Raw genomic sequence first — 67501 nt, 5'->3', positions numbered from 1 at the left:
ATGCACATAAACACAGGCACACACACATATATATATACATGCATACATACACACACAAATATATACATACATACACACACATACATACAAGCATGCATAGAGCCAAGGACGGGGCCCACTTACCAGAACTGTAAGAAGGAGTCCGGGTGTCCCCACCACAGGGCCAGTCACTGAGGGCTGCCACCGAGTGCAGGAACTAGGAGAACCCAAGACTCCTGTCTGCAAGGACGCTGTCGCACATCTTCCCCCTGGCAGCATGTGATGGCTGAGAGATTCTAATCCCCCTGGCCCTGCCTCCCATGTTACCCCAGGCAGTATGGTGCCAGCAGGACTTGGCAGCCAGGCCCTGGCCTCATCCTGCTGAGGGCAAGCGTCATCAGAGGTACTGGAGACGTAGAAAGAATTACTAGTCTCAGGCTGTAGGGAGAGCACGGGGTAAGCCTGGGGGGGCGGTCCTAACTGTAATCCCTGCTCTGTCCCCACCTGGCTGGGAACCAGCCACCACCTTCTGTCTCTCAGAGGACAGTGTGCCCGTGCCTCTGTGGGTCCTTCTTGGTCAGGAAACCTGCTATCTCTTATGGGGAGGCAGCCTCTACAGTCCCTGGGTATCCTGCTAGGTGAAATGGAATGTAACTTTCCATTTTACAGAGGAGGAAACTGAGGCTCCATTCCATAACTTCAGGGGTCCCAGTCAGGAACCAGGAGAGTAGGAAGGTCCCTAGAAAGTTTTCACAGTCTCCAGTACCATCGACCAAGAAGAGAACTATGGGTCTATGCAAACTGTCGCCGAGAGTCACCATCACGCTGTACCCAGGAGTCCGACCCAGCGGTACCAGGAGCCAGGACACAAGAAACACATGGTGGTTTCTAGTTTAGCATACGGTCCGGTTGTTAGGACCCGGCTGCTGGATGCCCAGGGAAAATGGATGCCCAGGGGAAAAGGCCTTAGAGACAGCGGTAAGGTAACTGTTCGGGTGAACAGTGCTAATTCATGTGACCATCTATACGTCTGCTAATGCTCAACGTTTTCCTAAACTCCGAAGAACTACGGCCACCAACTCAGCTCCAACCATGCCAGCGCTGGGACCTTCAGCCCCTGCAATCTCTCTGTCCCTCACACAATTCTGTTTTCCCCCTCCCTTCCCACTCACACCTCATCGCCTCTGGCCAGCTCCTCTTACCATATGCTCGGCCAGGGCGCTGTGTGGTAGCTCTTTGTGTGAATGAGCTGTCCAAGGCACTGAGCCAGGACGCGCATTCCCCGAGGCCACCAGCAGAGGGTGCACCTGCTAGGACCAACGATCCTCATAGAGGGCCTCAGTTCCAACCTTGGGTGGACCAGAGCCAGTACAGACAACACCACACACACACACACACACACACACACACACACACACACACACACACACATTCTACTATCTGTGGGGTCCTCTCCCCCCAGCATCCCTCTCTGCTGTCTGACGCTCCAGGACCTCTTTGCTTTAACTGCATGCTCCCTGGGCACTTCCCATCTTTCCTCTGTAGGAGCCCCTCAACGGACTTCTCGTGGCCGATCAAAAAGCCCTTCTCAGGGACACACTCAGAACCTCAGCTAGGCACCCACACTGCCCACACCCAGGGTTCGCCGAGGTTGTCCCTCCTTAAGTCACTGGCTCCATTGCACCCCCGGTGTCCAATTGCAACCATCAGTTGAGGCCCACAGTTCCATGGGGAGTCTGCCTGCATTCCTTTTCGTTGACCATCGGCATGGCCAGGTGCCTTCTAAATACAGTGACCCCTGAAAACAGGAAAGGGCAATGATATATTAGTCATGGTGACCTCGAGGCAAGAGAGGGAAGTGGAGGGGAGAAAGGGTGATGGCTAGGGTCTCTTCTGGCCAATAGGAAGAGGACACACTACAGCCACGGGCACATGGATCCAATGCTCATCTAGCCTGGCACTGCATATATCTGGCATGGTAGCACTGGCCTGGATCCCAGCACATGGAAGGAGGAGACAGGATCAGGAGTTCAAGGTCATCCTGAGCTACACAGTGAGGGTTTTTTTTTTTTTTTTTTTTTAAGATTTATTTATTTAATGTATGTGAGTACACTGTAGCTGTCTTCAGACACACCAGAAGAAGGCATCAGATCCCATTACAGATGGTTGTGAGCCACCATGTGGTTGCTGGGATTTGAACTCAGGACCTCTGGAGTCAGTGCTCTTAACTCCTGAGCCGTCTCTCCAGCCCTACACAATGAGTTTAAGGGCAGTCTTAGTTACAACTGCTAACAGAGACTGGGTTGGGGAAGGGAAGAAGAAAGCGGGGGAGGGGGAGGGAGAGAGAGAATGGGAGAGGGGAAAGCTTCCAAGGTTGATGGCGACAAAGATCAAAGGTCAGATCAGGAGTCCTCAGTATCCAGAGGGAGGGTGTTCTAGTCCCAACCATGTGGAATGAACCCTTTCAGAATACCCAACTCTGGAGGCTCCCCCTCTCTAGAGACTGGTTACATTGGCCTGACCTCAGCTTTTGTGGAGGACTGCCAAATTGCTGTTTAGTTTAGGTTAAATTTTTCATGTGTTTGAGTGCATTTTCATGTGTACGAATGCATACATGCATTGCCCGCATGTATGTAAATGCTGCACACGCATGCCTGGTACTCTCAGAGGCCAGGAGAAAGCATCCGATCCCCTGGAATTGGAGTTCCAGGCAGTTAGGAGCCTTGGTGAGGGTGTTGGGAACTGAACCCAGGTCCTCTGTGCGCTGACCCATTAAAGTCATCTTTATATGGAAAGCCAGCCTTCCAGCTCCTTGCTCAGTTTCCTCCTTCTCTTCATCTTCATCCTTTGCTTCCTCCTCTCCTTTCTTCCCCCTGGCTGTCCTAGAACTCACGATGTAGATCAATCTGGCCTCCAACTCAGACATCCGCCTAACTCTGCCCACCAACTGCTGGGCATAAGGTGTGTTCCACCGCCACCCTACTCTTACTTGGTTCCTGAAGGTGGGTCTTAACGTAGTCTAGGCTGGACTCAGACTTGCACTGTAGCTGAGGATGACTTTGAACTTTTATCTGCTTCTTCTCCCAGATGGGATTACAGGCGTGTGCTACCATGCCTGACTTGGCTTTTGGTTTGATTTGGTTTTGAGACAGGATTTCTCTGTGTAACCCTGACTGTCCTAGAACTAGCTCTGTAGACCAGGCTAGCCTCCAACTTAGAGATTCCCCCAACTATGCCTCCCAAGTGCTGCCCACACACTTAAAGGCATGCGCCACCACACCTGGTCCCCTTCCTGTCTTTTGTACTGAACTTTGGTTTTGAATTTGGTGTCTTCCTACATCTGCCTTCTAAACACTGGGGTTACAGGTCCCACCACGCCCACCTTGGTAGGATTTCCAGGTTTAGCAAATAAAAATCCAAGCGGCCACTGAAATTTAAATGTCAAGTAAGCGACAGCAACAACAAAATTCAGTCATTTTTTTGTTTTTATTATTTTTTAAATTATGTGTGTCTACGTGTGAATAGGGGTAGGGCTGCATGGGAGTGCAGTTGCTTGCATGGGGAAGGAGTGTGTCTGCCATCCCCTAGAGATGGGGTTGCAAGTAGTGGTGGTGGTGAGTCACCTGATGTGGAAGCTGGGAACCAAACTCAGGTTCTCTGCAAGGGCAGTGTGTTAGTCAAGGTTCTCTAGAAGAACAGAACTGAGAGAATATATGAATACATACAGACACAGACACAGAGACACAGAGACACACACATACAGACACAGAGACACACACACACACAGACACACACATACAGACACAGAGACACACACACACAGACACACACATACAGACACACACATACAGACATACACACAGACACACACACACACAGACACACACAGAGACACATACACATACAGACACACACACAGATACACACACAGACACACACATACAGGCACACACAGACAGACAGACACACACACACATACACATGGTGCTCTTAACCACTGAGCCATCTCTCCAGGATAAACAACCTGTTAAATAAAAGCCCCAGCTCTTTTGCTTTCTGTCTCTGTGATGAACACCATGACCAAAAGCAATTTGGTGAGGAAAGGGTTCATTTTACCTCCCAGCTGATGGTCCATCATGAAGGGAGGCCAGGGCAGGGGCTAAAGGCTCAGGAAAATACCTGAACACATGCTCACAGGGTAGCGTGATGGAGGAGTTCCTCCACGGAGATTGCCTCTTTCCAGATGTGTCTTAGTTTGTATCAAGTTGACAGAACTCACCAGAGCAGGAAGCCCCTGCACTGTTTATAGTGTCCAGAAGCTCACCCAATTTAACTTTCTTGACAGGGCAGTGAGGGACCAAGGGAAAACTCCATGCCACATCATGACTGTGGAGGACGATATACTAAGCTGCAGAAGACCCTGGGCCCCTTGGTCTCCAGACACCGGTAAAGCGCCCCATACCCAATTGTTCACGTAAGCCATTCTCCGTACTCCGAACCAGTGGCTCTCATACCTGGCTGCAGGTTGGAATCACCTGTGGGGTGGCTCATCCCTTCAGAGCTCTGCTGCTCTTCCAGAGGACCTGGGTTCAATTCCAGCACTTACTGAGTGACTCACAGCTATGTATAACTCCAGTTCAAGGAAGGAGAGGGATAGATATCCGTCATCCTTTTCTGGTCTCTCTGGGCACCAAACATGCGATGTGGCACACAAACCATACATGCAGGCAAAGCACCCATACACATAAAGTAAAAATAATTTTAAAAAAATAGTAAGGTGGTGGAGGTGCAGGCCTTTAATCCCAGCACTCAGGAGCCAGAGGCAGGTGGAGCTCTGAGTTTGGGGCCAGCCTGGACTACAGAGTGAGCTCCAGTATAGCCAGGGCTACACAGAGAAACCCTGCAGGGGGTGGAGTGGGGACAATCCAACACCTGGGTTACCCCCAGGGACTCCTCTGATCTTAGCATTCTAGAACAGGATGTGAGGAGCAGAGGCAGTCAGTCCCCTGCCATAGCTTTCACCAGTGGTGCGCCTGTTTGTCTCCCCTGTGAGGAGTGAGGCCCTCCGCCCCCACTGGCCAGAAGGCTCCTGAAGAATAGAATAGAGCAAGGGGAAATAACGACACCCCCCCCCCCCCCCCCGCACACACAAAGAATCCGGGAGAAAAGCAGAATGCCACAGAGATGAAGCCATCTCAAACACCCGTTCCCTGCTTTCCCCTGGGGATGCCATCCCTCCCTGGTAATGTCATCTGTTTGTGTCTGCTCTGCCTGCCTGCGGCTGATTACAGCCGACTGCTGACCTCCTGTCCTGGCTCAGGGGAATGGAGAAAAAGCACCGTCCTGGAAGTAAACTGCAATATGGACGTAAGCCCCGAGTCTTCGTTCCCGATTCCTTCTCTCTCCTCAGCTTCGACCTGTAAGCAGGTGGCTGGGATGTGTTTGGAGTAGGTCCCTCGGGAGCACATGGACTGAGGAGAGGCTGTGGACCCTTTAAGGGCTTTGTCCCTGTGAAAAGTAATTGAGTGCACTGCTTTCAAAAAGCGCTGATGTAATTCTCGTGGGACCCTGGTTATGTCTATCTGGGGGGTTGTTATAAAGAGCGTGTCTGGTAGTATCTCTCTGGCTTGCTATCTTGACATATGATATCTTTTCACACACATGTGCCCACCATCATGTGATGTCATATGTCACAAGACCTTTGAGTAGGGCTCTGGGATCTTAGACTTTCATCCTCCAGGTGTGTATTACCTTGTGAAATACCCAGAATGAGTGAGAAATTTCATTACAGCACTGGAAAACTAACACACCTCCCCCCACCATCCCCAAACCATGGACTAACACCCCCCACACCATTCCCAAACCACAGAACAACACACCTCCTGCCATTCCCAAACCACTCCTTGGTGGTTAAGTCCAAAGGACCCCACCCATTTTTCCACAGTGAGAAACACTGTAGGGTAGGATTATACAGTGGCCCCTCCAACCAGGATGCCTTTGAGAATACATGGAGATTGCCTGCTTAAATGAGGCTATCCCATCTGCAGGGCACTCCAGTCTGCAGGGCCTTAGGTAATGCTAACCACATCTCTCTCATAACTTCAGCTCTTCTGGTTCTGCCTCATTGCCTGTCTGTCATTCCAGCCCACTTCCTTCCTTCTTTCTTTTCTTTCATCTTTTCTTCCATCCTTCCTCTGCTCCCAACCTCCTGCTGGGAATTGGAACCAAAGACCTCTGTTCCACCACTGAGCTATACCCTGGCCCAGATTCCTCTCCTGTCGGTCTCTTAAAAGTGAATGCCTCAGAGCACAGAGGACATCTTGGGCCAGGAGACACCATGGTCCCTTTCTGTGTGTCCAGACCCATCGAAGGTATAACAAGGAGACTGCTAATATGACTCCGTATGATGGTGCATTCCTGTTTGAGGATTGTAACACATGGGCCACTCTGGTGGGGGATGGTGTCCTGAAGGGGATTGTGGGGAGGGGGAAGGGAGAGTCTGAGTGCTTTCTACTCGTTTGCCATCACCTACCCGAAAACTGCCACAAGTAATAGTTTGGTTTTTCTTTAATGTAAGAAAGGTAATGTGGGCTGGAGAGATGGTTCAGTGGTTAAGAGCACTGACTCCTCTTCCAGAGGTCCTGAGTTCAAATCCCAGCAACACAGTGGCTCACAACCATCTGTGGTGGGATCTGGTGCCCTCTTCTGGTGTGTCTGAAGACAGCTACAGTGTGCTCATGTACATGAAGTAAATAAAAACATCTTTAAAAAAAAAAGTTGACGTCCCTTTGTAGGAATGTATGCATAAACAGATTGCATATATATGTATATATATTTATATATATAATGTGTATGATGGGGTGCTCCTCAGCCATTGGGAGGAATGCAGGTGTAAGTTCCAACTCGGATGAACCTTAAAATGTGCACAGTGGGGAAGGTACACTCGCCATGCTGACAGCCCGGCTTTGGCGTGAGCACTGCTTGTGGAAGAGCCATTGACAGGAAGAATCAGGACATGTTCCGGAACCCAAGGGGCACCACAGACAGCAGCAGCAAATGTCACCAAGAACGAGGAACAGAATCTGCTAGCAAGGTCACTCCTGATGTTCCCTACGGGGCACATGTGCGAGTGGCTGTGCATGTGTTCAAAGTAGACCATATACCATACATAGCCCAGGCTGGCCTAGAACCTGGTCTATTGCTGTAGCCCAAGCTAAGCTTAAACTTACTGTGACCATCTTTCTTCAGCCTTCTGAGGCACTGATGTTCTTAACAATGGACTGGGGCCATGACTCTGGTTAAAAGTGTTTGCCATCCAAACACAAGGACTTAAGTTCACCCCCTGAGCCCAGGTAAATGCTGTGTGCACAGCAGTCCACCTGTAATTATTTTTTAAATTTATTTTTATTTTATGTGCATTAGTGTGTGAAGGTGTCCGATTCCCTAGAAATGTAATTATAGACAGTTCTGAGCTGCCATGTGGTTGCTGGGAATTGAACTCAGGACTTCTGGAAGATCAGCCACTGCTCTTAACCGCTGAACCATCTTTCCAGCCCCCTCCACCTGTAATTCTAACTGTACAAGGCAGAGACAAGGGATTTCAGAGCAAGCTGGCTGGCAAAACTAGCCATATTGGCAAGCTCTGGGTTTGATTGAGACACCCTGGCTCCATGAATCACGTAAGAAGACTGATGCAGAATTCTTAGCAATAGCGCATGCACACACGCGTGGAAATGTCCTCTCTTGCCCTCAAAAATAAAAAGGACTCCTTCCCAGACAGGAGAATGATGTCGAGGTCAGGTACAGACCTGGGTGGCAGGCAGAGGTGGTGAGGAGACACCATTGGCTAAAGGCACGCTGACTCACTAACAGGGCTGGGATTGGAGGAGATTCATACAGTCCCGCCTTGATCCCAGACCTGAGGCCTGCAGCAGTTGGGAGTGGCCAGTGCTGAACCCTTGACATCTGCCTAAGCCGGGGGAGGGGGGGGGGTAGGACACAGGTCCCTGGGCCAACAAAGCTTCCAAACAGGGGCCACACTTGCTCTACTTTATGAAGCCTGCACGTGAAGTCGGCCTTGCAGATCCTGCACTATGCCATTTGGAGTTATTTTCCTCACATTTTTGCCAAGGGCCAGTTCCTAGGGAAATGGCTCGGAGCTGAGACGCGGGCGCTGCAGTTGTAGTGGGGCACTTCTCGGGAGCGCCCCCTGCTGGACATCAGAGGAAGCGCACCTGGGTTCCGTCTCTACAGTGGCTCCCACGGAGCTCAAACTGGGTAGAACCAGGGTTCTTCCCCTTCCTGGCTTCAATGCCTAGAGTCCATTGCGAGGACAGTAAACTCACCAAAGGGAGACCTTTTTTGTATGTGCCCACGTGACACATGAGCAAACCCCAGTGCTGTTGCCAGGTCCTACACCAGGGATAAACACAACTGAGACAGAGGCACCCGGCCCAGACAGGTTCTGGATAATCTATTGCAAAGCATTGAATATAGAACGGCGCATGAAGTCACACCTCAATGAGTGACGCTATTATTAACCATTATTACCAGGAGCCGTGGACTAAATGGGGCATATCTTCCTGGAGTGTCAGTACTTAAGGATTAGGAGGGAAGGACACTGTTTCAACAAACACAGGCATCCGTGAAAGCAAAACGCAAAACTCACTTAGATTCTGTGTGCGGTGTGGAATGCATCGGTGTGAATGCATGCTTGTGTGTTGGGGGGGGCACGGTGTGTTTGGGTGAGTGTGCACCTGCTTGCTTACAGATGCGTAGGCCAGAGTGGATGTTAGCTACCTTCCTGCATTATTCCCCACCTTAATGTATTGAAGTAGGGAGTCTTAGTTAGGGTTAATTTTGCTGTGGTGAAGCGCCATGACCAAAAGCAACTTGGGGAGGGAAGGGTTTACTTGGCTCCCCACTTACAAGTGGAAGTCATCGAAGGAAGTCGGGACAGGAACTCAAACAGGGCAGGAACCAGGAGGCAGGAGCTGATGCAGAGGCCATGGAGGGTGCTGCTCACTGGCTTGGTCCTCATGGCTTGCTCAGTCAGCTTTCTTATAGAACCCAGGACCACCAGGCCAGGGATGGCCCCACCCACAATGGGCTTCCCCATCGGTCACTAAGAAAATGCTCTACAGGTTTGTGCACAGCCCAATCATATGGAGGCATTTTCTCAATTGAGGTTCCCTCCTCTCAGATGGTTCTAGTTTGTGTCAAATTGACATAAAACCACCCAGCACATGGGGTCCCATATCAATCCAGAGCATACTGATTTAGCTAGTTTAGTAACCAGTTTGCTCTGGCCATCCCTTCTAAGCACTGGCATTACAGGTAGGTCGCCACTCCCACCCAGCATTACCACGTGTGCTGGGGACCCAAACTCTGGTTCTCATACTTGTTCGGCTGGTGTTTTACCCACTAAGCCATTTCTCCGGTGCTCTCTCGGATTTGTAACATTAAATGCAGCCTTGGCCCTGCCTTGTTCTACCTTCCTCCTCTAGTTTTCTTCCTCAGCCCCACTTCTACCTCTTAGGACAAAAGGACAGGTGGTTAATGCCCTGCCATCAGGAACTGCTCAGAGGGAGGTCTGGCAGAGCCTCAAGATGCTGCCTGTGCTTGGAGCCATCAGTACCTGAAACCTTAGGCAGTGGGCACCTGGGGTCCTGTGTTAGTAAGGTGGGTTAATATGCCTGTGCATGAGTGTGCATGCCTGTGATGACAATATACAATATGTGAAAGAGCCTGGCATGATGCCAACTCCAATATATATATATGCCGAATAAATGTTAGGTTAGGTTATAGGGTGTGCAAAGAGATGGGACTTTGTTTTGAGATGCTGTGTTCACTCAGCTACCAAAAATGGTACTTAAGAGGCTTCTATTACAAAAGTGAAATTGCCCAGATTTTTGTGAGGAAATGAGAACTTGTCTCTTAGCAATGTTTGCTTTGGTTTTTAGGAATCCCTATAGCTTTAGGCTTACCTCAAACTTCTTGTGTAGCTGTTTGACTTATTTTATGCATCTGAGTACACTGTCTCTGTTTACCAGAGACAGGGAAGTCTATCAGAAGAGGGCACCAGATCCCATTACAGATGGTTGTGAGCCACCATGTGGTTGCTGGGAATTGAACTCAGGACCTCTGGAAGAGCAGTCGGTGCTCTTAACCACTGAGCCATCTCTTTAGGGATGATGGAGCTCAGGTTTTTCTGCATGCTAGGCAAGCACTCTGCCATTCAACCTTCATTCCCAGCTCTTACAGTATTAACTTCTTGTTTGCTTGTAGGTTTGTTTGTTTGGTTGGTTGGTTGTTTGGTTGGTTGGTTTGAGACAGCATCTCTATAGTCCAGGCTGTCCTGAAAGTCACTATGTAGACTGGTTGGTCTCAAACTCAGAGATCCTCCTGTCTCTGGCTCCTGAATACTTGGAGTTAAAGTTGTGTGCACCACCACGCCCAGCTAATATTAACTTATGACCATGCTACCTTGGGGAAAAAGTTCTCACTTGAAAGTCAATCTTGCTTTTAAATCACAGCCCAGCTTTCCTTGAGCTTTTAGCCAAAGGGTGTGTGTGTGTGTATGTGTTTAATACTTGAATTTTCAAATTTTGGGTCCATGAACAACCTGCCTGAGACTAATCGCACTTAAGTATTTGTTTCAGAGCATCTTATGGACCTGGCTCTATGCAGGTTCTTTTTTAATTTTTGTAAATTTGTTTTTATTTGTTTTTGAGACAGTGTCTGAAACTTGGTTGGTAGACCAGGCTGTTGTCAAACTCACAGAGCTCTGCTTTGGCTCAGCCAGAATTAAAGGGGTTTTCCACCATGTTGGGCATAAATTTTAATGACCTGTATGCATATGGGTGCTTAAATGTGTGTATGTCTGCTACTACAAGTATGCAGTGCTGGAGGCCCAGAAGACAGCATCAGATCCCCTGGAACTGGAGTTGTGAATTCTCAACTGGTTGCTGAGAATTGAACCTGGGTCTTTGGAAAGAGCAGCCAGTGCTTTTAACTGCTAAGCTGCCCCTCCAGCCCTGTGCATGTTCATTTTTCTCTGAGTGTACTTCAACATCCCCAGAATCCCCAAAATTATCCAACGTGCGGGTTCTGCCTCTTTTCCCTTTGTAAGAGCCTGACCACCTGGCTAATTGCTGTGGATGGTGCTAGAGAAATGTTCAAAAAAAGTGCTTCTGATTGGGAAAGATTATGGGGGGCACACCTTGAGTATTCTTAATTCCCTCCAAACAACCCATTAGAAATCCTTTGTCTGAGAATGTGTCTAAGGCTCTAGGACCTTACCAAGGTGAAGCACCAAATTAATAGAATTACTATTTTTATTTTACAGTGGTGATAAGGAGCTGACCATAAGGTAGCCGAATAACAGGTCTGCTGGGCTTCAGTTTAGTCTAGGCAGGGGTTTTCAGCATTAGAGTAATGACTAAATGTCGGTGGGAGAGCTATATGCCAGGCCCTGTTCTACTTCATAACCTCAGCACTGCAACGATGCAGGTATTGCTATCATACATGCAAGAAAGCTGAGGGGAGAAGAAGTTAACCCAAACTGGCCTAAGACTCCTACAGGAATACTGTGGCATATACCTGCTCCCCAGCCCCCTCCCCCAGCCTCTCATGTATGCTAGAGCATGGGCAAACACACACACATCAAATAAAGAACAAATTGTAATAAAAAATTTAATTAAGAAAAGGGTTGGCAAGAAGGCTCAGAGGGTAAGTGCTCAACCCTGATGACCCACATTTGATCCCCAGAACCCCACTGATGAGAGAACAGTCCCTGCAAGCTGTCCTTCAACTTCCGGATGTGCACCATGGCTCCTTCACTCCCCAAAATATTTGTTTTAGGAACAGAGGAGTTCAGTTGCTTGTCTTTTTAGATCATCAGTGTCTTAGTTTAGGTTTGTTGTCCCTCCAGGAAAAGCAAATCTAATTGATGGTGCAGGAGGGGACCAGCCTGGGCTATGGTCCTTGCCTTAGGTAGGGTTTTACTGCTGTGAACAGACATCATGAACAAGGCAACTCTCATAAAGGATGACATTTAACTGGGGCTGGCTTACAGGTTCAGAGGTTCAGTCCATTATCATCAAGGAGGGAGCATGGGCAGTGTCTAGGCAGATGTAGGGCTGGAGGAGCTGAGAGTTCTACATCTTCATCCAAAGGCAGACAGGAAGAGATTGGTTTCCAGGTAGTTAGGACAAGAGTATTAAAGCCCACGCCCACAGTGACACACCTACTCCAACAAGGCCACACCCACTCCAACATGGCCACACCCACTCCAACAAGGCCACACCTCCTAATAATGCAGTTTCCTGGGCCTAGCATATACAAACCATTGCAATCAATAAACAGCCAAGGTTTGGAAGCACAGCTCCTACTTTTTAAAAATTGTTTTGTTTTGTTTTGAAGACTGGGTCTTACTATGTAGGCCTGGCAATCCTGGAACTTATTAGGTAGACTAGGCTGGCCTTAGACCCACATAGATCCTCCTGGTTCTTCTAATCACTCCCAATTTTCCCTCCTGCTGTGTACAGAAAGCCTCATTGAGATATGGATTCACCAAAAGGGCTTTGAAGGCAAACCGCTGGTGCTTTTGACTTGCTGCCCTTTCTCATTTGGCTCTGGGCTCTCAACACAACCTCTAGACCAATTCCTAAGGGGTCATGACCTTCCCAGTTCTGCTTGGGACTCTACATATTCTATACCTATCTATTAGAGCCTTGCTTACAAGCTGCCTTGGAGTTGCCTTTTCAGCTGTTTAATGAGTATTTGTTTTATGTGCCCAACTAGACTGTCCTCTAGGCACATGTTCAAGGCATGCACTACCACACCCCGTTGACATCGACTTCAAAACGCTGTATTGTGGTTATATCTGTGTATGTGAGTGTGGGCACATGTGGGCACCTAGAGGACAAAGATGCTGTCACTCTGCAGGGTTACAACTTGACTGGGGTGCCCAGGGAGCTTGCTGTACTTGACTAGGAGTGAGGGCACACTCTTTAATCCCAGTACTCACTTGGGAGGCAGAAGCTGACAGATTTGAGTTTGAGGCCAGCCTGATTTACAAGTGAGTTTACACAGATAGATGGATCAGTGAGAGTTCAGGCGAGCCAGGGCTACATAGTAAGACCCTGCCTCAAAAATCCCAAAATATATTATTATAGAAAAGTGGGGGGGAGGGGGAGAGAAGTTGGCTCAGTAGGAAAAGCATTTGCCACACAAGCCTGAGTTCAGTCCCCAGATACCATATAAAATTGAAGAGCATCAACTCCATTTTGTTATATACTTCAATAGCACATTTGCGTCACACACATCCTATACATATATAAAATCATAATAAATTTAAATTTAAATTAATCTTATTTATTTTGGTTTCTCTTTGTAGCCCTTGCCGTCCTGAAACTCACTTTGTAAATCAGGGCTGGCCTCAAATCCACAGAGATTCTCCTGCCTCTGCCTTCTAAGTGCTGGGATTAAAAGCGTGTGCCACCACTAAACCACATTTTTTTTCTTTTTTAAAATTTGTTTGGTTTTTCGAGACTGGGTTTCTCTGTGTAACCTGGACTTGCTCTGAGACCAGTCTGGCCTATAACAGAGATCTGCCTGCCTCTGCCTCTGGAGTGCTGAGTTAAAGGCGTGGCCACCAAGTCAGATGCAGGCATTCTGTTTTGTAAAGAAGTTAATAGACAGCCTAGCGTGCAGTCCCCGCCCCTCTGCTCCGGTAGGTCACTACCCTTCCTCTCGCCTGATCCTGCCTCTTCGTTCTTACAGCCCTGCCACGCCCCGCGGCAGTCCTTCCGCCCCCGCCCCAAGCATCTTCAGCGTCCCCTAGCGACCAGACGGCGGCTCCTAGCAACAGCATCCCGGCGCCCTAACGACGGCGGCACGCAGGCTACGTCAGCGCGCTTGGCCCCGCCCCCGCGCCGCCGGCCCCGCCTCCCCGCGCCTTAGGCTGCCGCCGCCGCCGCCGCCGCCGCTGTCGCTGCCGCCGCCGCCCGAGACTTGCGCAGAGCAGTTATGGCGGATCCCGCAGCGCCCGCACCCGCTCCCGCCCAGGCCCAGGCTGCCGCCGCCCCGACCCCGGCCGCAGCCCCCGCCGCCGCCCCGCCGCCCGCGCCCGCCACGGACTCGACCTCAGGGCCGTCCTCCGACTCCGGCCCCGAAGCGGGCTCGCAGCGCCTGCTGTTCTCTCACGACCTGGTGTCGGGCCGTTACCGCGGCTCCGTGCACTTCGGGCTGGTGCGCCTCATCCACGGCGAGGACTCGGACTCGGAGGGCGAGGAGGACGGCCGCGGCAGCTCGGGCTGCTCCGAGGCCGGGGGCGCGGGCCACGAGGAGGGCCGGGCCAGCCCGCTGCGGCGCGGCTACGTGCGCGTCCAGTGGTACCCGGAGGGCGTCAAGCAGCATGTGAAGGAGACCAAGGTGAGGCGGGCCGGGGCGGTCGGCAGGGCTCGGGGGGAACGCCGCCTCAGCGCCCGGTGCACCGTCATCACACCGGCCTGGGCGCGCACGCCGGCAAGGCTGCCGGCTCGGGGCGAGGGGAGGGGCCTTTGCGAGCGATGCTCGGCTGTGGTGTTGGCCTCGGGGTGATGGACGCTCACGGATGCCCGTGGGGACCTCCTCGGGCGCTGAGGCGGGTTCGGCGTTACACTAGTGCGGCGTTTTGCTGACAACCCCCACCGCTGAAGGAGGTCCATGCTGCATTGTGCTTCCCGAAGGGAAGGCCGTGCCGGGGAGGGCTTGGCTGTGGGTATTCCAAAACAAAGATAGAGGTGAAACGCGAAGAAGTTGAGCAGATGCTGACGGAATGCACGGTGGAGCAGCGGCCCGATGTCTTTTTTTTTGTTTTAACCCTGCTGCATCCTTTGAATTACTGCGGAGAACTTTGTGAGGAAAATGATGAACAGTCCGGGGCCATGATATTAATAGTACTGAGGGAGATGGTGGCAGCTGCCACTGGGTGTCTAAGGACTTCTTGGGGTGGGGTGTCCTATGAAATCATGGATAGAAGAGAGGGACCAATGGGAAAAGCTGTCGCATCTTTTTGTATTTTTTTTTTTAACCTGGAGATGTTAAGCAAATAACATATTCTCCCACTGTTTTGGGAAGAAGCTTGTGAATGAAGCAATTCTACAAGAGAGGACTGTCATCGTAAACCTAAACCAAGATTGGTTTGCAGGCTTGTTTTCCTGGCTGTGTGTTTTGTATCTGTCTCTCACATATCTTTACCTCACAGCTCTCCCTCTCCTGCCCCTCCCCATCAGGAAACATTTCTAAGCATGAATCAGGCCTGCTTCCTTTTAGGCCCCTGGAAAGTGAGAGGTCTGCTTTGGGGGAAGGCTGTTAATTCAGTATCTTTTTGCAGTGCTGAAGGTTGAACCCAGGGACTTGGTGGTAGACCAGTACTTTGACATAGAGCTACCTCCTAAACCATTTTACTTTATTTTGAGAGTAAATCTTGACAAATTGTCCAGATTGGCCTTGAAATTAAGATATTCTCACCTCAGCCTAGACAGTATGGAGGAGCCACACCAGCAGGAGGCTCCTCAGAAGCTAATGTAAGGCAGAGTGTGGTGACTCATGCTTTTAATCCCAGCACTAGGGAGGCTGAGGCAGGAGGATCTCTTGGGTCTGAGGCCAGCCTTGTCTACATAGTGGACAGCCAGAGCTACATAATAAGACCGTGTCTCAAAAAGAAAACAAACAAGCAAAAAAGGCTTCTCACACTGGGTAAGACAGCAGCGGCATACGGCTTCAAGCCATGCTGAGAAGGGAGACACTGCGGACGGAGATGGCAGGAGACCAGGTAGGAAAAAGCCTGGCTCCTGAGTAGAGGCTGTGATCTAGTTCTTGTGCAGGGGTGATTGCTGATAGCAGCATCTCTCAGTAACCAGTGTGTACCCACATCCACACAACACACACAGAACCTCGGTTTCTCCTCAGAAACGTGTAAATCAGGCAACAGCTTCTGATTCTTATGAAAACTGAGTTTATTTGCAAAAGTATTTGGAAAATGTGCCATTTAATAAGAATGCTTATTAAAAATGATCGGTGTTGTGTCTGGGAAAAGGGGTTATTGCTCTCCTTCTGTGTCTGCATTGTGGGGCCAGCGGTTTTCTGTAAGGTTCAGGAAATATATCCCATCAGTCAGTGACCCCAGAAGTTTGACTCCTACCCTGGCTGAGGGAGCTCTGCCACTGGGCGCTGCCATTTTCCTTTGTCTGTTGTTCCTGTTCCTCTTGACGTTGATGGTTAACTTTGTTTATGGGTTGTGTTCCCTCTGCCTCCCCCGACCTGAAAAGCTCATTCTGGAGTTGTATAGAAAACAATTTGAAAAGACATGTGTTGGGGAAGGTTTTGAAGCTTCCCTGTTGACTTGGTTGGATTGCATTGGAGCCCATCTTGTCTCTGGTAGCGTTTCCTTCACTATTGTAGTCCTTATAGCTTCCAGCAAAGGGACTCCAAGGAGGGGTGGGCTGGGGGTTTCCACTGCAGGTCACAAGAAGGGCTGTTGGGAAGGAGTAAGAGAGTGCATTTTTGTGGAGGTTGTACATTTATAGGTAGTGAGTGTCTGTCACCACGAGTTGTGGGCCCAGGACAGAGGTGGGTCCTGGAACCTTGCAGCCATATGTTTAGGGAGCTTGTCCTGCCCTCCTGCACCACATTCATTCTAAGCTCAGGATGACAGTATACCAAAGTATCTGAGTCCTGAGGTCGAAGGACCCTGTTTACTGGCATTTTGTGGCTGACAGTTTGTTATCCTGGAGATCTACCTGATTGTGCTTCCTGAGTCTGGAATTAAAGACACAGTACCACATGCAGCTTTAGTGACAGTTTTTAGGAATCTTTTTTTTTTCTTGGGTTTGTTTTTTAAGTTGACAACAGCAGTGCACACCTTTAATCCTAGCGAACTGATCTCTTTAATGCCAGCAAGGCCTACAGAGTGAGTTCTAGGACAGCCAGGGCTACACAGAGAGATTTTGTATTGAAAGAAAAAAAGTTGGTAGTTATTGGAATAATTTTAACTGTGCCTGTTTGCTGGAGCATTCCTCACATTTCTGGGGTATTTTTGTAGTTTACATGTTCAGTTGGAGAATATGAATACTAGCTTAATACTCTTTACAGATTTAGTTAAATTTATGTATATGAGTGCTCTGTCTATACACCTGCATGCTAGAAGAGGGCATCAGATCTCAAGATAGATGGTTGTGAACCACCATGCTGAGAACTGGACTCAAGACCTGGAGGAGGCCAGCTCTCCAGCCCCAGCCCTCCTTTCTTAAAAGCCTTTATTGTAGCCATGCTGACCTGAAACACAGCCTCTTGCCTCAGCTTCCCAAGTAGTTAGTAGTGTGTCTGCCATGCCTAGCATACTTCCTTCTCTTTAAAAAGATTTGTTTTTATTTTTAATTGTGTGTGTGTGTGTGTAGGGATATGTGAACATGAGTAAGTTTGAGTGCAGAAACCGAAAGAGGACATGAGTGCTCAGAACTGAACTTTGGTCCTTAGGAAGAACAGCAAGTGCTCTTAACTGCTGGCACATCTCTCCAGCCCTAATACCCATCTCTAAACGTACGTTTTTAGCAAACATATTTATAAAAGATAATTAAGGGATGGGCAGCAAGCCCTATTTCCTTCTTTTCCCCACTATAAATGAGCAGCAGAAATGAAGTTTTTCTTCCCCACAACACGGGATTTGAGGCTGTCCCACAGCTCCCAGCAGCCAGGATTAAGCTTTTTTAGAACCTAAAGAACGGCTAGGTGTGATGGTACCCTCTGTCCTAGCACTCTCCTCTATCTATGGGAGCTTCAGACCTGCTGGTCTACATAGTGAGTTCCAGAACATAGACCCAGTTAAAAAAAAAAAAAAAACATCTTTCCCCCAACCACACCCCAGCAAAAGGACTTAACAGCCAGAAGTTCCTCCCAGCTCTCTCCCAGCATTCTGACTTCACCCTGGTGGCCTACTCCTTGGCTTAGAGCTTCTCACCTGGCTGGGTGTCCTCTATGGAAGCTTGCCCTCTTCCAGCACTGCTGGCTCACCCTTTGAGTACTGTTCTGAAATAAAGCCAACAACAACAGCCCCTTAGCTGCCCTGAGCCCTGGCTAGACAGGGAGGTTTTCTCCATTTCCACCTATCATGCTGGGATAGAGCAGTCCTAGGAGGAAAGAGCTGGACTGCTGTCAGTCAGTTCAAGCTCAGGTTTCTTTCTGGAGGTATTGATTTGGGCTTGTTTCTCTCTTCCCTCCCTCTCTCCCTTTTCTCCCTTCCTCCCTTCCTCCCTTCCCTTAACAGGGTCTCACATCACCCATGCTGTCTAAAAACTCACCTTGTAGCAGAGGACAACTCTGTACTTCTGATCCTTCTGCCTCCACCTCCCCAGTGCTGGGAATGCAGGCCCGTGTGGCCACCACACCTCACTGTTGCTTACCCACCTCTTGTGTTTTAAGTTGCCGCAACACTCTGTCTCTAAATTCAAGCTGCCTGCTGATTACACTGCTTTTGTGAGGCTGGTGTGGGGTGTGTGTGAAGCTCCCTGATGACAGGTCCCTCCGGAATTGGCTTTGCAGTTTATTTTTGGTTCTTACTCAGGCCAGCATTTCCATGGGGAAAGCTCTTTAGGTGTAGCATCATAGCCCAAGAAGTTTGTCTCACTTGTCCAGGTGCAGGGGCCCATTAAAAGGAATTGTTCTTAGTGATGTAACAGGAAGGAGTTATATAAGGTTAAAGATGCAGGACTAAGTGGTTCTAAATTGCATTTTATTCAGATAGAATCACAGCTTGGAGACTCTTAACAGCTGTCTTGTGATTTTTTTACTTTGTCCCTTGATTTTCTCTCTTCTAACTCCTTGGCCTTGAGGCCACAATTGTCTCTGTGTGGTAATTCCCTTACTCAAAGGCACTTTGACCAGATGAGGGATGTGTGTTTGTATTGCAGTTGAAAGTCAAAACCCTTGGGTGCTTCCATGGCTGGCACTTGGAACGGTTGGCCTCAACAGTCATTGCCTCAGCTCTTCACTGGCAGGTTAGAGATGTGTCTCTAGCCCCAGAGTGAGCCTACACTGGAGGAGTGGTCAGCAGTACAGCCCTGCTTGTGCCCGGGATGGCTGCTTGGTCCTGAGGCTCAGAATACTGCTTTTCTGTCACATGGTGGTGCCACAGCAAAGAGGCACCTTGGAAAGCTTGTTTTAGTGACGTGGGAATTCCTACTCCTGTGTTGTGGGGTGGGAGTAGTGGTGACAGGTGTAACGCTGGAGCCTTTTCCAGCAGTGCCCATGAAATCTCATAGCTTTGTGACTTTGAAAGAGATTTAGTAATCCGTAATTAATGTAGCACCTCCAGGAGCAGGCAGAACAAATCTATAGGTACACAGCTGACTGTTTGGTTCCCCAAATCTGGAATCGTCCTCGTTGTCATCGATCGTCCTGTTTGTCAGAAGCAGCAGCAATAGTATTTTTTAAGATAGTCTCACTATGTAGCACTGGCTACGCTGAAATTGAAGAATTGTGTAAGCTGCAGACCAGACTGGCCTCCCCAGATGATGTGATTAAAGATGTGCACCACCACACTTGGCTGGAAGATCTCTTTGAAGTTTCCAAACAAGAGGTGATAGGGTGAATCCCAAGGATCAGAAAGATGTTTTGTCCTAGGATCACAGCTCAAACCTATCCCCAGGCACTTGATGCTATACTCAGTGCTCACTGCAACGGTCTGATCAAGACGCTGTTACTGACCTTGTGGTTCAGAGGAGAAAAGTGAGGAACAGTCAGGCAGGCTAAGGGACTCGCCCAGCAACAAACACACTGCCTAAGTGGAGGAACCTGAAAACAGGCTGAAGGAAATGTCATTTGTCTACCTGAGACTAAAGGTTCAGGGTTCATCCATCCTTGTTGAACATACAGGGATCACAAAGGTTGGCACAGCCATCCTCTTGCTGAATATGAAGAGCCTTAGTGGGGCAGGGTGTGGGCAGTCCATACGCTGTTCTGAGCACACTGCTCCTCTCCTGTGCTTCTGGGGAACCTTTGATTCCCTAGAATGTTAAGTGAATACAGCACTAGCCTGCCTCAGTCCAAGTGTCTGAGTGCCACCTTTCACCTCTAGAAGCAAGATGGCTTCTGTATCCCCTGAAAACCATCACAGTGGGACTCTGGCCTGACCTGTTGTCCCTCTGCTGCTGCTTCTGTCCCCCTGATGCTGGGAATGCTGACTCATGAATCAGGGCTAGGAAAGATTCCTGGGAAAGACAGTTCTGCCTCTTTCTTCCCTGTGTTCTGTGTTCTGTTTTCTGCTTCAGAACATGCAAGGTGTTTCATGCCTTCCTGCTTCATTGATGTCCTTGCTTTTTCCTTTCTCACTTTTGTTTGATCGAGAACTTTCTCTTTTATTATTTTACACAGTGTTGGGCCTCATGGACTCCCCTGGAACCTGTTTGGGGCCCACATTTTTTGAAAAGAAGTGTGTAATGTGAATGACTATGGACACATGACCGTGTCAGTTGTCCCTGGTGGTCCCCTCAGAATGGGAGTCAGGTCAATTGCTGTGGGTTTCTCCCAGGACAACGCGATCTGTGCTCCTGTTAGGTCCATGGGAGTTTTAAGAGTCCCCTGCTCTGTGACTGGGCTGTTTCTTAGGACGGTTAATTGGGCCTGGCGGTCTGAAGTGAGGAAATAGCCCTTGGGAAGGTTTAAGAGCCGCCAGCTCAGGCACTGTCACTGCCCTTACTCAGGAGGAGGACTTTTGACTAGCTCCTTCCTCAGGCTCTGTCTAGTAGCGTGGGGGAGGGGAACAGTAGTAGAGACTTCAATACTACAGTAGTGCCCTTCAGAACCCCTCCTTACCTGACATCTCAGCCTTCCCCAGGGGTCTATTAGGAACCACCTGATGTGTGGTTACACAGGAAAGAGCCAAGTGCTTACTGGAATTTTTTTTTGTAATTCAGAGTAAAATTGAATCACATCAATGGTTGTCTGAATTTATCTGTTTCAAGGTTATTTGCCCTTCAACTCAGGGTGACCATGTTTAATGAAGCCTTAGTCACGTGTGTCCAGGCTGCCCAGAGTCCTAGACACAAGCGTGTGGTGGTCTTCCAGGGGAAGATAATTCAAGACAAGAGTTCATGATTTAATAGACCTCTGCCTTTGGTCTTCCATCAGGCTTCTCACAGTGGGCAAACACTCCGTCCCTTACACGGACTCAGTGAGCAGTAAATGTGGAATGGCTACCCTTTAGGGTTAGATCTAGTTGGTTATGTATATGACTGGGCAGAGTCAGTTTGTTTGCCTGTTTTGAAAGACTGCAACAACAGCATCTGCTGTTCTATAGCTGGGTCAAGGGACTGAAGGCACTTGCTGTGTCATTTTTGGCTCAAGCTGATAACATAGCCACATCTGGGGAACAGTCTGACTACGGCAATTTAAAGGTTTAAAAAAAAATTAAGATACTGAGTCACGCTGGGAGGTTGGGGGAGAGCCAGTCAACCCTACCCAACCGGCCCAGAAAGACAAGACAGCAGCCAGCACGACAGAGATTTCCTGCAGGCTCCCTCAGAGAAAGCGTCCTTCATTTGCATACTGCAGCTAGAGCCTGGGGCTCTGGCAGTCACTCTGCCTGACTTCTGAGCTGTTTGTGAGAGCCTCTGCTGGGATGTGCAGGGCTGCTGAAGCAGCCTCCATGGCCTTCTCACCCAGTTCATTTGCTGGCCCCTGCAGGCCGGATGGGAAGTTTACAGGCACACAGCTGTGTCTCCTGGAGCATCAGGCTTGGCATATGTGGAGCTAGAAGTGTCTGTATTTGTCTACTTGTGCTTAATATCTTAAGGGACCTGGAGGGCCCTGAAGGTTGATGACATCATCTTCTAGCTAGGGAGGAGAACCTCTCCTGGCCTCTGGGCCATTCCAGTCCTGTGCTGGTGGAATTGGTTGTCTGCCTCCCATTTCCTTATGATCCCTCTCCTTTGGCCTTCCATCTGGCCTGTCACACTGCATATGATAGCTTTCCAAAGGTCATAAGTGGCTATGGAATCCTGGTCATCACAGTTGCCGATTGTCTTAGTCATTAGACCTTTGATGCTATTTAAGCTCAGCTCTCAGACTTTTGACATTTATTTTGTATTTATATGTGTGGGCACATGTATGCCGTGAAACACATATGGAGGTCAGAGGAAAACTTGTGAGAGTTCTCTTCTACCTTCCAGGTTCCAGGAATCAAACTCTAAGGTTGTCAGACTTGGCAGCAAGCACCTTTACACCTTGAGCCATCTCAGCAGCCTGACCATCCATGCCCTTGGAGACTTTCTCTTAAGGGACTTGAGTTCCCATTAAAGCTAACTTTCTTTTCTTTTCATTTTTCCCCAGAAGTCTTGCTCAACCTCTCCTTCTCTCCCCTCCACTCCTGTCTCCTCCTCTTTTCTCTCCCTCCCTGGGTTCTGAGTGCATCTGGTACCTGCATCTGGATGAGGGCCACGTCTGCATCACCTCCCTAGATGCCTGTTGAACATCCTATCAAGCCATCTAGCACGTCAGACGTTGCAGTGTAAAGTCTTGTGCTGCCTGCCCTCCCACCCCAAGTCTGTGGGATTAAAAACATGCTCCCAGCTTATTCATATGAAAACATTGCAGACATCCAGAAAAGCTGAAGAACTAGACCACTGATAACTAAGTGCCAGCCACCGTGAGTCAGCAGCCTTTGTCACTCTGTCATCTGGCTTCGTCTGTGTATATAAAAGTGAGTTCTTGGGAGCCACTTCTGAGTTAGGTATAGACACGATGGCAGTGCATTCTCGGGGTGAACGCTGCAGCCTCTGGCGGTCAGAAAGTTGCGGCCGTCATGAGGCTCCCTTCTGACTCTTGGCCATCAATGTCTTGTTGAGCTGCCCTGTTTCCTGTCCTAACCCTAACCCTTTTCTTTTCTTTTCCCCTTCCTTATTTACTTGGGATTGAACCGAGGCCTCATACGTGGTGGGTGAATGATCTCACACGCTCCCTCTTTACTTTGATTCTGAGACCGGGTCTTGCCCCAGGCTGGCCTGAGCTTACTATAGTACCCACTCCTGTGCTTGCTCACCCAGTTTCTGGAGTAGCTGGTACTACAGACTGCAGCTCCAGGCTGGCTGCTCTGCTCAGTTCTTCCCTACAGCCTCGGCTTGTTCTTTTCCTGGTCTAGAGTAACATTTCCTCATGTATCCTGTCTTCAGGTCCATCCCAGACAGCTTCAAGTTGTCTTGCAGGTGACAACTTACTCTCTCAGACCAGCCTTTTCCCAGTTGTCTGCAGCCAGTCTGACTGCTTTTCCCCAATTCACAAGTGCCTCCATGCCCTGTGGCTCACTGGCATTCCTTCTTGTGCAACAAGGGTAGAAGAAGAGCTGTGTGTGCAGATTCCTGGGAAACGTGATGACCAGCGTCTAGTCCTTCATTCAGCCCACTCCTGAAGGGGTATTCAGTGTTCATCATCTTGCTTTCTCACTCTGTGGTGCGGGAATTGACCCAGGGCCTTGCACAAACTACATAAACACTCTGACACTGAGCTGTCTCTGCAGACACCCTCCATCTTCAGATGTTCTATGGTGCTGGAGCTGTGGTCCCTTCCTTACCTGCCCCTCATGCCAGCGCTTCTCCGTTCTTGGTTGGCAGACTGACCGAGTCACTTACTGCCCAAGCTGGCTTCCTTTGAAAGCACTATGAAGACTTACTCCAGGAGCAGCCCACACGAGGATCCTAATACTAGGAGCAGATTAGTCATAAGACCATATTGCAGTTTACTATCCTGGCAGCTTCCGTCCCAAGGCTTTCAGACAAAATACAATGTAGAGGGCTAGGAGAGAGCTAGCTTCAGAACACACATTCTTGGCTGCAAGGCTTCCCAGGAGAGACTGGGTAAGATACCACATCCAGGGAAAAGTCACCTGTTGTCTGAGTTACCTTCTAGTCCTCTCAGCAGGGGTGACACTGAATACACCTGGGGTTACTGTTCCTGTAGTAGCCTTAAGTTCCAAAAGCTCTTGGCAGAGTCACAAAGTGTGTTTCCTCCTTGGTAATCAACGTGGCTCATTTGTTGAAAGCTCTAGTTACATGAGCCGTCTGCATGGACACTCTTGGCATAGCCTGTAGTTGCAGTGATTACGACAGACCTGCAGCTTGGGAGAAATTGAAACCATATTAAAAATGGATATGCGTACCGCAGTTAGTTATCAGGGTGTGGGTGGAGGAGGGAGGAGGCATGAATGAACACAGCCTAGGCTAGCTCTAGACAGATGCGCCTTCCCACATGGAGGCCTTTCCTCAGTGCAGATTGCTCAGTCGCTAGGATATGGAGTCTGTAGGTCTAAAAAGCTCCAGTGACAGCTCTACTAGCCAGGACTCCTCTGAATCACACCGGTGGCATGTGGGGCCCTCAAAGTCTCATGGATTCAAAGGTTCACTTTTTAATCCATCTCCCAAGTTTTAGTATGGAGTTGACTTTGAATGTTTCTTTTCCGTGTGTGTGTGTGTGTGTGTGTGTGTGTGTGTGTGTGTGTGTGTGTGTGAATAACCAGAAATCACTAAAATGTGGCCTCCAAAGACTAGCTGTTGATGAGGTAGCTGTATTGACTACCACATCTTTTTCCTCCCTCTGCCATTGCTGCTGGCGGTTATTAGTACATAGTGCTTGCTCCTTTAGGGTGGAAATGGAGTTTCTGAGTTGAGCACTCTTACCGGGAAATGATAGTTATTTTAATGGACTTCCTTGCTCTTAGATGCAGCCTGGTTCAGTGGGCTGCTGTTGGGGGCATGTGCTTTCTACATGCTGTCTTACTCTCCCAAGTAGCTAGCACCCCATTTTAGAGATGGAGAGTGGAACCCAGAGTGTGCTTATAACTTGCCCAAGGCCAGATATCTAGCCCAAGGCAGAGTCCAGATTTGAAACCAGGCTTGTTTGTACTGCTGAAGTGCAGATGATTTTAGTTAACTTGCTTCAGGGAGAAGACACTCCCCCCCTCCATACTGGGGAGCAGCAAATTTCTGGAAGGGCTGAAGATAAATGTTTGAGGTTTGTGGGCTTCACTGTCTCCCTCTCTGCTCCTCACTCAGTTCTGCACATAAGCACTTATGGGTGGTAATCAAGTGAATACCAAATGAGTGGTCAGGTTGAGGCCCAATAAAAGTGCTTGCTTGCTTGCTAGTTGAGAGACAAAGTTTGTATGAGACACCAAATATCACTGGGGGAAGTTTACTTAGGGAGGGAGTACATACCTGCACATAAGGCCTCAAAAGCTGAGCCCACGTGAAGGGTATGTTTCACATTTAATGGTGTAGGAGCTTGGGGTAGGAAGAACTGTCAAGAAGAGTACTTTAGCCCTTGAAAGAGAAGAGCATGGAACAGCAGTGGCAGTTGAATGGGCAGCTGGAGCAGAGGGGCTGTGTAGTGTGCTAGAGAAATTGTTCACTTTAGTTCCAAACCAAGGGCTGAGTATGGTAGTGAAGTAACCCCAAGCATTTGGGAGGCTGAGGCAGGAGGATGGACAGTTGAGTTCAGCTTGGGCTTCACAAACAAGCCCTATCTCAACAAAACAAAACTTGGGCCTTAAAATTTTTTTAACAAGCAGGTGTTGTCATCCTAGTACTCAGGAGGCAGAGGCGGATCTCTGAGTTTAAGGTCAGCCTGGTCTATATGAGTTCCAGGACAGCCAGGGCTATATTGAGAGACCTTGTCTTGAAGGGGGGGGGGGGAGAAAGAAAGAAGGAAGGGAGGGAGGGATGAAGGGATGGAGGGGGAGGGGAGAGAGAGAATGCTAACTGAAAAAAAACACTATTGTGAATCTCAATGGGATTTTATTTATATGCTTTGGCATAAAATACATTAAAATAAATCTTAGAACACAAGAGTATCAGACGCACATCAACCATAAGAGCAAGGACATCATCACATGCAGATCTGTGCTGATGAGATTGAAGAGGGGAGTCACCTTTTCCCTGCAGCTGGAGCCACAGCAAAACCTACTTTATAAAAGCTAAGCACACTTGGAGAGGCTTAGGGAGTTTCTCTGATGGGTTAGTTAGGGGAAAGTCAGACTCTCTAAAGGCTTCAGACCTGGGGCTTTGTCAGTGACAATTGCTGTTCCTTGTGACCTTGTGGCACGGCTGGGAGTGTTTTTTACACGTTCACTCAAAAACATTTTGACTATTATTTTATGTGTCTGAGTGTTTTAGTTACATGTGTCTGCCTGGTGCCCTCAAAAGTCAGATCCCCTGTTGTAAGCCTCCATGTGGGAATCCAGTGGGGGAAGTGCTCTTAACCTCAGAGCCCCTCTCCAGTTCTACGCTCACTCTGAAGCATTCTTGGCCGAGCCTAGTGAAGCACGTAGTGTTATTTTACAGATGAGGACAGGTCATGAGGCTAACCTGGAGGAACTCAGGTTAAATCTGGGCAGTGTCCCCAGGCTACTTAGTCAGCTGTTCTTTAGAAGACTTAGCATACAGGCGTGACTTTGGGTGACAGACTCAGGAGCTAGTGAAGAGCCACTGCAGAGGGGTAATAGATGACTCAACAGTGGCCAGCTGGAGAGTGTGCAGAGTCAGGAAATGAATGCAGTGCAGATGAGCGATCTTAGGGCACTTACAGGCATGATGTCACATGCATGGAGTGTTGAACGTGTTGAATTTTAGAACAAAATGACTGAAACAGCAACTTCTGGGCCCCAGGGAAGGGAGCCTATGTTGGACTTATGATAGACTGGAAAGGCTTTCCCAGGTTAACCTCACTGATGCTCTCTGTTTAGCCTTAGGCCTAACTCCCCAATTAGAACTTAAGACAGGAGTGAAGCTCTGAATGAGGTGGGCAGTGTGGGTGGAGAGGAAGATAGGGCACTTGTCAGAGGAAAGCCAAGGCATGGAAGGCTTTGGGTAGTAACAGGCATTTCCTGCGTGGCCCACAGGAGACAGGGAACAGCAGAACAGTGGTTATAGTTAGGCCATGGTTCAGATGATCACTGAAGAAATGAGATGCCATTGGGAGCAAAGCATGTGTGCATTCCCAGAATCCCTCACCCTCCACCCCAGCCTTCTCATCATCCTGCCTGGGACTTGGCCTCCATCAAACCCGCAGCACTTCTCAAAGTGTGTTTAACTTTTAGAGAAACCTTTTATAAAAGTAGGTTTAACTTATAACTTCAGCTATTGGGGGATCTGATTCCGTCTTCTTGTCTCTGAGTAACCCCTCACATAAATAATAAGTCTGAAAACAAACAAAAAACCTCAAATGTTTACTATAAACAGATGGTTCCCTGCTATGAGGATCTGAGAGAGTGACAGGGACCCAGGCTCGTGTGCATGATCCTCTAGAGGAGCTGAGCAGTGAGCACAGAAGAGCAGTGTAGGGAGGTTCTGTGCTCCCTTGTGTGTGTGTGTGTGTGTGTGTGTGTGCTGTGTAATGTATATATGTGAATGTGGACCACATGCATGGGGAAGCTAGAGGTTAATAGTAGGTGTTTTTCTTAATTACTTCTCCAACACTTTTTTTTTTTTTTTTTTGGAGACAATATTGTAATATTGTAGCCTTCTGGCTGGCTTGGAACTCTATAGAATAGGCCGGCTTCAAATTCAAAAGAATATGCCTGCCTCTGGTTCCCAAGCACTGGGAATAAGAGTGTATTCCGCTATGGCAGCATAATTTTATATATGTATATATTTTCACTTTTGAGAATATTTATTTAGTTTGTGTATGAAGGTTTTGCTTGCATGCATGTCTGTGTACCTGGCACCTGCACATATCAGATTCTCCAGTGGAGTTGCACAGGGTTTTGAGCCACCATGTAAGACTGGGAATCAAACGCATGACCTCTGAAAGACCAGCCAATGGTCTTAAACTGCTAAGCCATCTCTACTCCATGATTCCAAATCTTTCTGAGGGTAGTGTTCTGTTTCAGATTTTATAGCATTGAGAGTTTTGGAACAGGGATGCCCAATCTGTACCAGAAATAAAAACAAACAAACCAAAAAAAAAAAAAAAAAAAAAAAAAAAAAATAATCCAAGAATCTTTTAAAAAGAAAATGGGCTTAAAAGTTTCCTGTAACGTAATGTAATATAATCACTGAAGTTACCTACTTTTTATCTTATATTTTAGTGGGTGTTTATCTTAATTTTTTACTAGTGTTTACATATTTCTGTCCAGAAAAATCTGTTCCCTAACTCTAATCTCCCTACCACCTAACAAGCCGTACAAAGGGGTCGGCTTCCAAAGGACTGCTTGCACCTGCCGAGGCTGAGGGGACTCAGGGTTGCAGTACCCTGTGCACTTGTGTGGAACCATGGAGACTCATGGAGACTCAAATCACTTAGCTTTCTCATTGTTGAATGTTCTAGAATGCACTGGCAGCTTTGCTTTAGTGCAGTTGGCCCCTTCTGGATGACACTGCACAGTAGAGCTCAGCCTCTGGACTGTCACCCTTTGCCTCCTGTCAGGGTCATTCCTTGACTCCTTGCCGGGATTCCTTCCTCCTGCATGTTTTGAAGTGTCCCTGTGTCCTCCCTGCTTGTTTCTTACAGTGCTGTGTGGTGGCAATCATAGTCAGATGCCTTCTGAAGGGCAGGCGTTGCGGTGCACAGGACCTTTGCTCTAGTGGGTGCAGTGGGGTCAGTGTTTGTCAAACATGTAGACCCTTGGGACAGGTTAGAAAATGAAGTAGCTCTGTGCTTCCTCAGGAGCCCCCTTGGGTCCTTCTTTTCCCATAGTGCTCCTGAGATAGAGGTATATAGGTGGAGGGGTCTGTGTGTCAGAAGACCTTTCTGTCTCAAAAGAGCAGTGTTGGTTTATTCACACACATATGTGTATGTGTGCATTTGTTTGTGTGTATGTGTGTGTATGCGCGCACAAGCATGCACATGTAGAAACAAAGGTTGTCTCATGTCTTCCTTATGTTGTGAGACAGATCTCTGTAGTGGATTAGCCTAATGTTGCTTGTGTCTGAGCTAGGTTGGTAGGCCAGTGAGCTGTGCAGTGTGAACTCTGGTCCTCATGCTGCTCTGGCAAGCACACTACTGACTGAGCCGCCCACCCAGGCCTTAGAAAAGCAGCTTGACCCAACTTCTGCCGAATGCTACAGTGCCCATAGAAAGGGTCTAACTCTGGTCTGTCTCCTCCTGGACCTGTTCCGGTGTTCTCACAGTTTAAGGGATAGGGACTAGCTTCATTACACTTTCACATTATACTTGTTACATCTTTATGTCTTAATCTGCTTAGGATAAATCCCAACATGGAATTACTGGGTTCATTTAAAGACCTTTGGCTCATGTTTCCTGTAGGTAACATGTTTCCAAATCCTCATCTCAGTAGGTAATGGCTGCTGCCTAGCAGGGTGGTGAGGATTTGGGGGTGACATGCCAGACCCCCTAGCTCATTAGCAGGATCTTGAGGGCTTGGGCCACCCTTTTACCCAACAGACTGGTCCGTCTGTGGTACCTGAGTTATAGGCAATATAGCCCTGTGCATACAAATAGAGCGGGGTGGGGGAGGTGAAGTGAGCCAGGAGGAGCATGTGCAGAGCTGTGATTGCCATGACAACTAGAAAAGACAGATTTCTGTTCCCTGAGGACTGGATAACCTTTGAGGTGCTGAGCAGAGAGCACCTGACATTGTGGGACAGTTTCCTCTGCTTGCTTCTCCCCATTTGTGGTTGGAAGCCCACTCAGTATGATTGAAGGTGCGATGGGAGACTACTGCTAGTTTCTCCTTAAAACTAGTTTCTAGCTGAGCTGGAGATCAATCTCGGAGCCTTTGATGTTACTGTGTTCATGTTCCTGTGTTTCCATTCACCAGAGGTAGGTTTGGGTCCATGTGTTCCATGCGTATTCTAGTGTATATGTCTGGGTTATTTTCTGTCCTTGTTTTATATAACCCTTGAACTCTTCAGATTCTGCCTCCTCCATCCAGAGTGCTGAGATTGTTATGTTTCACCATCCCTGGTTTATGTAGTTTTGAGAATCAAACCCAGAGTGCTGGCCTGCTAGGCATTGAGAATCAAACCCAGAGCGCTGGCCTGCTAGGCATTGAGAATCAAACCCAGAGCGCTGGCTTGCTAGGCAAGTACTCCACCCACTAAGCCACATTCCCAGCCCCAGGCCCCTCCTGTAGTTTTTGAGTTTTGTCTCTTTTTTTAAGGTCTCCCTATGTAGCAGGGCAGGCCTTGAAACTCATAGTCCTCCTCTTTCAGCTTCATAAGGAATGGAGTTACAGTTGTATACCACCACACCCATGTGTTTGATTGTTTTAGGCAGGGTCTCTCTATATAGCCCTGGCTGTCCTGGATCTCACTATGTAGACCATGCTGGGCTCAAACTGTTAGACCAGCCAGCCTCACGGTTTCCTTGTCTTGGTCGGTGTGGTCTTGATCATAAAGGATTTACTGTAAACACAAATGATCATCCTGCCTTGGTAGCTGGGGATCTCAGCCCACATCACTGAGTACCTCTTGTCTTTACTTCTTTATGCATAAAGCTTTCTGTGTAACTGCTGAACCATTTGCAGGCCACTGCTTTGGACCTGCATAATTCTTCAGTTCCCATCCTGTCCCTCAGAACTGTTAGGATGTCACTTCCTTCCTTTCCTCTCTGAAGTGTGGCTGCCAGTCTGCTAAGCTGGACCCAGTTCAGTGCTGCCTAGGGAGGCCTGGGATCCCTATTGGGGTGCTGTTTTATCAGTAGTCTCTGGTGCCACAGATGGGGTTGGGGAGTTGGGGCTATTTGAGTTCGAATGGGAGCAGTTATCTTGAGGGACAATGTGTTTCTGTCAATACCTCAATACCCTGGAAACTTTTCAGCCCTGTCCTTGGCATTTGCTCCCGTCAGAATTGTCCAGTCTGGGCTTCGAATTCACTTGCCAGGCTTGGGCTGCAGGGGCCTTTACCCAGGGCACACACACTGAGATCGAGCTGCATTTCCTTAGTTCCAGGTGTGGGTCCTGTTGGTGGTGGTGGTGGTGGTGGTGTGTGTGTGTGTGTGTTTGCTGAACGCATGATTATTTAAGTAGATTGCTTTTGCTTTGTTGTTGTTTTTTGAGACAGGATTTCTCTGTGTAACCCTGGCCGTCCTGGTCACTTTGTAGACCAGGTTGGCCTCAAACTCAGAGAACTGACTGCCTCTCCCTCTCCAATGCTGGAATTCTGGTGGGCCTTTTTGTTTGGTTATTTTTGGGGTTTTTTTTTTTTTTGGATTTTTTTTTTTTTTGGCCCTTTTAAAAGATCATTTTGTGTAAAGTGTTTTTGCCTGCCTGTATGACTTATATGATATGTATGCTGGCACTCATGGAAAACACAATAGGATGTTGGAGTCCCAGAACCTAGAGTTATAGATGTTGCTGAGATATGTTGGGGTGCTGGGAACTGAACCCAAGTTCTCTGCAAAATCAGTCTGTGCTCTTAAACACTGAACTGTCTCTCAGCTCCCTCGTTTGTCTGTTTTTAAATTGGATTATTTATCAGCCTGCTTGCTAGGCCTTGAGTTGGGACCTGTCTATCCTTTGAGGCCTACCACTTGTGTGCTGGTATCTTATCATTTGATAGTCAAACCCCCTTCCTGTTTATACTGCTGACCCTTAGCAACTGAAAGCATTAAGACTCAGATCTTCCTAGCAACAGAGTTCTTTCTTGTTCTAAATCTTGAGCTGCACACCTTCCCTGGGTCTTTCTAGATGGTGTGCGACCTTTCCAGGGTACTGTCACTCCAACTGCAGTGTGCCACGCCCAGTGTTGGTTTGTCGAAGGCAGAGGTCATACGCCTGGTCTTGTGGCCTCTGGGTCCTCACAAAGCAGTAGGATGAACTTTGTGTTGCTGGGCAGGGGCATGGCCCTTCGGGAACTAGGGTGCTGCTGGACCATTTGGCACTCAATAGTCATGGGAAAAGAGGACCCTACTGTGTGCTTTGGGTGAGAGACTCTGAGTTTCTTAGTGGGTCTTGGCTGCTAGTGCCTTGCAGCTCATTCATCACAGCAGTGCACGCAGGGGCAGCTGCCATTTATGTTAGGTGACTCTGTTAAGCATTGTTTTAGTAGCATTTAGGAATCTTAATTTTATAGGTATGTAAAGTGTTGACTATCTGTGCAAGAAAGTCTCACTTGCACAGATGAAGCATACATACAGACGGATGCATACATGTCAATTAAAACCATGTTTTGGGGCTGGGGAGATGCCTCAGCAGTTTTGAGTACTGGCTGTTCTTCCAAGAAGACCAGGACTCAATTCCCAGTACCCATTTAAGTTGAAGGGGCCTGTCACCCTCTTCTGGACTCTGTGGTACATGCATGTGGTACACAGACCACACATGCAGGCAAAACACCCATAGGCATAAAATAAAAATAAATAATTAAGAAAATTATAGTGGTGCATGTCTTTAATCCTAACAATTTGGAAGGCAGAGGCAGGCAGATCTCTGAGTTCTAGGCCAGCCTGGTCTGCAGAGGAAGTTTCGGGACAGCCAGGGCTACACAGAGAAACCCTGTTTCAAAACTAAAACAAAACCGAACACTGGGCTACCCCTAGAGACTCTGATCTTATCTGATCTTGGCATTCTAGAACAGGATGTAAGGAACTGAGGCAGTCCACCCGAGCAGAGAACCACTGGTCTTCATTTATATATCTAGGCTGTGGTCTGAAAGTATAGTGAGGAAATACAGCCAGATTGCAAGCCTGTAATCCCTTCCGTCTAGAAACTGTCAGGAGGATTGAGAGTTCTAGGCCAGCCTGGGCTACATAACAAGCTTGTCTTAAACAAGCAGGACTGAGGCGATAGATAACTGCTTACCCCAGTGAACCCCAGCTTCCCTGACTGAGGCCCACTGGCATGAACAGTTTCCTCCCGTGTTCACTCGGGTTCTGTGTAGACACTGCTCTAGACAGCCTCCAAGAGCTATGGCTCTGCCATCCTGCCTCCTGCTGCAGGTTCCTGCCTAACTGCTTAAGAAACTTGATCTTCTAATTCTGTGTGTGGGTGTGTGGGTGTGGGTGTGGGTGTGCGCGCACGCGCGCAGGTGCCCACAGAGTCCTGAAGAGGGCATTGCAATGTGGGATCTAACTCTTGCCTTTGCAAGAGTAGTGTGTCCTCTTAACCCTAACCAGTGAGCCACCTCTGCAGCCTATGCATTTCCTCACCTGCCTTTTCCTTACCCTGTGTGTTTTGGTCCTAGTCCTCCAAGGAACGTGAGCCTGTCCCTCTTCTCTGGGTTCTCTAGCCCCACCAGTGAGGCTCTGCTCACACCACCCTGTGTTGAGTGTGACACTGGGTCTCTCCACAGCACTGGGCAGTGTGTCTGCAGCAGCCCCTTAGGTACATCTTCCTGTGTTGGGGATGCTGTGGGGACACTGCCTAACCACATGGGGTTCACACTTGGACCCATAGGCATCTGGAGACACAGGGAATCAGAAGCCATAAAGTGCTGTGGAGAAAAGGAAAGTAAAGGTCAGGGACACCATAGAGTGCTTCCTGAGAGGGCTGTCAAAGTGACATTCAGTGTAGCCATGTGTTAGACCTGTGGAGTGAGTGTTCCCCACCCTGTGCTTGCCCAGCTAGTCTCTCAATGTCCCATTAGCATACTGGGTTTCACAGACACCCAGTAGCTTGTAGTTGACAAAATGAATGGACAGAATACCATGGAGCAAGTGAGTAGCATAGTAAATGAGAGAAAGCCAGCCAGCCAGCAGGAGCCTAGACTTCCTCTGGGGAGAAAAGGTGAGCTTAGACACCACTGTGTTAGGGTTAGGTGCCTCCTGCTCATCATACCCTATCCCTGTACCTTGCTAAGTTGGGCATATTATCTCCCTTCCTGGGCACACTGAGATGCTGGGAAGGGGTGGATACTTAGGAGAGAAGGAGCTGGAATCTCTGTGCTCACAGCACTTCTGGTTTAGTGTAGCAGACAGATGTGCAAGCTGGGCCGTCAAGCTCCCTTAAGAGACAGGCCTTGAGATGCACTCTGTTCTCATCTTCTGGACTAGAGCTTTGTGGTCCTTGGGTACGGGGCCATTTCAGACACCGGCGGCCTGTGCTCCTCCTGCTCTTCTTTAGTTTCCAGGCCTGCTCCATGCACACATCCCATCCCCCACCCCACCCCCCAGGGGGAGGGGTCAGGAATAAAGGAAATAGAGCCAGCTCAGGTAGGAGAGGGGGCAGTCTAAACATCTGAAAGGACTATACCTTCCTTCCAGGGTTTGAACTCCTACACTCCAGTTGTACTGTCTGCTTTGCCTCTCCAGTGCGACTGACCCCAGCCCGTGAGAGTAGAAGGCAGGGACTCAAACCTGGGTGCTGGTAGCTTCGGTGAGGATGAGGGTATGATATTGTGGGTCAGCCTAGGGTGCTGGCTGCTCTTCTTTTTTATAGTGTTGTTCTTTGGTTGGGTTCAGCTGTGACATTTCCCATTTTTTGCCAGGGAAAAAGACCTGCTGGAGACAGTCCACAGCACCCACCCATCGGAATTCCCTGCCTACCTGCTTTCTGGTGGGTGCTGACCAGTCTCTACAGTTTCCCAGCCTTGCCAATCACCACAGATTGCTGCACACTTGCATTTAATCTGCTGGAAAGCTTGTTTTAGAACAGTGTTTCTCGACCTTCCTAATGCTGCTGCTGCTCTTCAGTACAGTACCTGTGGTGATGTGCTAGTTAGTGGTGACCCCCAACCATAAAGTTGTTTTATTGCTATTTTATGACGGTTTTGCTAGTTAAGAATCATACTGTAAATATCTGATGTGCAGAATATCTGATATGTGACCCCGACCCACACTGATTTAGAAGGTACTTTTCCTTTTCTGACCAAATCCCAATAGTCTGGGGAGCCGGAAGGAGGGAAGACACACAGTTAGAGGTCAGTGTTAAGAGCCCAGGAGAATGAGTAGTCAGGCACCCCTGCCAGCTCAGCAAGGCCAGCCTGTCCACGGGCAGGGAGACAGCACTGGTCTGTGCCAGACTTTAGAGACTGTTGGGACTGTCACAGCCTACTCATCCCTGGGATCTTACATATCATCCTTGGCTTTTCATGCCTTTCCCAAGCTTCTGCTTCCCTGTGGAAAAGAGTCCCAGCAGGCCGCATGGTGGGTATGGATGGGCAGTGCTGTTTCACAGTTGTTCTGGCAGGTCATGAGTCCTCACCCTGCTTTTGTGTGAGTTTGCTCAGCTGCACATCGATGGAAAGTTCTAGTGTCGTCTTTGGCCACCAGGAAAACAAAAGGAAGAGCGTTCAGGAGCTGAGCCTGCCATAGGAAGATGAGCACCTCAGACCAGGCTTTCAGGGTTGTTTGTGCTGCCTTCTCTTACCATATTTGCAGGTTAAAAATAGCAGTGCTGAGTGACTCCTTCTCAGGCGTCTGCCTAGCGAGGCAGGGTAGTGTGCTTTGTGGAGTGGCTATTGATTAGCTGTCACTTAGCAGCTTTGGGGAGCATGGCCACAGCAAGTCACTGTCCTGCCTGGGTGAAGCTCTTTGCTTCAGGAGGTGGTGCCTTGACACTGCTGAAAGGTCACATTATACAGATGGGGGACAAAGCAGGAGGAACACCTGCAAGGCTGTCTGTACAAGGGCTGTCCCAGTGATGGAGACCACATCCTTCCACCAGGACCACAGCTTACTCATGACCAGGAACCTACCTCTAAAACTGCCTCTTGTGCAGGAAACCCTTTCACCTGGAAGTCTTGAGAGTGGCCAAACAGTGTTTTCTGCTCACTGGCAGGATGTGATCTTTGCTTCCATGGCAACAGCTGGCTGGGCCCAGTTCTGTCATTCTCAGCACTTCCCATCCCCCTAGTACTGGCCCACCTGAGCAGTCTCTCAAAGCTGAGGACCTGGTGCCAGTGTGTCTCTCCCCAGGCTGAACCACAGAAAGGGTTGTCAGGGAGTTCTGAGTAGTGCATGGTGATAATTATTTTAAGCCACCGTGTTTTAACACCTTGATATACAGGCCAGTCTGTTAAAAACAAATGTCCCAGTGGAGTGTGATAACACACACCTGAGATCACTGCACTCCGAGCCCGAGGTAGGAGGATCATGAAGTCAAGGTCAGGCTGTGTACTGAGACCTGAAAGAAAGAAAGAAAGAAACAGAAGAAAAGGAATGGATTTCCAATTTGTATGTCAGTGGTGGAGTGCAGTGCCCATAATGCTCTGGGTTCAGTTTCTGGGCCCTTGGGGGTGGGGTTGAGAGGATTGCATGAACATTGCCGTCTTCATTCACATATTCATTCAGTGGGTTGGAAGTGAAAAATCATTACTCTGTTTTAATTAGAATTTTTTTTCCTTCCTGTTTCTTTTCTTTTTTTGAAACAGGGTCTGGCCGTGTAGCCTTAGCTGGCTAGGAACTTTCTGTAGGTAGACCAGGATGACCTCAAACTCTGGCTCTGCCTCCCAAATGCTGGGATTAAAGGCATGTGCCACATCTATGTGTATGCTTGCACCTTGTGTATGTCTAGTAGAGGCCAGAAGTGGGTGTTGGATCCAGTGGGGCTGGAATTACAGACTGCAGTCAGTTACCATATGATTGCTGGGAACTCAACCCTGTTCCTGTGGAAGAGCAGCCAGTGGTCTTAACCACTGAGCCATCTGCCCCAGAACCATCTTGAGAGCACTTACTGGGATTCTGATCAGCAGGCACCCTAAGCAGCCCTTCCCCCCAGAGCTCTGAGAGCTCTTTTGGCCGCCTTTGATTTTCTCTGCTCCTTGATCTCACTGATGCCAGTCAGAATTCATCACAAGACTCCTCTCTCGTTTTTTAGGGTCCCCTGTCTGTTTCTGCCAGTTAGTTGCCCTTCAAAAGCAGCTCAACAGCATGTGGCCAGCCATGCGCCACCTTGTGGTTGCCTAATGTAAAATGCAGCATCTTGAAACCCAGCTGGTGCTCTCAGTACCTGTATCCTCTGTCTGGTTTATGTTGAGCTCATGAGATCAGAGAGTCTTCTAAAGGTGTGCACTCCCAGGGAAAGAATGTTTCATGTGTAATCGTGCACGGAGCATCATCCTTGGTTCTGGTCTTGGTACCCTTGTCTGTGTTCTGCCTGTTCCTACATGGTATCACAGCCTGCGATCTTGTCCCTGGGCTAGACCTGGCCAGGGAGGTCATTGTGCTCAGCCCAGCACTGCATCTCTTGTCTGAGAAGGACCAGACTTCCCCTTGAGGTGCCCAGCTGCAAAGCCCAACTGTCCTTTTCTCTCCAGCTACATCTGCAGGGTTTGAGATGGCACCTGCTTCCTGTCCTGGGGCTTGAGTGTCACAGTTTCTTTCTGTAGCCAAGAGCCCTTGTCTTAGCAGTAACCTCTGGAGACAGACTCACATCAGCCCTCTTTGTGCATTCTTACATGCTCACACTCAACCTCTAGCCATAAGCCACCACTAGGATGGGAACATCCCAGCACATAAAAGAGGGTAGGTAGAAAATGTTGACCACATAAACTATAAAGTTATTAATCCTACACAATTCATTGTGGCACTTACTTATGACTTTCCCTGGTAGACTTAAAATCCTTTCAGTTTAATAATGCACTAAAGTCATGATACAACTGTCAACTTCTGCATCTCATTCCAGCCTTTGTGTTTTCACATTCATTTAGCTTTTCCAGCTGACCTATTAGCACGGCAAAAGCCTGCCTTGGTGTTCTAGTCCCCAAGAGCCATGCTGACTTGCTTTGGGGTTCAGTAGGGATGTACTCCTCAGACCACTCATGGTAAAGCAGAAGCATGGCATATAGCAAGAAGAGGTGCCAAGCAGGTGGCTCTCAGGGTGCCTGAAGGCTGTGGAACAGAAGCTCTAAAGTTGAACCTGAAGAGTGCATCCAGCCAGGGCTGTCCTGTTCCCAAGCAGACTTCTGGTTTCTAGGATGTGTTGATACGCACTTGGGAATGGCAGTGCTGTGTTCTCAGTAAAACCCAGTTCTGTGTGCTCCTCCATGCCTAGAATCCCACTTTTCCTATATATTACGCCTCCTCGTGGTTTTGCCTCACTCTGCCTGAGGAATGGGCAGGTCTCATTCCCAGGTGTTCTGAGTACTCTTCAGTTGGTGCTTTTGTTCTGCTCCTTGTCCTGAGGTGCTTATTGCTGCCATGTTCTGTTAGAAATGGAGGTAGAAATGTGGGTATTTGAAGTCTTTGGACTTAGTGATTCACCCAGGCAATGATGTCATTCTTCAGAAGCCATTTTGGTTTAGTTCTGGTGTCTGCTCACCAGTTGTTACCTTGGGATGCCAGCATGCCCGTGGTGCTTTCTTCTCATTGGCCTAGAAGTAGCAACTGTGGTGTTTGTAAAACCAATGATGCTGTTGTGGACCCTGGGTTCTTTCACTCGGGATTGGCTGGGAACAGCTCTGACTCAGCCTGGCCTTCTAGTTCCCTCTCCTCCTGGGGAATATAGCTGCAAGGGAAGCAGTCTTGGGTGTTTTTTAACCCCCCTCCCATTTCTTTTTCTTTTCTGTTTTGTTTTTAAGACATAGTTTCTTAGTGTAGCACCATATCCTAGCCCCTAACTCATGATCTCTTGTCCCCAACTCTTGAGTGCTGAGATGACAGCTGCACACCACCATGCCTGGCTGCTTTCTAACCTGTCATTTCAAGAGAGAGCCCTGTTTCTCCTGATTGCACATCCTTCACTTCCAACTCTGCCACCAAGTCCCTGTGCTCATCATCTAAACGCTTTACCTTTCTACCTTCTGTTATTCCTTTTATGGGGGATAAGACCCAGGACTTTGTGCATTTTAAGTTTTACAGGTAAGTGCTGCCCCTTGTATTTATCTTCTTGCATCATACTGAATCTATAGAAGACATTCAAAACCTGTTAGCTGACTTGGTGGACCCCAGCTGTGGGATGATCTCTGAATTGTATGTTTGTAATATTTTAGCCAAAGATGCCAAGAAGAAGAAGAAGAAGAATATAACAATAATTCAAACTATCTCTATGTGTGTGTCTATATCTGTTAATTTATTTTTGAGGCAGGATCTCACTGTAATGTCTCAGCAGGCCTGGAACTCACAGAAGTCCTGCTTCTATCTTTGCTAGGATTACAGGAATCCATCACCACACTTGGCCAGCATTCAGTTTCTTTCCCCCATCCCCTTCCCCAAGCACTTGAGACCCTCTGGCTAAGTGTGTGATGCTAGTCAAGTCTTCCATTCTCACTTGAGGTGGTGATGTTCTCCCTGAGTTCCCACCAACTGAGCCACGTGGGCACAAGCTGGAATCCCCGACTTTCTAGTGTGGAGTTGGGAAGACACTGAAAGAGGGGCCTGATCCCAGCTAACAGGAAGCTCTGTTTTTCTGCCGCCCCTTCAGTTGTTGCTCTAGGTAATGCAGGGGCATTTCAAGGGAGGCTAGAACTGTGAGTTTCCACAGAAAAGTGTCTAAGTTTGAACATACAGATGCTGTAGTTGTGGGTGTTTGGCTGCTGGTGAGGGAAGTCTTACTCTGCTGGGCTGGTCATGGGTGTTAGGCAGAGACTTGGGCGGAATTCGTATTCTCAAGCTTCCCAAACTTTTTGACAGTGATCCACAGGAAACGGTTTATTTTGTGACACAGGATATGTATGTGTTCACTACATACAACTGAAGACTTCTTCCAAATAGCATCTACCCTTCCTGTGTATATATATTATGCACAGGTACTCTCTTCTTCCATTGCTGCCCAGGACCCACTAATGGGTCATGACCCATGGTTTGAAAACCACCTGTGGAGAGTCTGCTGTTACAGGATTTCCAACACTTTCTCAGATTTCCCTGCATGAGGAGCTTCCCAGGCCACTTAGGTAATGCTAGACTGAGGCAGCCGTCGGCATGAGGCAGAGCAGTGTGCTGTGGAATGGGGCCCGCAGACATGCGACAGCAGGAGGCCCTCCAGGGAGAGCAGAACTAGAGACAGGACCTTTGCCAGGACCCACAGTAGGCTGAGCAAGGTCTCCTCCACATCCGAGCCCACCGCTGTCTCGTTAACACTTTTTGAGAACAGAATTCAAGAGAGGGGACATGCTAGTCCTAGTCCTGACACATTTCTAGTTCTTATTTCTCTCTAGCTGTGTGTCTGGGACTCAGACCCAGCTCAGGCTGTGGAGGGTAAGTGGGTGGGTAGCTTACTTTTCTCCTTGGGAAGTAGCAAACAAAAAAATATTTTTAAAGGATTTATTTATTATATACACTGTAGCTGTCTTCAGACACACCAGAAGAGGGAGTTGGACACCATTCCAGATTGTTGTGAGCCGCCATGTGGTTGCTGGGATTTGAACTCAGGACCTCTGGAAGAGCAGTCAGTGCTCTTAACCACTGAGCCATCTCTCCAGCCCTGCAGCAAACAAATTAGGACTAAATCTTCCATGCTAGCCTGGCAGAGTGTTCACTTCAGGGAGTAGCTGGAGCCCTGGCCACGTGAATACCTTCAGTCCCTGTATGGCCTAGCTCGGTCAGGGGTTGGGGGACAGAGAAGCACCCCACTCTGAGCACAAGTCTAAAGCAGGGTTCACTGCAGACTGCCCGTTTCTCCACTCACTCCTCTTCCAGGAATGCAGTGAGGGCCTGGCAGGCAGGTTATCCTTGAACTCTTGATTCTCAAGCTTCAGTGTGAGGCCTGGTGGGTGCTGGGCTCTCTGGCTCCCAATCAAGTAAATGAAAGACCTGGAAATGTCTCGCTCTGAGGTTGAAGCCTGGCCACATCTCCATTTTGACCTTCCCTGGTTTGACCAGAGGTGAGTGACAATGGCCTGGCTTGTGGCTCCTGTTCTCCAGACACGCATGTTTGGGCCCATTAAAGCCTCCCTGTGGGGACTGGAGAGATGGCTCTTGCAGACAACCCAAGTTCCGTTCCCAGTGTTGATATCAGGTGGCTATAGCTCCAGGGGCTCTGTGGACACCCGCACTCGTATGCACATGCCCACACACAGGTGGGCTTAGATACACAGAATTAGAAATAAAATGTTTAAATAGCTCTTCCTGTGGCCTTCTATCAGCTCTGCCTTGGGTGAGGAGCTGGTTATCTCCAACTGTCTCACGTTAGCTTCTTCTTGTTCTCAGCCGCCTGGAAGTTTTGATATAGACGCTTTTAGTGCACCTGACTGACCGAGGTCGATTTAACGAGTGAGCTTCTAGACTGGGAGCAGGACAGCTCAGGCACAAGAGCAGGCCAGCGGGCAGTTCGGGGAGGTGGCCTCTTTGGCAGATGGGCCCTTGGAAGCCCAAATCAGTGAGGACAGTGAGTGCCTGCTCCCTGGGGCCGTGGCTCTCTTCCCTCCTGTGCACTTGTGTGGACGCACTCATTCCCACCGTGCCTGCAGAGGCCGGACGCCAGTATCCGCATTCCCCAAGTAGTCTCCATGTTATTATTTTACCTGTATGGCTATTTTGCCTACGTGTGTGGGCACCACTTATATGTAATGCCTGCCTACCCCAGAAGCCAAAGATGATATTGGACCCCCTGGAACTGCAGTTACCAATGGTTGTGAGCTGCCACCTGAGTGTTGGGGAGCCCTAATAATTTTTATTTTAATGGAGACATGGCTCAGCTGTTAAGAGTGATGGCTATCCTTCTAGAGGACCTGAATTTGGTTTCCAGCACCCACGTGAGGGAGTTTACAACTACTTCTAACTACAATTTCAAGTGACTGAGCACTCTTTTCTGGCCTCCTCCAGAGTATGGCCCTGAGTTGTTTTCAGAGGAGGCAACAGAGCCTGCCCCTTGCCCCATTCCATGCCAGCGTTTATTTCATGCCGTCCATGACTCCCCCAGGCAGAACAAGCATTTGGTGTCACAGGCTTCTTTCTGCTGGTCCAAATCTTAATGTTCACTGATGCTTTCCAGGAAGAGCTCCTAGCTGGCTGGCAGACTCCAGGCGCTGAGCTTTTTTTTTTTTTTTTTTTAATTTTTAATGATAGAAACAAAAATATACCTAAAGAGCACGGCCTGTGGGGGGGAAAAAACGTTTGCTCTTCCCTGTCTTTTATTGGTCCTCAAGCTGGCCCTGGCCTCCTGTTTGAGAGCTGAGTCTGAAGACACCGTGTGGACAGCAGGCTCCTCTGCTGTGGCCTGAGGTGGTTATAGCTATGAACTTTCACAAAGACCTTGGTCTTGGATTTTTTGGCAAGCCTTTTGTTGCCCTTGGCAGCTGTCACTTTTCACGGTCACACTAAGGACAGTCTGAGGTGCCATCATCAGTGTTCTTTGCGTCCAGAGTAGCGTCCAGCCAGGACAAACATCACATCCTCCGGTTTCATGAACTTGCCCATTTTGACGGCAAGCAGCTGGCACCCAGCAGAAAAGCATTTAGAGGCTTAGACAGTTACAGTCTGTGTGTCCTCATTCCGTCAGGGCTGTGACAGCGGTGTGCAGGGCACGCCTTGGAAGCAGGGACTTGGACTTTTATTGCACAGCTCTAGTTTGTGCAGGTGCTCACTTCCTGGTGATGTCTGGCACATGTGACTTAAGTACTTGACCTTTGGAGATGAAGGGAATTGGGGAGCAAGCACATGTGACCCAGGGATAGAGCCTTAGGGGAGTCTGTGAGGCCTGCAGTCAGACCTCGCTGCAGCTGCCTTCCAGATGCCTCAGATGCAAAGCTCTGTTTGAGAATGTGTGGACCACTGGAAGTGTGCTTTACCTCTGCAGCTCTTGGGAAGGATAAGTGATGCAAAGAAAGGACAGGATCTAGGCTGCCAAATTCAGGTCCAGGCCGTGTTGCTTCTGTGAGTTGTGTGACCTTGAACATGTAGCTTTCTCGGAGTCTGCTTGCTTACCTGTAAAAACATTGACCGTCGGGATGGTGGTAGCATGTACTTCATGGAGTTGTGGGCACACAAAAGCAGTGTTCAGAAACCAGCCTGGGACCTATTGTGAGCAGAGCAGAGGACGATCCCCAGAGCCACAGCAGGTCCTACCATGATAGGAACACTGAGGGCTTTGAGACAAGAAAGGAAAGGAAGGGATCATTGGGGCAGAGCTGTGTAGTGTGGGGGCACCCAGGCTACACGGCCATATTGGAAAGTCGAGGAGAAAGACAAGGGAGTGAAGAAGTCACAGAGGACGATGGACAGCCTTGCTTTTCGCCCTTCAAGACTGGCAAGGCCAGGGAGAGGCACATAGTAACCAACTCTTCTCCCCATCGCTCCCTCCCTGCTGCTCCCAGTGGCGGCTGGGCTCTGGAGAACTGGAGCTTCTTGCCATGGCAAGATTCAAAGAGCTTCTGAAGACGGTTTCCAGGTGGAGGGCCAAGAGTCACACAGGAGGTCCCAGTTCTGTAGGATCCCTCCATGTCACATGTCCTGTGTGAGGTTGTTCTGATCAAGGCCTGTACGTGTGTATCCTCCCCACCTCCCCTGGCAGTGCCTGGACCTGACAAAGGCCAACATAACGTGACCTGCAGACTCAGCCCAAGGCCCTCCTCAAGGCCTCTCTACTCCTTGAATTTCCCTCCCACATGCAGCTTCTGCTTTCTGTGATGACTTTGGCCCCTAAGTGGTGGTGTTTTGAAGTCTATGCTAAGAAGACAGTCGAGGTGAAGCTAAGGGTAGGGCAGACACAAAGCATCTTTACAATTAGAAAAGGACACTGGCCTCTCCAAATTCCCATCAGCACCTTGAAGCTAGCCTTTTAGGACCTCAGCCTATGTCCCTGCAGACAGGGAGTCAAGCAACCATAGCTGATTGTATAAGCTGTGTGTGTGTGTGTGTGTGTGCGCGCGCGCGCGCATGTGCATGCCAATGCTTTCTTTGTGGCTTCAGTCCTGTCATGGGTGCTGACACCGATCACCACGTTGTCATCTGCAGCAGGTCCTGGGACCCTACGCCAGTTTATGCTCTCCTGCTTGGTGGTGTGCTCCATTGCTTTAAGTACAGCCTATTTGTAGAGCTTGTCATGGTTGACCTCACCAAACTTTAGTGACCCTGGCAGTCAGTCACCTCCCACAGCCGAGAGCAGAGAGGCCTTTGCTGAGGTTGGGTAGGGTTTGAGGGATAGCTCTCCCTGGTGTGCGCTTGCCCCGCTTTGAGCAGGGGAGATGCAGCAACCACTACGGGAGACATGGAAACAGAAGACGAACCAGCTTGGCAAAGAAGCAGCTGTGCCCGGGCCCTGGAGGCCGCAGTAGTAGGTAGCAGTTCTGGGGGTTCACTTGGGTCAGGACAGGCTCTGCGATGCCATAGATAAGAAGTGGGCTGCAGCTGGGTAAGCGGGAGAACCCAGACTAGAAGGGTGGTGTCTAGTGACAGCTGGCCAGCATCATGCCAGTTCTCCAACCTCTCCTCAGAACTGATGAGCGAAGGTCAGAGGGTAGACCTTAGAAAAGGGCTTAACTCACCAAGATGGTGGCTTTTGAGCTAAGCCCTGTGCTAGAGTGAGCCTTTGTGTGGTGTAGCTGTGCTCTCCAGTATACAGGACTACCTCCAGTGAGTGGGTGCAGATAAAAGGCTCCTCTGTCTCCTACTGCTGGATGCACCTGAGTGGAATGTTCTGCCTCAGATTTGCTGTTTCCAGGCCTCTCACTGATGTTTTCTTTACAGCTGAAACTGGAGGACCGCTCTGTGGTGCCCCGGGATGTGGTCCGGCACATGCGCTCAACTGTGAGTCCCTCATCCCCATCCCATCTGGGCTCTTGAGCCTGTCTGCTCCCACTGTTGTTTGGAGCAGAGTTGTTTGGTTGGGGAGTGGAGAACACTAGGGAGGGTCTGGGTGGGGTCTCCTAGGGCAACCGTGTGAGATGTTTCCTTCCTCCCCTAGGACAGTCAGTGTGGCACGGTGATAGACGTCAACATTGACTGTGCTGTCAAGCTTATTGGCACCAACTGCATCATCTACCCTGTCAACAGCAAGGACCTCCAGCACATCTGGGTGAGTGGCCTCTCATCTTGGCTGTAAGGCCTCTGTGCTGCTCCTGCCAAGTGTAGTCTTAATGGGTCGGGTGGCTCAGGGTTGGTCACTGTGGCCAGCCTGCCTCTGTCACCCTCGATGTTGCCCTTGCCTGTAAGCTACTGCATCCGCACAGATCATGACAAATGTGGTCACTTTACTTGTTTCTCTCCTACCACAGACACGAACATTTGTTTGTGGGGGGGGGGGTCTTCTGCATGCTTATAGTCTGTGTACCACTTGCATATCTGGTACCAGAAAAGGGAGTTGGATCCCCTGGAACTGAAATAAGTTATGAGCCATTCTGTGGGTGCTGGGACTGGAGCCCAGGTCCTCAGCAAGAGCAGACAGTGCTCATGACTGCTGAGCCATCTCCGTCTCCATCCAGCACTTAACTTTCAAAACGACAAGCAGACAGGATAGATGGTCCAACAGGCAGGAGTACTTGTTCTTGCTAAAGGCACAGATCCAGAGGCTCCAGCTCTGTCCTTTGACCTCTGAGAACACCAGGCACACACACAGCACACATGCAGCATAGTACTAGTGCACATAAAAATAACAGCAAAACAGAGTTCTTTTTAATTTCTTTTGTAAAGGACCTAAGCTTACCCAGAAGTACTAAGTCTGTATGCCCACTCTCCTGTACATTGCTGACCTCCACGCGGACCCCGGTCATCTTCGTCTGCTGAACCATCTGATAGCAAGCTACACATACAGCCCCCAGAACCCCTGCTGCTATACTCTGTGCTTTCCAAAATTTGGATACAACCCATAGATGGGGGAGTACATGGTGACACCACACTGCCGAAGCCTCAGACTGCTCTGAAGTCCTCTGAGGCCGTCCAGGGACACACCTGGCATTTGCCTGTCAGTTCTTTTTCTTTCCTCATCCTGGACGGTGATGCTGCAAAAGCTCACGCATGACGTCTCATGGGCAGACTTGCTCCAGCACGCCTCGGTGCCGTGCCGCTGAGTGTAGGCTTTATGCCCGGGGCTACTCTGCTGCTGGGGATGCTCACTCTGCACTCTGGTGCTGTGGGATCATCCTTTACCCCCAGCAAGTAATTGTATTCACACACCACACTCTTCGTGTCAGACCGTCATCTGCAAGCCTTAGTCTTGGGAACGTTGCCACTTAACAGGCCACGACTCTGACAGTCACATGTGGTGTCTTCCTTCAGTCAGTGTTCCCTCTCTTCTGTGTGGAAGAGCTGTGCCTACTGCCTTGTTCCTCTGCTCATTCATTTGTATGAGTGTGCACTCGAGAGTCCTGTTTTATTTGACTGCTTATAGTTCAGTGCTCTCATCACATTTTGCTTCAGCTGTCACAAACGAGGAAGCTCCTCTGGGATGGCTTCTGTTTGCTGAACGCTTTCACCAGTGCTCAGTGTTCCCAGTGACCGTCATTCATAGTCTTTACCTATCCCCAAAGCCCACCTCGTAACCATGCCAACCTCCCCGTGCTGTCCCCTCTGCCGCTGTGCGACACTCACCCCCGTGTAGGCAGCCCGCAGGTACCGCTCCTACTCAGTGGAAAGGGACTTGGGGTGCAGTGTGAACACATTGTTTAGAACCTTTTACATTCTAATGGGGTAAAGAAGACCCCAGACCCTTGCTCACTGCCATGTCCTTGATCCACAGCCTTTCATGTATGGAGACTATATTGCCTATGACTGCTGGCTGGGGAAGGTCTATGACCTGAAGAACCAGATCATCCTCAAGTTGTCTAATGGTGCCAGGTAGGTGTCGGCTTAGGGACCGCTGCCTGCTCCAAAATGGCTGTGAGAGAGTTTGTCCAGGGTGTGAGGTCGGGTGTGGTCCGGGGCAGTAATGGATGATGCTGGCACTCAGCACCTGTGTCCCAGTGGGAACCCTTCTCCCCTGCCACAGCTCAGGTTTTGGGTTATCTGAGTTATCTTAGTAAAGGGTTCATTTGGGTGTCCCTGTTCTGCAAGTGCTACGAATGGCAGGTGAGTACATGGCCGAGGCTGAGCTGTAGGCAGAAGACAAATGCTGTGTTTAGGGCATTTTTAGTCTTGGTGCCTCTGATCCCTGGTGTTTGGTGCTTCCTGTGCCCTGGTGGAGACCACGCCTCTGTTTACTGTCCCAGGTGCTCCATGAACACAGAAGATGGTGCCAAACTCTACGATGTCTGCCCTCATGTCAGTGACTCGGTACGTACGCTCTGCCAGAAGGGAGTCGCCCTGTCTACTCCTTGGCTGCTTAGGCATGAGGGCTGTTCGAGGCAAGAGGAAAAGGGCACCAGAGCAGCTTGAGGCTTGGGCAGGGCCAGAAGACATTAGTTCTAGTATTCTCACTTGGATGGTTGACTTAGGCCAGGTGGGGAGGGGGTAAGATTTATTTTATGAGAAAATCGGAGAAAGGGAGAATGTGCGCCATGTGTTGTTAGGAACATGTGGAGACATGAAAAGGGTCAGATTCCTGGTACTGAAATTAGAGGAGATTGTGTGCCGCCATGTGGGCGGATCCTCTGCAGGAGCAGCCAACACTCTTAACCACTCCAGCAGCCATTTGTTTTGTTTTTGAGACAGAGTCCTGTTCTACAGCTTGGGTCAGCCTCCAGCCTAAACTCTCAGCTCCTGAGGGCTAGGATAGCGGCGTGCTGCCATGCTGTTGGCCTTGTCTCTCACCCTTCGGGTGCATAAAGTCACTTTGTCCAGCAAGGTGCACCGGCATAGTAGCACATGGAGGTAGTTTGTTCTAGGGGCGTGTGATTACAGGGTGTGGGCTTTGCTCTCTGACCCACCAGCACTGCATTGCCTGAGAGCCTGTTAGGGCCTACAACAATCGACAGCTGCATGTTAATACTGTTATTGGCACCTGGTTTGCACCAAGCTTGGGAAGTATATTCTCTGTAGACAGTGCTCCAGCCATCCTGGAGGCCATGTCAGGTGACTAGTCGAGGAGGTCTACCGTAAGATGGCTTTTAAGAATAGTTCATTAACTCCCTGCTAGCCCTCCTCCCAGTTTCCAGCCCAGACCCTTCAAAGGTTTCTTCCAGCCGTTCTTCCCTTGGTTTCCCAACAGTCTGCTTAAACAGTCCTTTCTCCCAGTGTTCCCAACACCAGCAGCTCCTGATTATAACAACTGTTTTATCTGCTCCTAACAATACCTTCTATACCAACTGCCTTCTCCTCTCACTCTGGGAGCCCCTCACCCTTCTTCTCTGCCTAGCCTGGCTTTTTAAAACCTGTCCTGTTCCCAGAAATCCAAGAGGCAACCAACCACTGAAAGTCACAGTGTCAAACAGTTTTAAAAGCTAAAAATTCTTAAACAGCCAGTTTACTAGCAATAGGGCATCCTTTAAAGTGTCAGGGGCACAAGGTAAATCGCACTACAGCTGACATGCACTTTTCTTCATCCTCAAACCCTGCAGGGGCTCTTCTTTGATGACTCCTATGGCTTCTACCCAGGCCAAGTACTTATTGGCCCGGCCAAGATCTTCTCCAGTGTCCAGTGGCTCTCAGGGGTCAAGCCTGTACTCAGCACCAAGAGCAAGTTCCGTGTGGTGGTGGAGGAGGTAAGGCCATAACCAGTGGGCTGAGGGACAGAATTGTAAGTTCCAGGTCCTAGGGCTAAACTGCTGCTCTCCAGCCTGCTCTCAAGTACCCAAACCCAGGTGACCTGAATGATCTTTGAGCTTTAGAGCAGCCTAGGCTCTAGTCATGGGATGGCTGACTGGGCAGACTGGAGAGACCCTGACTCCTACTGGGTGGGTGCCACAGTATATCTGTAGGTGGTGCTGTAAACCTTGAAAAAACTACTTCTGGATATCTGTATCCCTAACCCTGATAATTGGTTGATTGACTGAAGAGAGTTCCCATCCACTGTCCTCAGGTGCAGGTCGTAGAATTGAAAGTCACGTGGATCACCAAGAGCTTCTGCCCTGGGGGCACGGACAGCGTTAGCCCCCCACCTTCCGTCATCACTCAGGAAAACCTAGGCAGGTGAGTGTGTGCCCTCACCCCAAAATCCCAGCACTCATTTTCGGCATGTCTTGGTCTGGCCGTAAATACATGAGAGGACCAAACATCGCACGGAGCTCTCAGAAATGCTGCCAGCCTCCGGTTTTTCTCTTCAGGGTGAAGCGTCTCGGATGCTTTGACCATGCTCAGCGGCAGCTTGGGGAACGCTGTCTATATGTCTTCCCAGCCAAGGTAGAGCCGGCCAAGATTGCCTGGGAATGTCCAGAAAAAAACTGCGCCCAGGGGGAGGGCTCTATGGCCAAGAAGGTATGTCCTTGAGGTGGGCGGGTGTGGGCCATTTCCACAGCCAGCAAGGTGGGTCTGGGCTTCAGGCCTTGGGGAGCAGCCCTGAGGACCCTTGCTGGCCACTTAGGTGTGTATAGCTCTACTCCCCAAGACAGAAGTGCCTGGGGCCAGAGTGAGCCCCTACCTGCCTCAGTCTACAACTCCTTCCCCTTTGTTCTGTTCTTGTAGGTGAAGCGCCTGTTGAAGAAACAGGTTGTGAGAATCATGTCCTGCGCCCCAGATACCCAGTGTCCTAGGGACCATTCCATGGAGGACCCAGACAAGAAAGGGGAAGCCAGAGCTGGGAGCGAAGTAGGGTCTGTTAGCCCCGAGGAGCAACCTGATGGATCAGCCAGCCTAGTGGAGATGCAGGACGAGGGGTCAGAGGAGCTTCAGGAGACAGGCGAGCCGCTGCCCCCCTTCCTGTTGAAGGAGGGTGGAGATGAGGGGCTACACTCGGCAGAGCAGGATGCAGATGACGAGGCAGCAGATGACACAGATGACACCAGCTCGGTGACCTCCTCTGCCAGCTCTACTACCTCCTCTCAGAGTGGCAGTGGTACTAGTCGTAAAAAGAGCATCCCCTTGTCCATCAAAAACTTGAAGCGAAAACACAAGAGGAAGAAGAATAAGATCACCCGTGACTTCAAGCCCGGAGACAGGTGAATTCTGAGCGTGTTTCTCATCCTGCAGTGCACATGGAGACTCAGTCATCCAGGCTCTAGGTGCCCTGGAAGAGGTTATGGTGTTCCCAGACCCATATGATGGTGGCTCGGGTAGGCCTGGGTAGATGGAAGAAGTGTGGTGTCAGGAGAGCAGCTAACTAACCCTTCCTCGTTAGAACCTTCTGGGTTCTAGCCTGAGACTGTATCACATCTGGGGCATGGCACGGGTGAGCCTTACACACATCAGACATTTGCCCTGGCCATATGAGATTCAGGTGGGCCTGGAAGGGGTGGGAGGTCACCTCTATCTACAAGAAGCATATTTTGTCCCTGGCTCATGGGCCTACACTTCACAGGGTGGCTGTGGAGGTTGTGACCACCATGACCTCGGCTGATGTGATGTGGCAGGATGGCTCTGTGGAGTGCAACATCCGCTCCAATGACCTTTTCCCTGTGCACCACCTGGACAACAACGAGTTCTGCCCTGGAGACTTTGTGGTAGACAAACGAGGTAGTGCTGCTCTCCGGGTGGCGATGGGACTTGGGGTCTTGGAGTTCTTTTCAGTGGTCTTTTAAGAGGCCAGCGGAGGCCTGTGTGGTTTGAAGGGTATTTGCCAGAAGACACCCCAGAGCTCTTCAGCTAGTCATGTCCCTTCTGATTTCCCTAGTCCAGAGCTGCCCAGACCCTGCTGTCTATGGTGTGGTACAATCTGGGGACCATGTTGGCCGTACTTGCATGGTGAAATGGTTCAAGCTGCGACCAAGTGGGGATGATGTGGAGGTGAGCATGCTGTTCTGCTTCCTTTGGGTGGGCGCTGGCAAAAGGAACGAAGCCCTGGCTCATTCAGCCCGGTTTTTGCCACAGCTCATTGGAGAAGAGGAGGATGTGAGCGTCTATGACATCGCCGACCACCCTGACTTCCGCTTCCGCACCACTGATATCGTCATCCGCATTGGCAACACTGAGGATGGGGCTCTGCCCAAGGAGGATGAGGTGGGTGCACTGCTCTGGCATTGCAGCTTCTGTCTGGGTAGTGACTGCAGTTTCTGACACCGCCACCAGGTGCCTTCAGGAGCTAAGACCTGAAGGTCTTACAATTTTGTGTCCCAGGATGGCTGGCACGGCCTGCCTTAGAGGCAGGGAGCCCACACACTTGAAGGCTTTGGACTTCGTGGACCCTGGCAGTTAGGTTCCCTAGGGGACTACACTCCATCACAGCTTGTGAGCACCACACACAGTCAACTGCAGCAAAGCCCAGGCTGGCTTAAAGATGAAGCTTGAGCTAAATCTGGAGGAAAAGCTGGGGATGTTGGGAAAAGTCGAGACACAAGGGTCAGAAGCAAACTCTGGTGGCAGGGTCCCTACGCTGGGAAGAGTGCCAAGCTAGGGAGGCCAGAACACTGCCTGTGGGGGAGACATTTAGTGTTTGCTGCTAGTCCAAGGAAGGGAGGTGGTAGGGCAGAACCCACTAGTGCTTCCGTCCTTCGGGGCTCGCGGCTTCCCCCTGCCACCCATCTGACCTCATCATCCCCTTTGCCCTTCAGCCCTCAGTGGGCCAGGTGGCCCGAGTTGACGTCAGCAGCAAAGTAGAAGTGGTGTGGGCTGACAATTCAAAAACCATCATCCTGCCTCAGGTAAGCCTGCCAAGACCCAGACCACTGGCCATTTGGAATCCTGGCTTCCTGGGCTGGTGGCTCCCCCGAAGGTGGCTCTGTAGCTGTCCCACATAAGCCCCAAGGACAGGGACAGAGGCTTTCTAAATCTCACAGGTATGTGAGGTTCCCAGACCTCTAGATTCTCCACATAGTATGCTGGAAAACACAGGGTATTTCCTGCCACCGTTTCTAGGACAGTTGTTGACAGATAAGAAAAAGAAAAGGCTGGCCCCAGTTCTGGCCGTCTCTAGCTGGTCCCCATCCCTCTGCCATACGTGAGCTGAGCTCATCATCCAACTCTGTTTCCTGCTGCACACAGGGGGGTGGGCCAAATGGATAGAACCCCTTACCTTGGTAGCCATTCTAGGGGAAAGCAGGGCACAGTGTGACCAACTCAAATGCCCCTACTTTACCTGCCAGTAAGGTTTCCTACTCACTCCTGGTGCAGCCCACAAAGACCTTATGACCACCCCAGTACCTGAGTCTTGGTGGTTGGCTGGCTTTGCTGAGGTTCCTTTTCCCCTCACTGACCCCCACTGTCCAGATGTTGACAGGCTGCCCAGAGCCTGAGAGGAGGTGGTACAGGTGTTAACTTAGCTTTGGGTACTGCTTGGGGTGTGAGTTGGGCAAAGGGCCCCTGGCAGAGAACTGGGGATCTTGCAGCAGAGACAGGATGTCAGATGAAAGGCTGAGAACAGGGAAGCAGGGAAGGAGTCACCCAGGCCTCGGTGAGGACCCCAGTGTTCCCCAGTGGGTGAGTTCTGTCTGGATTTCCTCCTCTTCCCTTAGCACTTATACAACATCGAGTCCGAAATCGAGGAGTCAGACTATGATTCCGTGGAAGGCAGCACCAGTGGGGCCTCTTCAGATGAATGGGAGGATGACAGCGACAGCTGGGAGACCGACAATGGGCTCGTGGATGATGAGCACCCCAAGATAGAGGACCTGGCCGCCATCATGCCTACTGAGCAGCCGGCTGCCCCTGAGGAGGACAAAGGGGTGGTGATCAGTGAGGAGGCGGCCACAGCTGCCATCCAGGGCGCTGTGGCCATGGCTGCCCCCGTGGCAGGGCTGATGGAGAAAGCTGGCAAGGACGGGCCTCCCAAGAGTTTCCGGGAACTAAAAGAAGCCATCAAGATTCTGGAGAGTCTCAAGAACATGACTGTGGAGCAACTGCTCACAGGCTCCCCCACCTCACCTACCGTGGAGCCTGAGAAGCCAACCCGAGAAAAGAAGTTTTTGGATGATATCAAGAAGCTACAGGAGAACCTCAAGAAGACCCTGGACAATGTGGCCATCGCCGAGGAGGAAAAGATGGAGGCGGTGCCCGACACAGAACGCAAGGAGGATAAACCTGAGGTGCAGTCACCAGTGAAAGCCGAGTGGCCCAGTGAGACACCTGTGCTCTGCCAACAATGTGGGGGTAGACCTGGCGTCACCTTCACCAGCGCCAAGGGCGAGGTGTTCTCTGTGCTGGAGTTTGCACCCTGTGAGTCACTCTTGTCTCTGCCATCACACCTGTGTCCTGGGGGAAGTAGTGGGGGCACCCGGGCTCCACTCCGTTCAGGCCTGACTGTTCTCTCCCCTGCAGCAAACCACTCTTTCAAGAAGATTGAGTTCCAGCCTCCAGAAGCCAAGAAGTTCTTCAGCACAGTACGGAAGGAGATGGCTCTGCTGGCCACCTCCCTGCCCGATGGCATCATGGTCAAGACTTTTGAGGACAGAATGGCAAGTGGGCTGCTGGGAATTTGGGGAGGCAGGTACAGATGCCATGGGGCACTGAGGTGTAGCAACACCTCCTTGACATGTTTCCACACATGGTGGCTCCGTCACCTGAGGTATCAGGATGGAGCCCTGCAGCCATGTGGACTCCCTTCTAGGAGCCAGGTGGCCTGTCCTTGTGAAGAAGCATTGTATCCATGTAGTTCTGAAAGATTGGAGCCTGGTAGGAGGTCAGCTGCCTTTGCTATCCCTTCTTCGTTCCCACAAACCTGAGGCCTTTGCACGCTCTTAGTGAGTCCTTCCAGAGGACCTGTCCTGAGGCAGCACTGCCCTCTGTCAGCACAGCATGTCATCCTGTGTGCAGTTTGTCAGTACACAGCTGCTCTTGTAAACCTGAGCCAGGAACTCACAGTGGTCCTCCTGACTCAGCATCCCAAGTGCTGGGATCACAGGTGGAGGTTGTCATGCCCAGCCTTGCTTACGGACCCCAGGGACATCTGTTTCACTTGGGTTAGGTGAAAATTCTTTGAGGAAATCCCCAGCCTGGTACAGCTCTGCAGAGGGAGTAAAAGAAACAAAGCAGACCTTTCCAAAGTCCTTAAGGCATCTTCCCGGGCACCTCAGACCCCATGCGGGGTTCTTCTTTCTCTCTGTTTCTTTCTTTCTTTCTTTTTTTTAGATTTATTTATTTACTTCATGTGTGTGAGTTCACTGTCACTGTCTTCAGACACACCTGAAGAGGGCATCAGATCCCATTACAGATGGTTGTGAGCCACCATGTGGTTGCTGGGAATTGAACTCAGGACCTCTGGAAGATCAGTCAGTGCTCCTAACCACTGAGCCATCTCTCCATGACCTCTGCCAGTCTTAGCCTTCGAGCTCAGACCCTCAGTACCATCCCTCCAGTTGTGAGACTAAGCCTTACCCCCACCCCAAAGCAAATACTGCTTGGCTTAAATGTCTCCTTAGCTCTAGCTCTGGAGTGCTGCCCTCCTTCCTCAGATCAGACTCCAGACACTAGCCCTCCTCTTGTGATCCCTTCCAGGATCTCTTCTCAGCACTGATCAAGGGCCCCACTCGGACTCCCTACGAAGATGGCCTTTACCTATTTGACATCCAGCTTCCCAACATCTACCCTGCAGTGCCCCCCCACTTTTGCTACCTCTCCCAATGCAGTGGCCGTCTGAACCCCAACCTGTATGACAATGGGAAAGTGTGTGTCAGCCTCCTCGGTACCTGGATTGGAAAGGTGAGTATGGGCCCGTTGCCCAGTAGAGCTGGTGTCCATCTGGGACAAACCTAAGAGGTTCTGTTTATGTTTCAGGGAACAGAGAGGTGGACAAGCAAATCCAGTCTTCTCCAGGTGCTTATCTCCATCCAAGGTATGATGGGCTCTGAGCACACTGAGATCTGTTCTCTCGAGGGTCACGGGCAAACCTGCCCTTGGAGGCTTACCCCACTTACTAAGGGACTCTTTCTGGCAGGTCTGATCCTGGTGAATGAACCGTACTACAATGAAGCTGGCTTTGATAGTGACCGGGGCCTGCAGGAAGGCTATGAGAACAGTCGCTGCTACAATGAGATGGCGCTGATCCGTGTGGTACAGTCCATGACCCAGTTGGTGCGACGACCTCCTGAGGTCTTCGAGCAGGAGATCCGGCAGCACTTCAGTGTGGGTGGCTGGCGACTGGTGAACCGAATTGAATCCTGGCTGGAAACCCACGCAATGCTGGAGAGGGCCCAGGCACTGCCCAATGGGGTTCCCAAAGACAGCAGCTCTCTGGAGCCCCTGGCTGTAGCTGAACTCTCAGACTCGGGCCGTGAAGAGCCTGAAGATGTTGGGATGGCCCCTGGGGAGGCGTCCCAGGGCTCAGACTCAGAGGGTGGTGCCCAGGGCCCCGCCTCAGCAAGCAGAGACCACACAGAGCAGACTGAGACGGCCCCTGATGCATCAGCACCTCCCAGCGTTAGACCAAAGAGGAGGAGGAAGAGCTACCGCAGCTTCCTGCCCGAGAAGAGCGGTTACCCTGACATCGGCTTCCCCCTCTTCCCTCTCTCCAAGGGTTTCATCAAGAGCATCCGGGGGGTCCTGACACAATTCCGTGCTGCCCTGCTGGAGGCGGGCATGCCGGAGAGCCCAGAGGACAAGTAGCTGCCTGCTCCCCCCTTTCCTGAGATCTTGCCCCTCTTCCTGCCCCTTCCTGTCCCCAGTTGGAGCCTCTGCTGCCGTCTCCTCCCTGCGGCAAGTCTGATGCTGAAGTTCGAGAAGTGTCCCGAGATGCTGCGTTCAATCCCTCAGTTATGTTTCAGAGGCAGGCACCCGAGGCACTGGGGACTCTACTGATGTCCCCTGTGCCCCAGGCAGAATGTCCTGGTACTTGGTCCCTCGCTGTCCCTTCTCAGGTCCGAGGTGGGGTGTTGAGGAACCTGCAGATGGGCAGGAGGGTGGACGTGCCTTGCATGAAGTGTGGCTGCTCCTGCAATGCTCCCAGCCCCTCCTTTCCAGCTTGACAGTAGCCTCCCAGGTCCCAGCCCCTCCTGCTGCCACACAGCTCCTTTATCCCCCATACCTCCATCTTGGAGCTGTGGCTGCTGTGGCTGGCTCTGGCCTGCCAGTGCGTTATAGCCCTTCTTAGGCCTATTGAACTTACTCTCTAAGAGAGGTTAGGATCGAGCTAAGGTTCAGAGTAACACCAGGAGAGTTGAGGACATTGTGTGGCTTGGAAAGAAATAGCTATAGGTGCCTTGCTCTTCCAGTCCAAGATGGCGGTGACACTGGCAGCCCTGCCCGTGTGGGTGGGCTGTTCTGTCATCTGCTCCATTCAACCTCATTTTATCCCCACTGAGGTTACAGGAGCATCTGCACAAACCAGGCCAGCGACAAGGGCCTCCCCCATCCAGTGGCTCAGCCTCTCCAGTCAGCCTTGGCTTCTAGACTCTCTCCAAGGGCAGCCTGAGGGAGGAGGCTGGAAGGCAGCAGGAGCTCCACCCTACCCCCACAGGCCCAGAGGTTTACAAGTTTCTAAGCTTTTGATAATGTGAAGCTCCAGGTAGAGATGATGCCGGTGAGCACATTGCAGCTCTTGTCATTTCTGGTGTATGTAATATTTAAGGTTGAAACAAATAAATCTCAGAAGCAAAGATACTAACTCTTACTAGAAAAAAAAAAGACAGAGAAAATACAAAACACAAAAAAAAAAAAAGCCAAAGCATGATGCGTCTTGTCAGCCTTAAGTGGGCTCCACACCTGTGCTGCACCAGGACCACCAGGGCAGCAGAGCCTCGGGAAGACAGCGCCGTGAGGACGTGGGACCTGGCGGGGCTGTGCTTCCCAGACCGTGGTTCACGTGGAAATGTGAATGCCTGCTGCTTATAATACCTGTATAAAGTGCTGTGTGATTAAACTTTTTTTTTAACTTGCATTTTTTGGGGGGTTGGCTCATTAACAAAACAAGATGGCACCATTAAACCCGCCTCTGCCATTCATTCAGGCTGCTGACCTTCTGTGTGCCAGGACCACCCTCCCATACCACTTCCCCAGAGGGTCCTGGCCTCCACTGCCTGGTGCCTTCATCTCTCGTCATGGAGTCTATTGGGGTGGGTGTTAAGTGTCCAGACAGCAGTTACCTCCCAATGCCGGGCAGTGGGTGCTGAGTTACTGGACCGGCCCCAGCAGCCTACAACTGGCTATTCAGCTCCTTCAGGATTCTCAGGGAACTAATACCACACGGCATCTAGCAATAGTCAGGTGGGCCTCAAGGATGGAATGGCTGCCCAGGTTGGGGGATTGGCATCTGCCCTGCCTCCACGGCTTCCTTATCACTCCTGCGTAGAATTCCTGTTAAGTACAAGCTGGGAAGGGCTGAGGTATCCTAGGTGAACCTGAAGACACCTCATGGGTATGACCCAGTTCATTTTTTAAAAGAAATTGCTGCCTGTCATTTTTCTGTTTGAAATCTCTTGTCAGAAGAGTCCCTCCCATGAGGAGATGTAAGCAAGTCTTCCCTCATCCCCTCCAGCAGGAACACAGGACTCAACCACACTAGAATATCCTCCCAGCGAGGATGATGGCTTCCCTACAGCTCCATGGATGCCCCTCCCCTCATTACATGCTCTAGCACTTCCCAAAACCACTTAAAATTAGGGCAGAACTGTATGTAAATGGCCCCAGGGGAGATTTCAGCTTCTGTGAGGAAACTGGCAGTTGACAGAGCCCCCTTCGGACTGAGGTCCACAGTCTACAGGAACAATTCCCAGCTCTGTCCACTGTACACAGAGCCTGACTCTTCCCGTGTGTGAGGTAGGTAGGGCCTGTTGGCCAGGCTGAGGGCCTCTGCAGCTGAAGTGGGGTCTGGTTATCAGTCCCTAAGGAGTTGAAGTGCCCAACACAAACATGGTATGTTTGTCCCATGGGATATAACTAAATGTGTTTAGCTAGCTACCAGGGACCCTGGGTTTAATCCCTGATGCCACAATTCCATAACCCCTGCTGGTCCATTCTCTTCCCAATCCCCAGGATAAGATCAGCAGCTTGGAAAAGTCTCTTTATTTGAATTTGGTTCTCAGAGAAGGACTCCAAGAGCATTGGGGAGTGCCTTCTGTATGCAACTGGCCCAGCCAGTAGGACTCCTACCCCAGTCTCATTCTAACTGGAGGGTAGAGCCTTTCTTTCCAAGACAGCCCCACTTTCTAGCTTTATCTACAAGGGTCCCCACCACCTCCAAATGAGCTTTAGAAATAACCTCCCATACCAGGAGATGGCTGCAGGGTCCTATCCCAGCATAGACATAGTAGACAAAGGCACAGAGTCATAATGGTTTCTCTAGAGGTGGCCTCCGCTGAGAGTCCCGGCTGGACGGGGAATATCTGCTGCCACAGACCATCCAAAGGTAGTTTGGGTGCACTTGGCCCTGCACGGCTTCACATGCCATCAGCTCCCCATCCACAGAATACACGCCCCTCTGGTTCTTGGGCTCCAGGCGGAAGGCAACCACTGGCACATGAACCAAGTATGGGCAGTCAAATTCCATGTGCTTGCCCTTCTGCATGGCCAGGAAGAGGCGCAGCAGCGTGGCTCTTGACACCCCTGCACGCACATAGAACAGATGCATGACGCCAGCCTCACAGCGGCCCATGGGTGCTGCGAACATCTCCGTGCTCAGGTGGGTGTGTAGCAGCACCAGCACCAGAACAAAGTCCTGTTCCGGCACTACGGTCCAATGCGAAGGCACTGGCTCCTCCAGAGGAACAAGGTAGGTGTTGGCCGGGCCCTTCTGCACCAGCACAGATGCAGGTGCCTCAGAGGCAGCATTTCTTACAGAGAGGTAGGCCAGCTGGCCTTGGTAGATGCGCAGGCTTGCTAGGCGAAAGAAGGTTCCCACCGTGAAGCGAATCTCCCCCAAGCGCCTGTACTTCTCACTCTCCAAGTCCACATCAGCAACGAAACCCCAGGACAGACTGAGCACAGAGTAGAGCCGAAGTCCGGAAGCCGTGTGCAGGGACAGCAGGTTCATGGGTGACAGGTGCCGTCGGCATAACAGCAGTGAGCAGTTGATCAGGAGATCTTCATTAGTCACTTGCTCGTACCTGCAAGGTCGGAGGTCAGATGGGACGGGAGCCCCCATGCATCCTCTTTGGGCTCCTTTGGGAGAGTGGGGGCTAGCAGAGCGACAGTGGTCCCTAGGGAGTTACTGGAGCCGGTGACAGTAGATGGAGCCTCTCTAGGGCCATTAAACTGGGGACAAGGCTCCAGAGGAAAGTGTGGGGCTTCCCACGGGAACTTAAAAATGTTGGTAGGGGACATGATGCCACTCTGACCCTCAGCTCTCACCCAGCGTAGTAGTTCAAGGAAGCGGCCAGGGCATTGCCAGAGCCTCCAGGGAGGCTGCAAAGGGGTTTCTGGATGGCCGTCCTCCAGTCAGGCCGTTCCATTAGCCCATTCACCACCTGTTAAAAGCAGAGTGCATCACTCCAGGAAACCATCCCGAGCCCTCTGGACCATCCTCTAACTCAGCCCTTACCTCATGCATCAGACCATCACCGGACATGACCACCAGGGCATCCCAGCGACTCAGCTCCTCTGCACACACCAGCTCTCTGGCATGGTTCTGCCGTTCTGGTGGAAGAGTTGGTGTTCTCAGAGCCAGTTTTATGGCAGGAAATGCTCCCGTCACCCTCTGGGGTCAGTACTCACCGGTGAGCAATAGTTTGAAAGATATCTCGGCCTCCTCCAGAAGGGGCTGCACACAGCTCTGGAAGAGCTTCAGGGCCTTGCCCCTGCCAGCCCAGGGGTTCAGCAGCACCAACACTCTGCAAGGCCGTGGGAGCTGTCCCTGGGGACGGTCTGCTACAAACAAAACACAACAAAACCAGATGGGGCTGGAGAGAGGGCTCAGTAGGTAAGAGCACCTGCTGTTCTAGAGACCCAGGTTCAGTTTCAGCACCGGAAAGGCGGCTCACAGTGGTCCCAAACTCAAGTTCTAGGGGATCCCCATGCTCTCTTCTGGCCTTCAAGGGCACCAAATACACACCTGGTGCATACGAGTACATGTATGCTGTCAAAACACTCTTAACACATAAAAAATAAACCTTAAGACAAAAACAGAATGTCAATTCCACAACCAGCCCCTAGAGGGCCGAAGAGAGCTGCGGGAAAATGGGTGGAGGGTTCTCCGTTCTTGGGATCAACACAGCCCTGCTAGAGGAAGCGACTTCCCACAGGTTGTCTGGGAGTGGGACACCGCTATACCTCTTTCCTTGGCCCAGGGCCAGACTATGTCTGGCCTCTTAGGACAAAATGTTTCTTTCGAGCGACCCTAGACTTCTTTTTGCTGTCCACTTGGGAAAAGGGGTCTCTTTAGCCTTTCCCAGATACCCCACAAACCTGGTTCCATAGGCAGGTCCCGGGACTCCCGCTGACAAGGAGCCACCGGTGCTGCCCCGGCGCTGCTAGAGGTAACGGCGGCTCCTGCATTCAGTTCCTTATCGGTGTTGCCCAGGAGGGTGTCTGGCGACTGGCCATGGGGCTCGCCCTCTCCACCTCCCTGGGCTGTGAGAGCGCCCTCGTCATTCCTCGAGGTGGCCAGATCTAAGGGACAAGAGGAGAGAATGGTGGGGTTCGCTGCCTGGGCTCCGTGCACGTGGGACAGAGTGCCCAACCAGAGCCCGTGGGCCTCGCATAGGGTGTTGCATGCGACTGAATCACCAGAGCCCCGTGGGTCGGGACCTAGCTTTCCAAACTGAGCTTCCCACCCCAGAATGTTCCGTTCCAGGGGACTCTGGATTCGGGCCTGACGCATGATTCAGTGACCCGTGGCTGTCTTTGTCAGGCCGGCTCTTCACCCCTTGGTTGGTGGAGAGTCCAGTTGCATGAAATTCCCAGAACCGGAATGGCGAGGCGCATACTCTGGGACGAAGAACCAACCGCGTCGCAACCAACCTGCCTAGTCGCCCGGTCCCCGGCCTGAACTCCGAAGCCACTGAGTCTCGAGTCTCCAAGGGGACGCGGCGCTCGTGAGAACAGTGCCCGAGTCCCGCAAAAGCCTACCCGTGCTGGATGGACCCACGGCTGAGGTCTGCTCTGCCAGAGCGCGAGTCTGCACTGGGGCGCAGGCTTGGGGCCGTCTTCCTCACACACCCACGAAGGCATCCCCAACTACGGGAGGGCGCGCGAAGGGGTGGGGGGGTCCCTACCCAGTCTGTTCCTCTAGCAGCCAGTGGCGGAAAGCAGCTCTTCTCGGGTTCAGCTCCACGACAAAGGACAACTGAAGCACTGAGCTGACACCGACTCCAAGTGATCGCTCCCCTCCGGCCTCAAACTTTTTGCTCAACTTCGCGGCGGCTCCAGGAGGGCGCTGAGCCTCTGCGCCGGCCTGGCCACGCCCCGCGTTCCTCATTCTCTCCGGGTGGAACCAGAATTGCGCGCCGCCCTGATACCCCACCCGCCCGGGAACTCACTGTACCGCCCCGAACAAAGTCGCCGCCACCCAGGGCTCGGCCACGCGCAGATAAGAAGCTGGATCCCCGGACACGATTGTGCACCCCCAGTGCTGGAGGAACAACTCAGGAAGTAGACAAAGCGTGGGGTTCCGAGCCCGGCCTGAAGCAGCGCATCCGCGGAGCGTGAAAGTGAGGGCGCAGCCCAGATGCCAGCGTCCAGCATCCGAGTGGGCTTCGGGTACGCGTGGTTCTGCGCTTGCTGAGGACCCTGGGCTGTACCTCGAAACCGCCGCTCACAGTAGGGAGGCAGCGCCTCTTTGGCATCCCCTAGCCCAAGCCTGATCAGAATTCCACACCCAGACCCTTCCTGCTGTCCTGGCTCTGCGCCAGGTCGGGTCACCCGCCACCCACGAGCTTCTCTTCCTCCCCTGCTCCTCCGTGGTGCCTTTACTTTTAGCTTCCAGATGCAGCCGCAGGATCACTCAGCCGCCGACCCCGAAGCAGGCTGGCACGTCTTTCGCGAGAAAGCTGAGCCGGTTTGAGGACGAAGTCGAGAGGAGGGAGCCTTGTCAGCAGCCTCCAAAGGTGGAGTCCTTCCCACCCCGGGAACACTAACGAGGCCTGGGAAGCTGCCTGCAGCGGATGATCCGGATCCACGATCCTCACCAACTGAAGGAACCCAGCAGTGTGGACAGGGCTATGGGGGCTCTCATCGGGATTGGAGAGGCTAGCATGGGGGCGTGGTCCCACCGCTCCCCACCCCTTCGGGCGAATTCGGGGTGAAAATGCACAGGCTCCCGGGTGTATGTGCTTCGGTGGAGTTAAACAAGACGCGTGGTTGTGTAAGTGATAAATTTCATGACAAATGACCTGAGGGTGTCCGTGACTAACCCGAGTCAAGTTCCTGGAAGATTATTAGCGGAGACTGGGAAAAAGAAGCAGCCAGATCCGACTTGGTGACCTACCCAGGTAGCACCAAAGCAGACACCAAGCTCCCAAGGAAGCTGCGGTGGTTTAGCGCCGGTTACAGAGAACTAGGAGCCCACACCGGCCCTCGCGAGACCCCACCCACCTCTTGCTTTGCATCACTTCTTTAAAATCCAGAAGAGGTGAGTCCGGGAGGAAAGCGGACCCAGATAAGAAAGCGTTGCAGTAAACTAGGTCACGCCTTGAAGGTGGCTTCTCTCCCAGAGGACCCTGGAGTTCTCCAACCGAGTTTCTCACTATTTTAGGAGTCCCCGGGAGGGCCAGGGGCGCAGGCTGGACCTGCGGTTCCGCACGCGTCACTGCAATACATGCCTTGGTTCTGTACTGCCGCGGGACAGCCTGACCGGATCATGAATGCCCCAAGTGCCTTTCGAGAAGGTGACTCAGCGACACGCTCACGGGTGGAGAAACTCCCGGAAACAACCAACCAACCAAAAGAAAAATGAGGAGTTGGAGGGAGCAAGGGCGTCATCACCCACCCCCGGTGCTGCGGTATGTAGCCACCAAGATCTGGTTCTGCACCCACCCCCATCCCTGGCTTCCTGAACCTCAACACACCCCGGGAATCCAGCGCGGACAAGAAGAGAAGCTCTGCAGCCGCAGTGCCGCGGTCACGCGCTGCGGGGACGCGAGCCGCGGTGGGAGCAGGGGCCTCGGCGTGGGGAGCCAGGCTCTGTACCGCTGTCTACCCTGTCCCTCCCCTTCCCAGAGACCTAGGATCCAGATCTGGCGTTAGTGTTTAGCAGACTCAGGGAGGAGGCTATTCTCCCCGAGATTTTGAGGTTAGGGGGGTGGTGACAGCGCAGAACACCCTTCTCCTCTCCCACGGTTTGAGGAGTGTCTTCCGAGCCTGAAAAGCAAGTCATTAGCAACTAAAGAGGAGAAATTGAGGCGCCGGGAAGGAAAGATCAGGCTGTGTGTAAATTCACACTCAATATGTGCCGACCTGCATCAGGGTCTCGCTTTTCTTTGAGGCCTGGGGCTGGAACTTCTCACACTCTGCCGGCAAGCGTGGGGCAAGGTTGACTGGAAACTCAGTCTGTGAAAGAGAGGAGAAGCAGCCTGCAGGACTTTTTATACTTGGGCCTTGGGGCTGGTTCTTTCTGCTCGGAAGAGACCCAGTGGGAGGGGGGTTCCAGTCTGGCCCTGGTTCCAGTCGGCACAATGGCTTCTCTGTGTCCACGGCCGCCTCGCCTCATCCTCTGCTCTCCTCACCTCTCTGGCCTCTGCCTCTCTCGTTCTTGTTCACCTCCCCCATCTTGGGCAGACTTTCTAGACCCTTTCCCTTCCAAAAGAACTTTATCCGATCTCCAGAAACCGTCAAACAAGCACCCCTGGCCCTGGAGCGGGGGATGGTTTTCTTTTTTGTCTCTTGAAGGACTGGGAGGTGAAGGGCCTATGGGAGCTGTCAAACCAATTCCCGACAGAGCTTATAACAAGCCCTAAGCCCTTCCCCCAAGTCTGGGAGGCCTAGTACCACCAGAGCTTACTCTGTGTTAGCTGGCCTGGTGTATACCTCATCTCAATAGCCACTTCAGGAACTCAGGAGCCTGAGAGTCTCCAGTAAAAAGAAACAAGTTATCTCCAAGCACTCCCCTTGCTCACAAGTGCACAACACACACACACACACACACTGACCAGCCTGTGTCCAGCAAGGCCCACCCGGCCTCAGCCTTGGGCCAGTGTGGAATTCTGATTTAATTTCAGCTCAGCCTCTGCTCCCAGGCCATACCTGCCTCACAGGTGAAAGGAATTGTTTTCCTTCCTAGGCTCCTCTGGGCAGCTTGCCCAGAGAAAACCACCTAAGCACTTCCCTCAATGCCACCTCCCCCCACCTCCTGCTAGAGAGGAGACAAGAAGTTATTCATTAGACCAGGCCTCTGCACCCAGGAATTCAAGGCTACCAAGTAGTCAAATGTTTTAAATTGGTTTTGGTGTGTGTGTGTGTGTGTGTGTGTGTGTGTATGTCCACACCTGTGTACCACAGTGTGAGTATAGAGGTCAAAGGACTACCTTCTAGGGTCTGTCTTCTACATCCATCATGAGGTCTGGGATTTGAACTCAAGTTGGTAGACTTGGTAGCATGTACCTTCATGCAAAGCCGTCACTGGCCCCAGTTGTTGCATTAGGCATTAGGCAAGAATGCCTGGAACCTTATTCACCATGTCTGAAGCTGCCTTCACTGAGTGATTTTTTTTTTTAAAGGATCTTATCTTGCTGGAGAGATGGCTCAGTGGTTAAGAGCACTGACTGCTGTTCTTCCTGAGGTCCTGAGTTCAATTCCCAGCAACCACATGGAGGCTCAGAACCATCGGTAGTGAGGTCTGATGCCCTCTTTTGGTGTCTGAATAAATAAATGATTTTTAAACTCCTTTAAAAAAGAAAGAAAGAAAAAAAAAGGAGATATTCATGACTACAAATCTTAAGACTCATGTCCCAAGCCAGGGCAGAGAGATGATACATGCCTTTAATCCCAGTACTTGGGAGGCACAGGCAAACAAATTTCTGAGTTCGAGGCCAGCTTGGTCTACAGAGAAAGTTTCAGGACAGCCAGTGTTACCCAGAGAAACCCTGGGGAGAGCGGCTTGGGGGAGATTTAGCTATCCAGCTTCGTGTTCCCTGCTCACTTGCTTCCATACACACACACACACACACACACATTAGCTTATTTTTGAAATGCCTTGGCTAACTCAAAGGTTGGACACTCCTAAACAATCTCCTGCTACTCCAGGCCCAATCGGGGAAGTGGACAGTGACCACCTACCCGAATTCTCTCATGGCTGGTTGACTTTCTCTCCTACATCCCAACCTTCTCCCCTGAGTCATGGCGATTCTCTGTTTCCTTTTCCCCAATTTCTAGGCCACACAAATCTAAAGGTCCCCACCAGCTCCCTTTGCCCAACCATTAGCCACTAGCTTCTTTATTAATGGATCAAAACCAATTGGAGACAAGGACCTCCAACGTTTGAACATGCAGATTCCCGATTAAATCAAAGCATTAGAACCAAGCCCCAATAGCGAGAGACAGAGAGACCTCATATTCCCAGACTGTTCAGGATGTGGCTTTCCACGCTGCGAGTTCATAGATGCTGTTCCATGATACCAGGCACTGCCCTGGGGTGCCACATGCCACCTGGGGCGACCTGAAAGAACAGACAGGCTACAAAGGATCCCTGGCTGTCTGTTAAAGTGTAGACTTTGAGTTTCCTCTTTTGAATGCTTTTATTACTGTATCTGTGTGGCAACAACCCTGGCTCTATCTCTGCCATGGTTTAAATTACTCCCCGCCCCCCCATAGGCTCATATATTTGAACGCTTAGAGAGAGTGGTATTAGGAGGCGTGGCCTTGTTGAAGGAAGTGTGTGACTGGGGGTGGTGAGCTTTGGGGTTTCAGAAGTCCAAGCCAGTCTCGGTTCTCTCTCTCTCTCTCTCTCTCTCTCTCTCTCCCTGTTGTCTGAGAATCCAGATGTAGAACTTTTGACTCTTTCTCCAGCACCATGTCTGCCCATGTGCCGCCATGCTGATAACAGACTAAACCTCTGAAACTGTAAGCCAGACCCAATTAAATGCTTCCCTTTATAAGAGTCGCTGTGGTCATGGCGTCTCTTCACAGCCATGGAGCACTAAGACAACCTCTTAGATACTTTCCTTGTTTTCCTTGGCCACTTACTGAGGCAGGGACCCAGGTGCCACTGGGTCTTTAGACTCTGTCTTTCACATAACCCTTACCTTTAGGCCTTGTTGACCCTGACTGCAACGCAGGATCATTAGGATTCCAGAACATTCTGAATACAAAGACCCACAAGGGATGCTGCTTTGCTGAGATTCCATCCACTGACCTGACACTTTGCATTGTTTTTCTGGTGTCTTCTGAGGTTTGGAGGAGGGTAGTCATGAGGAGTCTCCTGGCTTCCGCTGCTTGGCCTATAGTCTTTGGTGTCCCTTGACCTGTTTGTGATCACAGTCACCCCTTCTTTTCACCTAGTGTTGTTTCTGTTGTGTGGCTTTTGTTTATATATTTACAGACACGAACAATGTTTTTGCGGTTAGGAGCGTTTCTCTGTACATCGTATGTGAAGGCAAGAGGTCAGCTCTGGTACCTTCCATTGATCTGCATTTGTTCTGTTTTTGAGACAGAATTTCTCACTGTGTAGTCTTGGCTGGCCTGGAACTTGCTATGTAGACCAGGCTGGCCTTGACCTCATAGAGATTCACCTGCCCCTGCCTTCCAAGTACTGGAGTTAAAGATACACACTGGAACTGTTTCTTGCCTTACTCACTTTTGAGACATCTCTCTTGGAACCCAGAGCTTGCTGTTTTAGCTAGATGGTAGGCCAGCATGCCTCTGGGAGCTGCCTTTCCACCCTCCCTCCCCCGCCCCAGTGAGGGCATAGAAATGTTCCTCAAGCTTAAAGACTGAGAGGGAGAGCCAATAAGCTATTAGGACTGTTACGAAGTGATGTTTTATGCCTTCAGTGGAAAGGTGTAACAACACCGGGCATCTTGAACAAGGGAACCAGTGTGAATAGTTCCTGTGGGTTCAGGAAATAAGGGGTTTCTGAAGGCAAGCTTTGCCCGGGTGCAGGCTCTTGCTTGTATCTGTGGACAGCCAGGCTCCCCCCACTATTTTGGTTACTTGACCTTCAGATCGTAGCTTTGACCTTGGTTATGGCATCTTCAGCTTCCTTAGCAGATGGGTTTGTCCCCAGTGCCTGGATGAGCTGGGTGTTTCATTTCCTGTCCTCACTTCTCTGAACAGACTTCACACAAATTCATCCTCCCAGTTCTGGAAGCCAAAGCCCAGAGTGGACCAGGGTCTGTACCACCTGGTCTTTTAGCTTTTAGAACCCACCGGCACTCCTTGGTCTGAGGACCCATCATGTCCAAAGCCACTAATCAATGCATCTTCAGATTTTATTTCAATAGTCATGTCCTGGGGTCATCTCTAGGCTCCTCCTTTTTTCTGCCTTCTTCTCCTCTTTCTTTTCCTCTCCTCCTCTTCCTCCTCCTCTTCTTCCTTCTCCTCCTCTTCTTTCTCCTCCTTTTCCTTTCTCCTCCTCTTTCTTCTCTTTCTCTTCCATCTCAAAGTGGTCTCAAGGATGTCCCTGAATTCTTTTTTTTTAAAGATTTATTTATTTATTATATTTAAGCACACTGTTGCTTTCTTCAGACACACCAGAAGAGGGCATCAGATCTCATCTCATTACAGATGGTTGTGAGGATTTGAATTCAGGACCTCTGGAAAGAGCAGTCAGTGCTCTTAACCACTGAGCCACCTCTCCAGCCCCAGAACTCTTGATGTTCCTGCATCCATCCATTATTCTTAAGTACTGGAATACAGGCATGTGACATCACACCCAGTTTGTGAAGACTAGGGATAGAACCTAGGGCTTCTTTAATGCTATGTAAGGACTCCACCAACTCAACCACATCCTCAGATTCTTTTTTCT

General features: G+C 50.5%; 2 protein-coding genes across 3 annotated transcripts; one reads left to right on the top strand and one right to left on the bottom strand.

Moving 5' to 3' along the window:
• The first annotated feature begins 13956 nt into the window (after positions 1–13956).
• Positions 13957–56548, top strand: UBE2O (ubiquitin conjugating enzyme E2 O). 2 transcript variants are annotated; one of them, XM_080923774.1, is made up of 18 exons: positions 13957–14415; positions 44467–44526; positions 44684–44794; positions 46454–46551; positions 46923–46986; positions 48210–48353; positions 48671–48780; positions 48915–48990; positions 49273–49745; positions 50105–50259; positions 50417–50529; positions 50614–50742; positions 51294–51383; positions 52194–52893; positions 52996–53132; positions 54172–54375; positions 54451–54508; positions 54611–56548. In XM_080923774.1, exons 1-18 carry the CDS (start codon positions 14011–14013, stop codon positions 55276–55278), a joined length of 3795 nt encoding a protein of 1264 aa, XP_080779900.1. In that variant the 5' UTR covers positions 13957–14010; the 3' UTR covers positions 55279–56548. The 2 variants fall into 2 exon arrangements, with proteins under 2 accessions (XP_080779900.1, XP_080779899.1); XM_080923773.1 differs by having other exon boundaries at positions 48915–49065.
• Positions 56549–57793: 1245 nt separating this feature from the next.
• Positions 57794–59220, bottom strand: SPHK1 (sphingosine kinase 1). Its single transcript, XM_080922653.1, has 3 exons — positions 59147–59220; positions 58957–59072; positions 57794–58712 (listed from the first exon to the last, which is right to left on the bottom strand). The coding sequence occupies exons 1-3, from the start codon at positions 59171–59173 to the stop codon at positions 57935–57937; spliced, it is 921 nt and encodes a 306-aa protein (XP_080778779.1). The 5' UTR covers positions 59174–59220; the 3' UTR covers positions 57794–57934.
• Positions 59221–67501: the final 8281 nt, after the last annotated feature.

The sequence above is a fragment of the Micromys minutus genome (assembly GCF_963924665.1).
Source record: "Micromys minutus genome assembly, chromosome: 10".
Lineage (NCBI taxonomy): Eukaryota > Metazoa > Chordata > Mammalia > Rodentia > Muridae > Micromys > Micromys minutus.
This window is presented reverse-complemented; position numbering and strand designations above follow the sequence as displayed.

Coding starts and splice junctions, on each gene's coding strand:
- UBE2O (XM_080923773.1), top strand. CDS start 14,011: ATGGCGGATCCCGCAGCGCCCGCACCCGCTCCCGCCCAGGCCCAGGCT. Junction 50,743..51,293: donor CTCTGCCCAAGGAGGATGAG/GTGGGTGCACTG, acceptor TTTGCCCTTCAG/CCCTCAGTGGGCCAGGTGGC. Junction 52,894..52,995: donor TGTGCTGGAGTTTGCACCCT/GTGAGTCACTCT, acceptor TCTCCCCTGCAG/CAAACCACTCTTTCAAGAAG.
- SPHK1 (XM_080922653.1), bottom strand. CDS start 59,173: ATGTCCGGTGATGGTCTGATGCATGAG. Junction 59,073..59,146: donor GTGATGGTCTGATGCATGAG/GTAAGGGCTGAG, acceptor TGCTTTTAACAG/GTGGTGAATGGGCTAATGGA. Junction 58,713..58,956: donor TCCTTGAACTACTACGCTGG/GTGAGAGCTGAG, acceptor CCGACCTTGCAG/GTACGAGCAAGTGACTAATG.